Source organism: Melopsittacus undulatus, chromosome 2 (assembly GCF_012275295.1).
Source record: "Melopsittacus undulatus isolate bMelUnd1 chromosome 2, bMelUnd1.mat.Z, whole genome shotgun sequence".
Lineage (NCBI taxonomy): Eukaryota > Metazoa > Chordata > Aves > Psittaciformes > Psittaculidae > Melopsittacus > Melopsittacus undulatus.
The window spans coordinates 80,014,511-80,085,680 of NC_047528.1; the positions used below are offsets into that span (position 1 = coordinate 80,014,511).

Below are 71,170 nucleotides of genomic sequence, written 5' to 3' on the forward strand. Positions count from 1 at the left end.
AAAGGGAAGAGTGGCTTTGCTGGGAGGCTTGCCAGACTTGTCAAGGATGCTTTAAACTAGTTGTGTTGGGGGAGGGGAGCATCATTCCATCCCAACACATCCAGTCAGTTGCCAGCACCTATAATAAATACTCTGAGCAATGTAGTAATATCCTAGCCGCTCCAGCCACTGAGCCGGCTTCATTTGGAGCTCGGATCAGATGCCCCTATGCAAATGCCCGTAGCATGGGGAATAAACAAGAGGAATTAGAGATGTGGGCACATCTACAGGGCTATGATATAAAAGGCATCACCAAAACATGGTGGGATGGCTCCTTTGACTGTAGTGTTGGAATTGAAGGTTACAGGCTTATTAGAAAAGACAGACCCGGTAGGAGGGGAGGGGGAGTTGCCCTCTATGTTAGGGATAGGCTGGAGAGTATGGAACTCTGTCTGGGGACAGGTGATCAGTTAACAGAAAGTTTGTGGGTCAGGGTAAAGGGGAAATCGGTGATGGGACACATTACTGTGGGGATATGTTACAGACCACCTGATCAAGAGGAACCTGTGGATGAAGAACTCTACAGACAAATAGGAAAAGCCTCACACTCGCAGGCCCTTGTTCTCATGGGGGACTTCAACCACCCTGACATCTGTTGGGGCGACAGTACGGCCCAGCACAAGCAATCCAGGAGGTTTCTCAATTGTGTGGAAGACAACTTCCTTCTGCAAGCAATAAAGGAGCCGATGAGGAGAGGTGCCCTGCTTGACCTCGTGCTCACCAACAGGGAAGGGCTCGTTGGAAATGTGACTCTCCAGGGAAGTCTTGGATGCAGTGATCACAAGATGGTCGATTTCAAGATTCTCGGGACAGTGAGAAGAGCGTGCAGTAAGCTCACTGCCCTGGACTTCAGGAGAGCAGACTTTGGGCTCTTCAGGAACCTGCTTAGTAAGGTTTTATGGGATATCGCCCTAGAGGGCAGGGGGGCCCAAGACTCTTGGTTAACATTCAAGGATCACCTGCTACAAGCTCAGGAGTGTTGCATCCCGACTAGAAGGAAGTGCAGCAGGAGGGCCAGGAGACCTCCTTGGATGGATAAGGAGCTGCTGAGGAAAATTCACAGGAAAAAAGAGGCTTATAAAAGGTGGAAGCAAGGACAGGTGGTCTGGGATGAATACAAGGATGTTATCTGGGAAGCTAGGGACCAGGTTAGGAAAGTTAAGGCCCAGTTAGAATTAAACATAACTAGGGATGTTAAGAATAACAGGAAGGGATTCTACAGGTGTATAGCAGATAAAAAACAGAGTAGGGACAATGTAGGCCCCCTCCGGAAGCTATCGGGAGAACTGGCTACCCTGGATTTGGAGAGGGCTGAGGTTCTGAATGACTTCTCTGCCTTAGTCTTCACTGGCAAAGGCTCTGACAGCACCACCCCAGTCTTGGAAAGCAGACGCAGGGACTGTGAGAATGAAGACCTTGGGCCCACTGCAGGAGAGGATCTGGTTCGAGACCATCTTAAGAACCTGAATGTGCACAAGTCCATGGGACCTGATGAAATCCATCCGCAGGTCCTGAAGGAGCTGGCGAATGAAGTTGCAAAGCCACTGGCCATCATATTTGAAAAATCATGGCAGACAGGTGAAGTTCCTGATGACTGGAAAAAGGGAAATATAACCCCCATTTTCAAGAAGGGGAAAATGGATGACCCAGGGAATTACAGACCAGTCAGTCTGACCTCTGTGCCTGGCAAAGTCTGGGAGCAGATTCTCTTAGAAGGCATGCTTGGGCACATGAAAAACAACAAGGTGCTTGGTGACAGCCAGCATGGCTTCACTAGGGGGAAATCCTGCCTGATCAATTTGGTGGCCTTCTATGATGGGGCTATGGAACTGATGGACAGGGGTGGAGCAGTTGACGTCATCTACCTGGACTTGTGCAAGGCGTTCGACACTGTCCCACATGACATCCTTGTCTCTAAATTGGAGTGTTATCAATTTGATAGGTGGACCACTCGGTGGATAAAGAACTGGCTGGATGGTCGCACTCAAAGAGTTGTGGTCAACTGTTCAATGACCGGCTGGAGACCAGTAACGAGTGGTGTCCCTCAGGGATCGGTGTTGGGACCGGTCTTGTTCAACATCTTTGTCGATGACATGGACAATGGAATTGAGTGTGCCCTCAGCAAGTTTGCCGATGACACCAAGCTGTGTGGTTCTGTTGATACGCTGGAGGGAAGGAATGCCATCCAGAGGGACCTTGACATGCTTGTGAGGTGGGCTGATGCCAACCTCATGAAGTTTAACCATGCCAAGTGCAAGGTCCTACACCTGGGTCGGAGCAATCCCAGGCACAGCTACAGGTTGGGCCAAAACAAAATTCATGGTAGTCCTGCGGAGAAGGACTTGGGGGTGTTGGTCAATGAGAAAATGAACATGAGCCAGCTTCAGTGTGCGCTCACAGCCCAGAAAGCCAACCGTATCCTGGGCTGCATCAAAAGAAGTGTGACCAGCAGGTTGAAGGAGGTGATCCTGACCCTCTACTCTGTTTTCGTGGGACCTCACTTGGAGTACTGTGTGCAGTTCTGGTGCCCTCAACATAAAAAGGACATGGAGCTGTTAGAACAAGTCCAGAGGAGGGTCACGAGGATGATCAGGGGACTGGAGCACCTCCCATATGAAGACAGGCTGAGAAAGTTGGGGCTGTTCAGCCTGGAGAAGAGAAGGCTGCGTGGAGACCTCATAGCAGCCTTCCAGTATCTGAAGGGGGCCTACAGAGGTGCTGGGGAGGGACTCTTCATTAGGGACTGTAGTGATAGGACAAGGGGTAAGAGGTTAAAACTTAAACAGGGGAAGTTTAGATTGGATCTAAGGAAGAAATTCTTTCCTGTTAGGGTGGTGAGGTACTGGAATGGGTTACCCAGGGAGGTGGTGAATGCTCCATTCCTGGCAGTGTTCAGAGCCAGGTTGGACAGAGCCTTGGGTGATATGATTTAGTGTGAGGTGTCCCTGTCCATGGCAGGGGGTTGGGACTAGATGATCTTGGGGTCCTTTCCAACCCTAAGTGTTCTATGATTGTATGACCACATGAGCTCATGAAGCATTGTTAAAACATGCTTTGAGCTTCACAGTATTTTTAAAATCAAAAGGAGAAACAGGTAGGGTGGCATTACATGTACAGGAGGAACCAAGCAGGTCAAAGATCTCCAAGTCCATTACCATTACTGCTTCCCATGTCTAACCTTTTTAGCAGCTGGATTTCTCAACACTGCACAAAAGCTCCCAGCACCGGGCTCACCATCTCCTTTCTTACAGGCTTTGGGCTGTTATGTGCCACTGGGGGTGAGGAAAGTGAGGCAGTTTTGGTCCAGTGACTCCCCACTGGTCTGCCAAAAAGCAGATCATTGCTGCCCATCAAAGCTTGCACTCTTCTGTCGCAGGAGCACTGCTGTCACTGACAGCAGGCTTCACACCAGAGACGTTCAGGCTGACAGCAAAATCTTTGCAGCTTCCTGAAAACAGCCAGCCCCTGAAGCTACAGATCGGGCAGGCTCATGTTTTCTTTTGAGTGGGTGCAGAAGGGTTTAACAGATTTACTGACCACGCTATGTGTCCTGTCATCTGGAGCCTTCTGACTGCTCTTTGTTTTTCATTTTTCAAAAAAAAAAAAAAAAAACCTAGGTGAGGAAGGACACTTGGGTCCTGGGTTGCTGGTGACAATCTTTTCCCTCCCTCCCACAATAACAAACTCTCAGCGGCTCTACTGCCATTACCAGAAGCGCACAGGAGGACTGAGATGGGAACATTGATATGCTGAAGCATGAAGCAGCATGGGATTATAATGAGCTACTGACCCTTAACAAATAATTTGGTAAGCCTCAACAGCAGATTCCTGTGGTGACCTATTCAAACATGCCCAGGCAGCAGGCACAGTGAGCAGGTGATTTGCAAGGCGTATTGCTGCTGTATGGGGACAAACCAAGCACTAAGCCTGTGGCACAGCCAAGCCTGTTCGGTATCAATGCCAACTTGCCACAGCTGTTTCTGGCTGTATCCATGGGTTTCCAGTAACTAAACTGACCTTATGGATAATAAGTATGAAATCACAGAAGAGGTGATGTCAGGCATTTTTAATAAGACGATTTTAAAATTAACTCTTCCTTGCTAGGCAGTATGAGGCTTCAGTCTGTTGGTAACGTGGCTGCAGACTCATGAGGATGAAAATTATCATGTCAGCCCTCTGTGAAATGGCATCAAGTGTTGCAAACGACCTTGAAGTCTGCTTTCCTGCAGGATGATCAAGAGATACACAATCTGACATTTTCCTTTTTTCTTTTTTTAAGAGCTGCTTTTTTCATTTCCATTAAAAATACCATCTGGCAGGAATCTTATCTCAGAAATCAACACCCAGGTCTAAGAGAGGAACTCTGCCCCATGAACTATTCTGTGTTATCAGCTTTCTTAACTGGGAACTTCAGCTTACTCAGCCAACTTTTCTTAACAGCTATTTCAAAGCGTAGGCCTGAGGAATAATTCTGTGTAACAGCTAGCTGTGCAGCAGGTCAACACTGTTATTTTATCTCAGCAATACTTAACATCTTTAAAAGCTTGGATAGTTTCAAAATCTTTTTAAAAACAGGGGAAATTACTTTTTGGCACCTCATGGAACTGTGCGCATGGGGAACTGCTACAGATTACCCAATGGTATGAACCACCCATTCCCTTTTTTATCACTTTAGGCTGCATACTGAAGAAAACAGTCACAATATTTTGGTTTTCACTCTGGTATTATAAGTAGATACAAGAAAATCAGCTACACCCAGCTGTAGCAAGTTGCAGCTGGATTAGTATCTTCTAAATGTTTTCCTCCATGTTTTTGATTCTATAATAGCGAGCGAGATTGTACTGTATAAATTTTTGCACATAGGCAGTATACTTTAAGTATGCTACCTTGAATACATCTCATATCTCAAAATCCCTGTGTTTTCACTTAGGAGTTTGTAAACTTGAAAACTTTTCTAAATTTCTAAGAATTATGCCTTTCTCAAGAAAAAGTAAACACACAATAATAAATAAAACTCCCATCTACAAACAATGGGTTTTTTTTTCCTTTAATTATGAGAAAACAACAGCGCTCAATTTCAAGTTTAGATGGGGTAGGTCAAATATTGGCTCTTGCACAGAGGCATGATTCCCAAGGCATCTTGGAAAGTTGAAAATCCAAAACAGCTGTGACTCAAACAGAGATTATGTTAGTATTGACCTGAACTAATGTACAGTTCACTACCAACACAATTTACATGCTAAATTACACTATAGGAGCTAACTGAGCTAAATGGTCTGGGGAACACCAATATTAGATCTATTTCACTTCCAATGACTAAGAAATCTTGCTTTGCAAGGAAACCCTTAGGTCCTTTCGTTAGACCAAGCAGAGAAGCTGAAATAGCTGAATCTCTGAAATGTATACACAATTGAACTGGAATGGATGAGGCTGTTACAAAAAAAAAATTGGTAAAGTCTGCGTTTATTTACAGCAATTCTAAATGGAACATGGAGATTTTAAAAGCAGCAGAGAAGAATGAGGGCCAGTGCACTCCTGTCAGCTTAATTACAGTAGAGATGGTTTCTTTCTGGAATGCTATTTAAACTCCCAGAAAACTGTGTGTAGCTAGAAAAAAAGGAAGCAGAAACAAAAATCCAATATTGATCTCAGTACTCCACAGTGCAGGCTAAAGATGCTGTCTTCAGCATGGCTAAAACTTCTTTAGACAGGCTAAAACTTTCTGTTACAAACTTCCACCTCTTTCACAACAAGTTTTATGGCTGCTTTTTCCTTACACTGTCCTCCTTCTTAAGAGACTACTTTAGTATCCCCAGCATCTTCACTCTCAGAGATGTAATAGAGAAAACTTCTTACTGAAAAGTTATACAAGGTTGATTACCTTTATTGTTGTAGCAAGTTCACAGGAAATGAGGTTGTTTATGAGTACTGAATACAGATTTCAGTTTATGTTTCCAACACCAGTGAACCTTGTGTTTAAGGGGAAAAAAGAAAGAATAAAAGGAAAAGGAAAAAAAAAAGAAAAAGAAAAAGAGAAAAAGAAAAACAAAAAAAAAAGAAAAGAAGGAGGAAAAGAAAGAGAAAAAGAAAAAGAAAAAGAAAAAGAAAAAGAAAAAGAAAAAGAAAAAGAAAAAGAAAAAGAAAAAGAAAAAGAAAAAGAAAAAGAAAAAGAAAAAGAAAAAGAAAAAGAAAAAGAAAAAGAAAAAGAAAAAGAAAAAGAAAAAGAAAAAGAAAAAGAAAAAGAAAAAGAAAAAGAAAAAGAAAAAGAAAAAGAAAAAGAAAAAGAAAAAGAAAAAGAAAAAGAAAAAGAAAAAGAAAAAGAAAAAGAAAAAGAAAAAGAAAAAGAAAAAGAAAAAGAAAAAGAAAAAGTGCTTTTGATACCAGATCCTCAGATTTTAGTAAATTTCAGGCACTTGGAGAATACACGACTTCAGTGTCTGGCTGATGTGGCTCTGAGCAATGTGATCTATTTGAAGATGTCCCTGCTCAGTGCAGGGGGGTGTCCTGGTTTGAGCAGTAGCAGTCATTTTTCTCCTTCTTGGTAGCTGGTGCAGTGCTGTGTTTTCACTTTCGAGCTGGGAACAGTTGCTGATAGCAAGTATGTTTTGAGTTACTACTCAAATGTTTGGTTTGTCCAAGGCCTTTTCTGAGCTCATGGTCTGACAGGGAGGAGGGGAGGCCGGGAGGAAGGAGAGACAGGACACCTGACCCAGGCTACCCAAAGAGGTATTCCATACCATAGCACGTCATACCCAGGATGTAACCAGGAGAGACCCGGAAGGGCTGGAGATCTGGGGGGATGGAGGAAGTATCGGTCAGTGCTCAGTCAGGCAGGGTGGGGTGAGATGTTGTATTCTCTTCAGTTGTTATTGGCTTTATCATTATTATTTGTACTAGTAGCGGCAGTAGTGATTTGTGTTATGCCTTAGCTATTAAACTGTGCTTATCTCAACCCGTGGGGGCTACATTCTTTGGATTCTCCTTCCTAACTCTCCGGGAGTTGGGGGAGTGAGGGGGGGGGAGTGAGTGACGAACTGTGCGGACTTGGTTTAAACCACAACAGGGGGGTTGGACTAGATGACCTTTGAAAGTCGTTTTCAACCCAAACTGGTCTATGATTCTATGACTTCCATTTATTTTACGGGTATAACAGCATCTTACTGCCACCTAGTGAACACTGTAAAAGCAACAAATATCGAGGTGCAAGAACATTTCTGGTCAAAAGCCATTTTTCTCTTTCACAGGTCTTCCAAAGAGAAGAGAAAGTTAAATTTAGATATGGAATAGAGCCAGAAAATAAGTAATAAAGAAAGTTTTTCAAGAGAATACTGAAGAGGGACAGGCAGGCAGAAAGAGAGGAGCTTGGGGATATTTTAAGACCAGTGTCATGTAAATGCAGCTTCCACTCCTCCACAGATCTTGCTGTGATCGCCCATGCTTCAGGCAGTAGGGCCTACTTTTTTGACAACAACTAAACATTTCATTTTCATACACTTATCCTAAATGCAAGGCAGCTAGCACACCCATAACCCTGAGCAAGGGTTTAGTGACAGAAGAGGCACACCCAGTCATCAACAACTGTTAGCAACCAAACCTCTGCTCTGGTTTAAGAGAATATGCAATTGGGTTGCCACAGGTTTTTTTTCCATCCATGAAGCTGTGGTGCAGGCACCTGCAAGGGCAGGATGCAGCTTTGTTTTTTGTCTGAGCAGAGGTGACAAGTTTTCCATCTTCTCCCAAAGGCTGACTGAGAACAAGACTTAGAGTGTGCTAGTCTCAGTTCAGATCTGAGAAAGCAGAAGAAGCAAGAGTGGGATCCTGAGGACAAGAGCATATGAACCCACAAATGGCACTGACAGATACTACTACACTTGACATAGTGGAGTTACTGCTCTGTGGGTGAAGGTCTCTCTTGGTCATCAACACCAAAGTTAGTTAGGTTATTTTGGCTAGCAAATTGCTAGCTGTGGCTGTCTCAGGGCACATCAGCAACATGCTGGCAATGGCAGATCCAGACATCCAGCATGGGTTTTCCAGTGCAATACTGCAACTGTCCTTCATAGCCCACTGACTTGTAGAGGACAGCATATATCTAACAAGTGGTGGTCAGAACTGGCTTTTTCTGTTGTTACTTGTCAGTGCGACTGCCCAAAAACCGTGCTAATTCTAAGAGACATTTGGGGCACTTTCTTTGAATGCACACTTGTTAAAGGAAGAAAAAATGGATAAAGCATAAACACACTTGTAAGCCACCACCCAGACACTGCCCTGCAAAGACTATGTTATTTATTAGGTCAAGAAGGTGGTTTCACAATATTTGTATATATTCACAAACTCATAGATTCTGGCAGCACTTAAAGAGGTGGTGCTTTAGAAACCATAGTCCTTTATTGCCCAGTGACTAGCAGTATTATGACCCTTTCTTGCCATGCTTGTTCAAACACATTAACAAGCTCCATCCTGTTCCCAGCACACAGGACATGCAGGGTTTCCGAGACTGATGCCACAAGAAACACACCTGGCTGGAAGAGAAAGGGAAAGAAATGAAGCAGAAGAGCAGAACTTTCTTATGGCAGGTATGTTTGCAGAGGAAAAACTTAAATGCATTTCCAAGTACCAGCATATTCCCCAAAAGTAGGTTGTAGGAATAAATATATCTATGATACCTCACACTGCTGAGTGGCAGATTTTAAGAAGTTTGTGTTTACATTACTCAGCTATACTGCTTCAGCTAGCTGAAAATATTAGCAGCAGTGAGAAGTCAGGATGAGGTTCCTGTCAAAGTACCACTCAGCATTTCTCAGCCTGGTATATTCTTCAAGGACCCTTTGCAGTCAGTGCACCCACAGCTGATCCCACCAGTCTAGCCTTACCAAGAGCCAAAAAGAAGACTTCTCTAATTGGTAATTTTAATTATGGTCATTTTGATCCAATACCACTTACAAAACAGATGTTTTCTACCCTCCTTTTTCCAGCAAAGTTTTCTATGCAATAGATTCTCTGTCATGCATGACAAGCAATGCAATATATTTATTAAAAAAGCTCTGTAAACCATGAGGGGGATAGGACCAACTGCTAGTTTCATCAGTGCAATACTGAACATCTGCTCCATCTGTTCCAGGAAATGGTGACAGGCATCTTGCTACAATATATCATGCTAATTTTTCCAAGATATTTTTATATTAGGTCATTTAAATGATAGTGAGGCACTTTATCACTACAAGCAAGAACAGATTGAACCTCCATAACCATTTCTAAACTGCTTTAGTAGCCTATATCACTCCCTGTTTCCATAACTTTAGTGCTACCATGCATGGCAGTGACACCCTGCCACAGTCAAGCCCTTTGCCAAAACTGGACCATCCTTGTGGGCCTGCATATGGCATGGCACGCAGGAACACAGCCCATAGTGCACTGGAGGAAAGGAAGGATTTAAGAGTGTCTCCTTTGCAGATAGTAAACCCTGCCAACTTCAGAAGAGCTGTGCAACTGGATGAATGTAGCACATTCACACCTATTAAGAGCATCACTTAATTTCATCAATTTGAACACAAAAATCATCATTCAATTCAAGTATTTCATCACTTGCCAAAGAAAGAAGGCTGCCCATGTTTTCCATTTGGACGCTGAAGAGTGATACATATTTGGATTTCATCTTGGATTGCACTTATGAAATTTTTTAATCACCTGCAGAAGTCTTGATAGTACAGCAGCAGCCAGAAAGACTTTCTTGTTGCTCTTTCAAACACTATTCCATATATTTAAACACATATAAACCCCAAATTAGTGCTACTTAACTAACATTATATTCTGCAGATAAAACCCATTTTTGTCCTTCAGCCTTTTCTCCACTCTCAAGAGGCCTTATTCTTTTCTATTTCTATAGCATTGATTTTACTGGTTTCCTTTTATAGGTTTTGGGAATACTTTTTGACTGAGAAATGTTAACATCATGCAAAGCACACACCTCTCAGCTGCTCATTTTTTTTCAGGTTTACTCTATGACTACTTTTCAAATCACTGCCATTCCCTATGGCTCAAAACACCAGCAAAAAATGAAGAGCAGGAACAACCAAAATAACTTTCTGTGTGAATTCATGCAGGCCATGACTGTCACTTTCCTGACAAGCACTGCGACTGAGGAAAGCTTGGTAATAAATTCAGTACTCTTAGAGCAGGATTGTGTAGGACAGTAATCTATCAACACATTTTAGCAAGCTTAAATGTAAGTAAGGCATGCCTGAATCTGAAATCAGGGGAGTACCAAGACATGGAAGTGGGTTTTTTCCACCAGAGCCAGAGTGTCTAAGGTGAGCAAGCAGGATTTGTTCACCCTCCCTTTAATGAGATGCCCTTGCTGGGGAAGCAAGTCAAACAGCAGCACTGGAAAGAAGATCAAATTTTATCCTGCTTTTAGCACTTTAGGAGGTATAATCAGAGACGGGTCACCATCGACTCACTGTGAAAAAACAAGACAATGGGATCTCACGTGCCATCAAGACCATTTCCGCTGTAGGCAGACATCTAGTACAACTTCTTATAGTTTCACACACCCTGATGAAGCCCAGTAACTATGTATGTTGCTTCTGTAGCATCAGAGGGCTGTTGCAGAGCCTTACCCTTCTGATCCTCAATGATCTTCAGTCCATTCAGGTGGGCAAATATGCCTAAGATTATTACTGTGGCAATAATAGTATGAATGCCATTTTACTAGCATGATCCCTAACTTGTGGAACCTAGACTGGAACTTAAAGGCAAGTATGACAAGAGATGAGAAAGGAAGGAAGTTCCCTCTGGAGAGGAGTTGGAGCTTTGAGAGAAAGGAACATTAAAATCACAGGCTAAGAAGTGTGAGCATGACTGTAAGGTCTTATTTCTCCCACCTCCATGAATTTAATTTTGTTAAATACCTTTTTAAAGGGTGGATTCTGTTGTAGGAAAACAGAAAATTAGTAGGATTTGGTCAAGATACAACAGAAAATGACAGGTGCCTTACTAAACCCTTTCTTCTTTTACAGATCCTGTATTCTTTGAAAACAGCCTCCAGCATGTTCCTTTGGCTCTGCAACATGCCTGTTCTGTATCATTTTTAAAAGAGAGAAACGGTACTGTCCATTCTGGCATGGGTACCATGCCATCCTGAAAGTACGTTTATCACAGCCCACCTGCAGAGACAGGGTGCAATGCAGATGTTCCTCTGTTAAACACCTGACACGGTTAGGCTGGAGCCACCAGTTTTCCCAGAGGGTGGCATTCGCAGTGCTTCAAGCACGAAAGGTCACGAGTAGCTCCAGCCCTTTGGTATCTAAATTTTTAAGGATCCAGGCTGCAATTTAGTCGATACACTTGACCGGTACTTGGTACACAGCTGACACAGGTATCAGAGATACCAGATGGGAAACCTCACATAGCGGCAGGGAGTTCCCTTCCGCAGCCGCACGCACTGCAGACACGCACGCACGCTCTCCCTCCACATACACGTGTCTTTTTCTTCGCTCTTTTCCCCTACACACATACGTAATGTCCCTCTTCCTCCACGAGAACGCAGCCCTGCCGGGGCTCCGGGCTGCAGGCAGCGCCCGGCCCCACCGAGAGGCAGAGCCCAGGGCGGGGAGCTCTGTGGGGTGCGGGAACAGCGTCGGCCTCGGGTTTCCCCGTCTCTCTCCGTGCTGCCGGGAGCGGGTGCGAGCGGGCCGGCCAAGCTCCTCCCCGCCGCCGCCGCGGGGACGTGCACTCGCTCGGCGGACCATGGAGGCGGCGCGGCGGCGGCTGCAGGCGGGTGGCGGAGCCAGCGCCCGGCTCTCCGCGGTGTGGCTGCTGCTGCTGGCGGTGGCAGCGGCGGCAGGAGGCGAGGCGGCGGAGGCGGCGCGGCAGCGTGGGGACGAGCAGTGTCATTACTACGCGGGTGGGCACGTCTACCCCGGGGAGGCGGCTCGTGTGCCCGTCACCGACCACTCGCTGCACCTCAGCCAGGCCAAGAGTAGGTGCCGGGCGGGGCTGGGGCTGCAGGCGGGGGGAGCCGAACGGGCGCCCTTTGTCAGAGTGAGGGGCCGGGGCCGGCGGGAGGTGTCCGCAGTGCGCCGCGGGCTGAGGAAGAAAGGGGGCAGCGCCACGTCAGGCGGGATGGCGGCCATTTCACACACACCCCGTCCTGTCCCCTCCTTCCTCCGGGGGTCCCTCGGGGTCCCCCGGCAGCGAGGCTGCTCCCCGGTAGCCGACGGCCTGGCGGCGCTGCGCTCTGTCTGCAACGAGAGCAGCCTCTGGCCCTGCGCGGCCTCCCTGCCTAGGGACCATAGCGGTTTGGTTGCGGGTGGCCCCCGCGGAGCCCAGATCCCTTCTTTTCCATTCCCTTCCCCACGTCGGCTCCTGGCTGTAGCAGCGAGCGTGCTGTCCCCCAGGAGGCCTCGCAGGGGAGGGAAGGCTCGCCGCCCCTTGCAGTCCCATGGTTTTATCGTGGTGCACTGGCAGCGAGTTTACTGTTTCACAGACATAGCAAGGCGTGGGAAACGCTTTAAGCAATAGACAGCAGTGTTTTGTGCTCGCATTGTGATTAGAAATACCGAACGGTCACCTCTCTTAACGCTTGCGGGTTATTACTGGGCTTGGTTTGTCGCTTGCCTTTGTGCCTAACCTCTCCTGTTAAGTACTTTACGGCAGAGCTAGGTGCAAACATCTTTAATGGAGGCACAGCGAGGTGCTCAGAGGCATTATCTGAGTTCAGTAGTCAGATGCTCTCCAAAAGTCCCGTTCTGCAGAACATAGAATAGAGAGAAATCACATAGAAACAATCTTTGCGGTAGGGATTCACTGGTTCTGCTGAGCCATGGCCTGACTTTTATTTTAAATGTTTGCAAATAGATACTGTGAAAGAAATAGAAACCCAGCCAAGATATTTGTAACCAATGCTGTTTGTCTTCTCCACCCTCTGTAATTGTCTCAGATGCTATTACAGTGTCTCAGACGCTATTACAGTGTCTCAGACAAGTGTTTAACCTCCTCAAAATCCCCTTAACTGAGAAATGAGTCAAGAAACATTGTATTTTATTTAGTTTCCTTTTCTTCTCCCTCCTAATCTGAAGGTCAGTTGAAGAGAACATTTTGTTACAAAGAGATTAGATTTGTGGTGTCAATTTTGTAAGGAGCAATGTATTTGAAATATTTTTTAAAAGCTTGAAATAATTTGGAGAGCAATCCTTGCTTTCACTTGAAAATAATCCCATATGCGCAAAGGCTCAATAAAACATTAGAAGTCCACAGCTTGATATCTGATCAGAAATAATTCTGCAGAAGGCGTGAGAGATTAAGATAATGTCTTCAAAAATGTGAACTGGGTTTGTCAGTCATAACTACTGACCCTCTGTACTTGTATTGCTGCATCCCTTGTGGGTTGTATCGAGTGAAACTAAAGACAACTGACTGCCTTCTGAGTCACAGGCACCATCACTCTGATGATTTGGGGTGGGTTTTGCAGTCCTCATTATACATCTTCACTATACTTTAGAGCTGTGGGATGTACTAGGAAAAGGCAAGCCGAACAATGCGGTCATCATCCAGATAATAAAGCTTCCATATATTTTTCTCAGCAGCATTTCCCTAATTTTCTAGAGCTGTATGTTGATGTCCTTGACATCACAGGTGTATTCAGATCACCTTGTATCTCCAGCATACTCTCTCCTTTTTCTCAGAATTCACATTACTTGGTTGAGGAAACAAATGCCACTCCAGTCTTCATAAAGGGCAGGTCAAGGGAGGTAATACTCCCTCTCTATTCAGCCATGGTAAGGCCCTACCTTGAGTACTGTGTCCAGTTCTGGGCTTCTCAGAAGAGAGACATGGAGCTCCTGCAGCAAGTCCAGTGAAGAGCTACCAGAATGACTAAGGGTCTGGAGCATCTCCCATACGAGGAAAGGCTGAAGGAGCTCGGCCTGTTCAGCCTGGAGCAGAGAAGACTCAGGGGGATCTGATCAATGTGGATAAGTATTTTAAGGGAGGGTGTCAAAAGGACAGGATCAGACTCTTCTCAGTGGTGCCAGGTAGTGGGACAAGAGGCAACAGTCATGAACTAAAACACAGGAAGTTCCACCTGGACGTGAGGAAGAACTTCTTTACTCTGAGGGTGACTGAGCATTGGAATAGGTTGTCAGGGAGGTTGTGGGGTCTCCTTGCCTGGAGATATTCAAGAGCAGTCAGACACAGCCCTGACCAATGTGTTCTAGGTAACCCTGCTTGAGTAGGGAGGCTGGACTAGATCTCTGGTGGTCCCTTCCAGTCTCAACCATTCTGTGATTACTGTGAAAATAGCACCTGGTAGAAAACTTTTTTAGTATTTTAAATTCAAGGTTAATCCATTTTGATAGGAATAGCAATATGCTTCATGTGTTTTAATTGGATTTTTTGAAAACACAACTATCTTCAAGTTACCATTTACCTGAGAGTTTTAATTTAATAAATATATACTGCATTTTTAGACATTTCTTTCTAAACATGCTGCAGCATGTATTTTTTGGTGAGCTTGAATTCCGAGTAGTTTTTCATAGTTAAAAAAGCAACAAATTGAATTTGAGCCATTTTATTATTTTATTCTTTTGGTTCACAACAGCTATCCGTAACAAAATAGTGAAGGTTCTTCAAATGTTCAACAGCTTCATCTTCAGTCTAACAGGTGTTCTGCTGTGACCTGGTCGTGCACATACGTGGTTTGTTCAGTATGCCCAGATAAGGTTTGTGTGGCCTTGATTAGTGATTCACAAGGCTCAAGTATAAGCACTAGCTGGTCAAATTGTTTACTTTCCATGTGTACTGAAACCTACATTTCTTCATCCTGGAACCTCCGTTTCAAGTGGTAAGGCAGTTTCATTTTGTAACTGTGTACTGTAGGTTGTTTTCAAGCAGGAGTAGGAATAATGGTTGTCCTCGCACACATGCTATCTAATGCACAGCTTTGAACATATGCTTTGGATTCTATCTTTTAAATGAATGTTCTTCATATTTCAGTCTCCAAACCAGCACCTTACTGGGAAGGAACAGCAGTCATTAATGGAGAGTTTAAAGAGCTGAAATTAACGGATTATGAAGGAAAATATCTTGTCTTCTTCTTCTATCCTCTTGACTTGTAAGTAAGACCACTGTCAACATACCAAGACTCAGTGCAGCTACACTAGACCTGTAGTTCATTAATTTTTCTTTTCTTTGTGGGTCTTGTTTTTTATTTTGGTAAGGGCTTGGGGGAAAAGAAAGTGATGGAAGAAAATATATTGTTTGCATTTGTGTTTTCAGCATGCATCGGTAAAATTGTAACACAATCTTTGTCCTAATAACTGTGTCCACTAATTTGTGTCTCCACATAAAAAAATAACCTTCATTCTGTAATACCCATCAGGCAGCCAGTAATTCTGTATGCTGCTATAAATCATTGCTGCAAATAGGAGACAGCATCCCATCTATACTGGGAGGTGTATCCAAGAAATGGCATTTTCCCTTTAAGCTCATCCCATAAAATCCTAAGAACACTTAACGTTCCCTTTCTTTATTTAGAATTCAGTCATTTCACTGGTTGAGTAAAATCATCTCTGCTTTCTACCAGACAATCCCATTCTTCTCCACAAAATGAAGAGGACAGAGATGCATAACTACCTTAATATTATAAAGGAAATAACCTAGCTCTTGACCCTTAGCTTCAAGGCCCTAGAAATTGTGATCTTTACCACTCTATTTCTTCTGTAGTGGAAAAAGTTCAAGTCAAAATAGTTAAAACCTGCAGACATGCACAGTAACAACAAATTATAGTATGGGCCTCTAGGAAAAAAATGGGCTTATTGTGCTTAAATTCAGACACTTAATATTCATAGTCTAAAGGAAAGTAACTGTAAAAACACTTGAACCCAGATTGTAAGCTAACTGTAGCTTTATAATCTTCAGTAACAAATCATTTATACAACTAAGCTAGAGTCTGAGGCTGGAAGATTTGTCAGGCAGCATTCAAGCAAAAGCTGGAATCAGTTATGATAAATCCACCATTTAAAGTTAAGCAGAGAACTTACTGAATGCTTCATGAAATTCTGTTTTTATCTTGTCTTACATTATCTAGTACATTCGTGTGTCCAACCGAAATAATCGCCTTCAGTGACAGAATTGAAGAATTCAGAGCAATAAACACTGAAGTAGTAGCATGTTCTGTGGACTCAAAGTTCACTCACTTAGCATGGTATGTATCTTATCCTTGTCTTTCACTAAAAATTATTCATGAGTCCATCTTAGCTGAAGAACATTATCCCAGATTTTTTGCCTATGTAGGTATATCATAATGAGTAAAAGCATGATGATGCTGATACCAATGTTTAAAATATTTTTCAATGGTAAAAATTTTTAACCCTAGTCCATGAAAGTGCCTTTATCTTTGAAGCTTGTTTAGTATGTTACTTGAAATATATTATGTCTCAGTGCAAAAAAATACCACGAATACACAAAAAAAGAGATAAGAATACAAGTATCTGTCAGTGCGTTACACTGACCAAATTCATGGGCACATTAGTATAAAGCACCTATGACTGATAAGAAAGAAGTTGTTATTAATGGATGTGGCAAAAAATCTACTGAACATTTTTCTCAAACCATAAATAGTATTCACCTCTGTTGTGTGCAAAATAAAAATGTCATCTGTATTAAATCTTTCTGTCTGTGTTGCTCTGGTTTGTGACTTGTAACTTTGTGGAGGGAGTATAAATCTTCATGAGAAATACATCTGTATCTCATTTCCTTCAAAGGATTAATACTCCCCGAAAACAAGGAGGACTTGGACCTATGAAGATTCCCCTTCTTTCAGATTTGACACACCAGATTTCAAAGGATTATGGAGTATATCTGGAAGATCAAGGACATGCACTTAGGTATTTCACTTGGTTGCAGTTACTTTTTGGGTTTGGTTTGGGGTTTTTTTTCCTGGGGTAGTACTTACTATTTTATATTTTAAAAAGCATCTGAGTCTTTGAGAACAGGTTTTACTTGGGGATTCATACCAAGAGACAAAATAAACATTGAAGAACACAAAAAATAAAGGTCATAATGAGACACAATCCTGTTTAATATCAGTGGATACCGAGGGCAGGGCAAACAGAATTCCCCAGAACTGCAGTTACTCAGAGCCCTCCTAAGTCCAAATGGAGTCAAGACTAAAGGTAACTAATGGCCTAAAGAGATACATCTTTCCTAAACTTGATTAGTTGCTTTAGCAATCCCTGTAACATCATAGCATCTGCAACATCCCCTGGCAGGACCTGTCAAAGCAAAGTTTTAGGTACTGCAGAGAAGTAGCCTATTTTGGTTTTAACTTATCTGCAGCTTGTGTCATCTGATACCCCATGTAAAATAATAGTAGGTTACTAGTATTCTAAGGTGTTGGGCATTATCTGGTGTTTGCAGAGATCAAATTCCTCCCATCCAGCAGACATAAAATAAACACAACAGTGTGATTAGTTCTGTTTCCTAACACACAGAAAAAAAAACCCTGTTTTCACAGAGGCCTTTTCATTGTTGATGATAAGAGAATCCTTCGACAGATCACGATGAATGACCTTCCTGTTGGGAGATCAGTGGATGAAACACTTCGTTTAGTACAAGCATTCCAATACACAGACAAACATGGAGAAGGTACTCTTTTAAACACTTTGATGTTGAAGATTGTTTTACGTATAGTGGAAGCTGTATTTGTAGCTTTTTGGAAGAAAGGTACTTGGTAGCACTAGAGACTAGTCTCATGTACTGAGTGGTTTGATTGCCTTGCTACAAGTACCCAGTATCTCCAGAGGTTGTTTCTAGAATAGTAATTCACACTGCATTTCAGTAATTCACATAAAGCATTCCTTGGTCTGAATTGAGGCATTACGTACCATCTGTCACAAGCATAAACCTCTACAAAATATGAGGCCATGAAGAATCAGGCCTAATATTTCAGCACATTTGGCATACTACAGTAATTGAGATGCAGGCCATTCTTGTCCTATGTCATTCATTGAGGATCTGTGACAGGTAATTGAGAGTGATTCATATCAAGATACATGGTGATACTGTGGAAGTCAGACTGCCATTACTTGTATTTTCTTAACAAGTGCTATGTGATTATCTTCCCCTGACAAAGCAGCTTTCACTTCAGATCATTACTTTGCCTCAAGAATTCATATTCACTCAGTTCAAGCATCAGGTGAACTTTTCACATTCCTTTAAATACTGTGTTTAATAAACACATTCATTTATTTAAAGATTTGTTTAAGTGTTAATACATATGTTCAGCAGCTTATCTTCTGTTTCAACTCAGTTTCACCCAGCATTTGAAAGTACCTTTATGTGAAGGTACAAAATCATTATTATGCTTTCCTGTACAGACTTTAAAAGATATATGCTGATACTTAGACTGCACACAGTTCACAAAGGAAATTCAGCCTTATTGAGTTACAAAGTTGTCTTACAGAATATTGATCTCCAGAGCAGCACATTTTTTCCAGCTTTTGCAGTAATGCTGAGAAGAGCCTCCCTAGACACTTTATTGATTCTTTGCACAGAATAGGAGAAAGAGTTCTCCACAATTCCTGACTGCATTTGTGGCATTTTGCCTGACAGCACACCTGAAAAAAGCAGTGTAATATGGCATAACTCACTAGGGTAAAGCCTCAGAGGGAGAGCTCTGAACAGAAAAGAGCTTCACTCCAGAAGGTGCAACTGTGCAGGTGGTCACAGTTAACTGCATGTCAGCTGCACCCTCTAATCCATTCTGAGCAAGGCTTTAAATAAAATCACTTGATCTCTTGTGGAATCTGAACTGAATTCTTTGCTAGAAAATTCCCCTAGCATTTGTTTTCAAGGAATGTAGGTCTCTGTGTAGTCACCTGAATTTCATTAAGAAACTTTTGTTTCTACTAGAAGAGGGGCTCATTCTCAGGTACTGCTTTGCCAGCACTTTGTCTAGAAGGGCATGAGAATTAAATGAAGGCATAGATACCCATGCAGAGATAGGCAGTTCCCAGTTAACAGGAGTGGTAGGTGGTATCAGGCATAAACTGTTACAACACCATCCCATGTATAAAGAAAAATGCGTATTTATTAGTTACATATATTTACATGTGATGCTTGCATGCTCTTTTATTTCAAGTTCAGAAAGAGAATATTAAGTGCACAAAAGTGTGTGTAAATATACTTTTACTAACTTTGTCCTTTTTTTTTTCCAGTTTGCCCTGCTGGTTGGAAACCTGGCAGTGAAACTGTAAGTCACTGCTTATATTTAAATGCATATACTACTGAAAAACACTCAATTATTATTTCCACTAAACTAAATCCAAAATCTTTGCAACTTTCAGTTAGATGATACAAGTAAACTCACAGTTACAGCTGTCGTCTGACTACTGATTTCATTAGGAGGTCAATTATGTCTAGTGTGGAATTATTATTTCCCTCACATTAGACTTATTCCAGTTGTTTCAGTTCCCCATGTGAGCAGAACTTTCTTAAGCAGCAATGAGTTTGTGCTCAAGAACTTATTTCCTGTTAACACCTGATGGAAGAAGTTGGAAACTCTTGAGTCTGTCCTGTCTTCTCAGGTTTTGTCCATATCAGTTCTTGGTTCTGTCAAGTCTTTACTGTGGATCCTAGGCGCTACCCAAAACCAGAAAGACACAAGGTCACAGGCTGCTGTAGTATCTGACAGAGCCAGTGTGCCATTAGAGCTCAGCAGAGAGCACTGCTTTGCTGCACAACAGCTCTTCCTCCTTTGCTCCGGTTCGCCTACATGTAACAGGACAAGGAGAGGGGCAAGGGTTCAGATAAACACCCATTTAAGGTGCCTGTTTTCTGTGGCTTTCATCAAGCCTCAGCAGAATAATGAAACTTTCACTAGATGCTGAGCTGCCTAGCTCAGATGACCTCACTGTCATTTGTTTGAGCATGTGGCTTTCTTCCGAGCCATCTGGTGATGACAAAGAGTTGTTGTTTAAGAGCTATCTCAACCAAAAGCAGGTCCCAGCAGCCTCTAGGCAGAGCAGCCATCACTGTAACTGATCGATAGTAAAAACACTGGAATGTTAAAAACCATGTTTCTTTGCTGGAGGACTTCCTGGGATAACTGGAGACTAGGAATCACCTCTTTCAAGCTAGCATAGTGGAGCATAATGAAAGAAGCTGGATATTATGGATATATTAGTATAAAATAAAAGGGTTGGCTGGCATAACAAATATATTTTGGCACTGGGAAGTTATACCCTTCATAACCATGGATCACCTAAATAATACAATATTAACATTTTTTTAAAAAACAGTCTTAGAATGCTGAGATTAACAGCTTTAGTACTATCAATTTAAAAATCTAGAACTACATAAGCATTCTCTTTCTCCTCTGTGCAAAAGATGCAGATAATGCAAGTAGCAAAGTAGTTCAAAAAGCCTGTCTCAAAGATATAGCCATGCCTTCTAAATGTGTTTGATTTAATTAGATCAAACCAGAGGAAGCCATGAGAGTGTGGTGGCCAAGGGAAGAACTGTAAGTAAATCCTAGGACTCTTGATTACAGATGTTAATTGATTAAAATCTTGCTTTGGGGGCAAGGAACATACATGTTTGTGCTCCCAACTGCCAGAATTCTTCCTTTGGTAGGCTGCACTCTCTCTTCCCCCAATCAGTTAAATCTTTCTGCTTTCAAATATCATCAGAAGTAAAGAGTAATCTAGTATCAAGTCAGCTGATAAATTACTCTCCAGTGTTGCTTGTGGGTTGGCCTTAGCATCATGTTATGAAATATGATGCTGTTCTGATTTTATGGTTTGTTGTATTTGCATAGTTTTGGTTTTTGACCAATATTATCACTTTCTTTCTTACACAGATAATTCCAGATCCAGCTGGAAAACTGAAGTATTTTGATAAACTAAACTGAGGCTCGCTGCTGTTGAATCACATAGGTCACATTCCATTTGATTTTTGCCAATAAAATTTCATTAATTTTGTTACTTTCCTGAGTTTGACTAATATGTAACTGCAGTAGACTACTGAAGGCCTTGTTGCTTAAACAGGAATCTAACCTGTGTGAAGTCCAGGGTAGGCAGAACTCCACTGAGCCCGAGCCTCCCCATCCATCCCTGCAAGGGGAGAGGAGTTCCTGTCTCGTACAGAGCATAAGGGAAGCACAGCAGGACCAGCACCAAACACCCAAGGCTGGTACTGTGCTGCCAAGCCTCTATGATCTCAAGAGGGGAGCATGTAGAAAGCCAGTTTCTCATGTTACCAAGCTGTAAATCAGCTGCTTGAATTTTACTCGGGGTTTTGTTTACGGCTTTTATAAATCCTGAAACACCAAAAACCATCAACACAGAGAATGTTCAAATAACTCCAAGCAACCGCAGTGTGACGAATGCAGGCCAGGCTGTTACACGGCTGTTCATAAGCAGCCCAATGGGGATGGAAAGTTTTAGAGAAATAGTCCTTAAGCAAAGACTTGAGTCACCACGTGACATACCTGAAAGATTATGTATATAGAAAAAGAGAATAGGGTTTTACAGAGATCTGGACATGCTGATGGAGAAGTTTAGGAGAGAAAAAAGAATGAGGAAAAAAAATGTCCGAGGTGGAAAAGGTGAGAGCTGGCCAGGGAAACAGGGTGGAAACAAAGGCAGATCCTTAGTTACACACTGCCTCTAGGAAAATGAAGAAAGCAAAGAAGTGAAGAAGAGATTCCTGAATGAAAGAATAACATTGGAAAGCAGGGGGAGGAAGAACCCTGAAGTCTGTGGGTTTGGGATTATTAGTATTTCCAGAGTTGCAAAACAACTGGCAACCTAAGGATTTTTCTTGCTGTTACCTACAAAAACTACTGCACTGTAGCAGTGCAAGACGCGCTCCTCTTCCAGCACATCACTAATTCTTGCTAAGCGCTCCAGTGTATTTTCTATGCAGATATCATCATTCAACTACAGCTTCCACAAAAGGAGTCCCTGGTTTCATGAAAGCTGAGTATTTGCCTTTTTATATTCCTGTGAGCTAGTGCCTAGCCCATGAAGAGATAATCTCTCCCACAACTAGGTAAAACTGTATTTAGAGGAGTCATTACTGTGCCCACTGAGCTAAGGCTGAACAGAATGTGCAGTACAACCAATTAAACGTGCAGTAGGTTTGGAGCAGGATTCTAAACTGAAACCCTTGCTCAGTGGCCCATACTGCACTGGCTCCAGCAAGCTTCTTCTCAGAACACTGCAATGTGGCTGTAAAGGATCGTGCACATTTGAAGAAGGGCTACCAGAAACTGTTACAGTAATTCTGAGAAAATCATTTTATTATTCTTTTTAAGCACAGAAACAATAAAATAATTTGAAACAAAGTGCTTTTTTCAGGCACTGTGCTCAGCCAGTCCCACAGAAAACTTCTTTTATATCAGCACTTAAGTGAGAAGGTATGGGAAGGCAATCCAGCTAGCACACACATCCTCCTCCTCACTGTATTCCAAGACGTGATGGGCACAGAAACATTTACTTCCCACTGCAGAGCCACAGCCAATTACATAGAAAGGTTCACTACAAGTAAAAAAACTTTTTACCAATACCTTTTAGGCACAAGCCATGCTAATGGCTAGTCACTGACAGCAGTGATGGAGTGGCCATTAAGTTGCAACATAAGCTCACCATTATGTTAAACATTTTAAATTTGAAGGTGAGATCCAAGAACAATTTTCTCTCACACACAAAGGTACAGAGCGACATGCATAAATAACACCCTTGAACAGACACATTTAGCCTCTTATCAGAGAGGGTAAAAACTTGGAGTTACCTTCTTTGAGTAAAAAATATGTGAGCACATACTCTTTGTCTTTCTGTTTACTCCTGTATATGTTTGTATCTCTTTTACATATGTATATATATACACACACACATTCTGTGCGACTGTATGTACATTTCTTTATCTACTGTGACAGTGCTACATGTTTAAGTTATGATGAACTTTGAAAACACACTAATTTTTCTAAGCATCTTCATCTGTGGTACTCATTTTCTTCTTACTCTTGCTCCCTACTCTACTATGTATATTCTGCCTCTTTCATCCCTTCCCAAAGCTGAATTGACAAATTACGATATATACAGCTGAAGAGGTATTAGAGGAAAAACTTGGTACCCCCTTAACTTACAAGCGTTATACAAAAGCAACCCAGGTAGGACCATTTGGTTGATGTAATCCTTCAGACAGTGACATAGATCTCTCCACTTCCTGCCTTCCAGAGTTTCAGTTCAGTGTCTCAGTTCTTTATTTGCATGGTCAGTTAAGCATATTCAGCTTCAAGAGTTTTTTAAAAAGGAGAAAAATAGAAAATACAATATGTATCCACAGTGTTATAACTGTAATAAAAAGACTGTAACAGCATACAGCTGGATCAGCACTAGAGTGTGCCTGAAGAGAGAAACTCCATGCAAGGAACCAAGAGCTTGCTATCACTTCAATGCATCTGATACAGAGCCAGCAATGCCCCTGTGTCTCCCCTGGAAAGATAACTTCTGAAGGCAGCCAAATCTTAGGAAAGGCTGATGTATAACACACTGGTTGTTTCAACACTCACCCTCCTCATGGGAGTACCAATCAGCTGTTAAGAGCCATGATTTTCATGCTATCCTAGCTCCAAAGGAAGTTCATCTTAACTGAGAATTTCTCAAACTTTCTAAGTAAAAACAATTTCAACATGTTGCTTTATTTTATCAACCTGTTTTGCGCATCTGTGCTGATTCATGTAACTTCTACATACTGCTTCCTTATTTCAAAAGATTTTAAACCTAGCAGGGAAGCCAGAGTCTGTTCTTGTGTATTGTAAGATGTCATATTTCATCCATTTAACCTATCATTGAGCCTAACTACTCCTTTTTGGGTGTCTTGATTAGACGCTGTGTCAGTCTTGAGCTGAAGGTATCAGAGGTTTTATGCTTGTGACTAATTATCCTCACTGCTAAAAGCTGATGCCTCCCATCCACTCACCTTCCTAATTTCAGGATGTTGGGCTTTATCTGCCAGATACTGGAGATTATTTAAACTTTCTCCACCACATCAGAAACACTTTGGTGCCAAGTACTTTCTCCCTGTTATTTAGATACCATAGTTATGTCCCCATGGTGTCCCTTCTGTGAAGGAGAATTACTCTGTCCTTCACAGATAAACTTGAGTTTTTAAATATGTGCAATACTCATATTTCATTACAGTCTACAAAGGAACCAGACAAATAATCCACCCAAGGGGGCTGTCCTTTAGCTGCATCCTCAGTGGGATAAAAATCCTCTCTCTATTCAGCAGCTGACTCGGGAGCTGCTCAACACAGACCCCTTTGCCAGACCCCTAACGCCAGCATTAAACATAACCATTGCTATTTGAGCAGCATTTTACTTTTTCTGCTCCCAATCCCTAACAAACCAAAACATTCTACCCTACAATGCTGTTTCCCAGCCCCACCCAACCTCACCAAGCACATCTCTACAGACCATGAGAAACAATTCATTAAGGAACTTAACAGTTATATACAACAAAAAATAGTTAGAAGAGGCTGGCAAGGGTTAGCTGTGCACAGACAGAATGCCAAAGAAGCCATATGGCCACCACATTCCATCACAAAATCCGGTTTTCTCCCAAGGGAACCATGAAACCATCCAAAACAGGAGCTGTACAGCCTTATAAAATCCCAGCTGATAGAAAGCACCTGCTTTACACTGTGCACACACTAGGAACTTCTCAGCTTATGCTTGCTGCTCAATACAAAAGATAAACCTAATTTACACAAGAATGTAGGTCAAATGGCTTAATCTGTATGTATCTACTTATTGCACACCTTTTTCTGATAGAACTTCTCTCCCTTATCAGGGAAGCACGAAGGAGAGCTACTAAGAGAAAGAAGGCAGATGGTGACAAGACAGCAAAGGTCATAATGTAATTACTCAAAGCAGACAAAAAGAAGCTACCTGAAGCTTAGTACTGTATTTTTTTCAGCCTTTTTTCCTAGCATCAGCATGTAAAAGTAGATTTCAACAAATCCTAGTAGCAAAGAATAAAAAATCCAAACATATGCAAATGCATAAGTAGCATTTAAAAGGTGTTTTCTGTTGTGGGGTTCAGGTCTGTGGTTTTTGGTTTGGAGTGGATTTGGTTTTATTTTTTTGGGGTACTGCAAACACCTGTCTGTTAGCCATCTCTGGTGACAACTCTTTCCAAGACAGCATGCTGCTATTCTGCTGATCCAGTGCCTGTCAGATCTCTTTCATTACAGCAGCAAAGTGTCGCCTCCCATCTAAATACAACATGGACTCTGAAATAAGGTGGAGAAAAGAGACCCACATTAGTACCCTAGTGTCAGTACTGGGCAACTACATAATTGGTTAAGATTAAGAAGCAATCCACACAGTCATGAAAGCATAAAATAAACTTGGTTTGCCATGAAACCCTGTTAAATTATTCAAATGCCATTAGTTGAGTTATTCTAATATTCAGTTATTCTAATGACCAGTGTTCCAACAGAAAATCATCTTTTCTACAGAGTTATGATGACAAAGCATTAATTGCATACTTGCCTCCATATGTTCTGGGGACAACCTGTGGGACCTCATTTTCTGATATAAATGTAAAATGGAAGATATTAGTTGTGTGGTGATCCCTGGTGTCTGCATCATAAACCTCAGTGTGTACTCGAACCTGGATGTAGTTTTTTTCTGTGTAACAGACCTGCACAGTTAAGACAAGATTTGTAGTTCCTACTTTATTACTGGCATTGACACACTGTAACAGACTTCATTACACTGTTTAACAATCGAAGTCACACACTCTCATAACACGCTGTTCATTACCAGTGATTAACAGTGACTACAGCAAAGATAAGTTTTTCTCTTTTAAAAAAAGAAGTTGACTCCTACCTGTCCAGAAAGCAGTAACAAGGATCCAACTTCAACTGGCCTCTGAAACATGATGTCATCAACAGACACAATAAAAGGTCTGGAACCGCTGAGCAAGAAAAAGAGAAATTTCTTCTCAAGGATAATGAGGGTGTTTGGAGAAATTTAAAAATATTTCCTCATCAGCATTTGAATGAAGGCTTAACTACAGCATATATCTTTCCTAAAGAGAGGCCACAGGAAGTGCTACAGAATTATGTTATCACCCACAACAAAAATAACTGGAGGCAAACTCTCACACCAATAAAAGCACACATTCTCTAAGGACATAGCAGGGGGGTTAGAACCTGATGATCTTAAGGTTCTTTCCAACCCTAACTATTCTATGATTCTAGGACATGTTATTGCATCCTTATTCTATCTTATAACTTACACTTGCTAGGCAATCTTCGTGACATCACTGCCATCAGTTTTCCAAGCACTGACATAAAGCACTTCCCTTTGCATCAGGCTAGACATACTCCCATTAAACTTATGCATAGACCTTTGCTGGCTGATGACCTCAGTCACACTTTCTAAGCACAAAGAGCTACCAGAAGAAGCTCAGAAACAATTTTGCTTTTGTACAGAATGAGAAGATATGATACTTATTTGGCAAAATGTCTATTTTATATGGTTAGAAAGAAAACGTATCTTCAAAAGTCAATCTCAATGGCTTGGTAAGATAAAACAGAAAAAGGATGTATTTTCTAGCTTGACATGTGATGCTTAACAAGAAGCAAGATGCAAATCTCTGTAAATATAAGAGACTCTCTAGATAAAACAGTGCTGTGAACTAACAGTGCAAAATTCTACTAGACACCCACTTTTCTACTCAGATTGTCACTAGGTTGATTAGTTTGGCTTCCTAACATATGTGGATGAGCGCAGTGCTCTGGATTATATAAATATTGCAGGTCTGCAACTCACCCACAGCTGCAAGCAATTGCCCATCCCAGTTCAAACGCCTTTCTCATGAGAAAACCTCCAAAGATCCTATTGAAGATGTTTCGTTCCTATACACGGAAACAAAAAAAACCAAACTGCTATATTACATACATTATTTCCAAACCATCATGTTGAAGTCTGCACTTCAGTTCACAGTATTTAACAGAACTCCCAAAATCTGAATATAGAAAAAGCACTACTGAGATATATATATAAAAGCCAAAATGGCTGAGGCAACTTTACTTAACAGGAGCTCATCTGATTCATTGGACAACATAAAACCTCGAAATTGTGCAGCAACCAGAAGCCCAACCTTAACACTTTGCAAAGGACTCTCTTTACATAAAATGAGTAGTCTAGTAAGAAAAAACAAGGTAATTAAAAATCTATTTTGCAGTGGTAACCAACACAGGTAACAGAAAAATAGCAAAAGAAACTGAGATCTAAATACATTGCAAGGACTGCAGACAAAATAATTGATTGATTAATCTTACAAGACAATTCATAAGTAACTGCTTCTGTAATTTATTTTTCAAAATACCTGAGGATGGCAAATCTGTAGCCCTTTTAGCTTTGTGTCTTCCATCCACACTGAATTGGGTGGTAATTTACGACTCCGGAAACTTACTGTCCTTTGGAAGAGACAATAAATTTTATAGCCCACATTAGCAGAATTCAGCAAGTGAAAAATGCACAAATAGCAAATGCAGAGACACACTGAGTAAAAGGAAAAAAAGACCAATGAAACAATAAAAAAGGAGCCCGCCCAAAAAAGTATAAATTCCTTCACTAAAAGCTCTATCAACTGACCTTGAAGCATTATCTAAAGTGATACTTTTTTACTGCAATAAGCCTATGCTCCTGATCTTTCAAAAACTTCTGTTAATGCTCAAGCTTATGTGAATGAACAAGCTCAAGAAAGGTACATGAAAGAAAAGATGAATCACAACCACAAGGCCTGTCAGAGAAAGCCTTACTGTTTTCTAAGTCATAACAGGACTTAAAAGCATACAATGAGCTAACAGTAATTAAACATCAAACATGTACACACTTTGAGGTTTTCAAATCCAGACAGAATGTGTACAAAATACATCTGCTAATTTTAGGGGAAAGCATGTCTCACTTTGGTAAACAGCTTTGAAAATAACAGTTGTGTAGTAAGTTAAAGAAATAACAAATTATCCAGAAATACACCACTACATTAATGCCCTTAGGCATTGTTCTATCACCACTGGCACTGGATCATTTCCCACAAAACTCAAATATAAGAAAAGTACACCAGCAACAGTCTCCCCCAAATACTGCTTTAATGTATTATATTTAAAACACATGGCAAGGTTGCCTGATCAAAATATGGCCAATTCCTACCCTCACAGGTTTTTCTCTAAATATCAGGGCAGAAAACTCTCAGACTGTGAAAGTCACACAACTGCAAAACCATTCCATTCCTTTATTTGGTTAAGCATCACTAACACTTTTCCTCAAGATTACTCCTAACAACTGGCTCAGAAGCTCTTTGTGCTTATACTGTCACTTTTCATCACCTTGGCACAGCTAACACTAACAACAGACAACTCATTTAAGAGATGCAGATGTCACATTAAAATTTGTACCTGTGTTTCAAATAAAATGCCACAGAATTTAAATGGTGAAATGAGAAAACAAAATGTGTGCTTCCATTCCAGACTACCCTCTTACAAGCACCCACTTAAAAGGCACATGACTTTTCCATAAGACTTCAGTTCTCCTCCACCCCTCCCCTTCTTGCCTTGTGTCCAACGTATTAAGGAATATGTCATGAATAATGTTTCTTTCTTCTGCAGTGGGAGCCATCTTCAGTAAGGAAGCGGTGCTGAAATCAATCCTCTTCAGTTTGTTCACTAAACATTTTAAAATATCATATTACAGTTCAAAGAAAAAAAAACATTTGGCTTGGCTCTGAACATTTTAACCTGGAATCAGTCATCTCTTTCCTTTTCTCTTTTTCCCCCAGAAGTTAAAAGCTGTAACTCCACAGTCCCATGGATTCAAACAGAAATCTGGCTTTTAGAACTGACTGTAACAAAGAAAATATAAGGTAGAACTTCGCTGTTTCCTCACCAATGTAATGAAGACCTTTTATACATAATCATGATACCCACCCACGGCTCCTACAGAAAACTTCAATATTCCCCTCAAAGTATAGAAAAACATATCAAAGAAGAACCCTTACAGAACAGCCAACCTTCTTCAGGTTTTGTCAATGGTACAAGAATGCAAATTTATGACAGACCTCACTACCATAGGCCACAAGGGTTGAAATTTTAGATCTTCAGTTCATTCAGTCTTTAATGTTTCTCTAATTCTCGGCTTTAATATTACAGCTTGAAATAAAATCAGATGGAGCTACACAGTCCTTCCCCTGCTCTCCCCCTTTCTTTTTCTGAATTTCTTTCCAAAAAGAACAAGGAACTCGACAGGCAGGAAGCTGCGATGCACCCAGCAGGCCCACCAGGGGGCCAATCAATCAGCCAGAGCATTAGGAAAGCCTGTGCTGCACTCAGATCTGAAGTGGAGAGAGCATCCTGGAAAATGAGAACTCTACTTGGGGTGCAGAGCACATCAGGAGAGCCCTTCTGTGTCAGTTTAGCCAGAGAGTTGCCAAGAATGTGATAGCAGGCTTTTAACCTCTCTTACACTACTGACACGTGAGACAAAACAAAACATGGTTTTGAACAAATTAGGAGCATTTCTAAGTAGCAACACTTCCAAAGTTTATTTCCTTCTAGCTATTAAGCTGAACCTGAGGCACATGTGCATACTACCAGGAAATCTGACATACATTCCCCTTGATTGAAGATTTTTTCTTCCTCAGGGCTCTCAGGAACTAGTGGATTAACAAATGCTGGCCTATGGACAGGAATTTTTGTTTTAGTTACAAACTTTACAAAAAATTCTCCTCTAAATACATTATAACAGACTTCTATTTCTGCTTATATACACAGTACAAGATGAAAAGAAATGTTTCAGTTTATATCATAGAAATAAATAATTATTTCATATTGTGCAGCTGCCAGCAGAATATCAAATTAGCTTTAACTCTCAAGAGGCAGTTAAATGATCCAACCACTGTCTAGCATAATTAAGGGTGATGCATCTATGCTTCTTAAAGAGCTAAATCTGTACATGTGGATTAAAATGAAGATTTTTCAAGCTGTTTAAAAATTCAGGAAATAAAGATGTAATGACCTAGGATAGTCTAAAATGAATACATAAAACTTGAACAGGACCACTCCTCATGGAACAGAAAGTGCACAGTGCTGTAGCCAGAAAGTGTTCTTATAATCTGCATGTTCCCATGACAGTCTTATCAATAGCTGAAAGCTGTTTACCACATATACCACTTATCAAAGAAGATATGAGGCTGCCTTGAGCACAAATTTGTGTGTTTATTTTTCTGCACAACTAAGTTTATTCTGACCTCATTATATAACATTATTTATTGTCACAAGGAAAGGCAAACACTTATTTTCAAGAGCCATTCTTCCCCATAATTTCTAATTATTATTTTTCTATTTCAACATTATTGTTCTGAGCATTATATATATGTATATGTATACACACAAACAAATATCTGCTGAACAATTCAACTCTACCCCAAGCCTTTACTTGGGATGGTGACAGAGACATGCAGAGAGGATGTTTTAGCTTAGAACAAACTGCTCTTTCCTGGTTTGCTAAACCTCTGGATTTCAGAGACACACCAGCTCCTTCTCCATGATAAGAGCTCATTCACACTCTCCTCAGCTCAGGACACATCTACAGCAGCTGTCCTGTTCAAGACCCAAGCTGCAGAGATGAGAGTTTGCTATGGCCCAAGAGCCACACAGCCATGTTTTTGTGGCACTATAACTAACCTAACATACCCTGTCCCTCTCTGAAAGGTTTTACTTCACATAGAATAAATATCTTCCTTATATGGACAGAATGCTTCCAAAATGCAGCTGGCTTGAAGAACAGCAACTAAAGTTTGTATCTATTTGCACAAGTCCATATAGGCTTGTCCTAAGTCAATCTGCTAGTGTCTAATTACATCAGATTCGATGAAAATCTTTTGCAAAGTAAGTCCTTAAAATGAGAATCATAATTATATATAGATATTTTAATGTACACTGTGTTAATAGGGTCTAGGAAAATATTACAAATCTGAATTAAACCAACCTAATAAGTACTTCTAGCATTACCAGGACTAAATAACTATGTCAACCTAACCCCCCTCATTAAACATATCCTTCTTCATTAAATACAGGCAATTATTAAAACTAGTTAGAAAATAATTTATCACTTTTGCAGGCTACACAAGAAAGAGGTAAGAAATACAACCGACTTTTCTGGTGCTGGAGTCAAACCAAAACTGAAACTAAGCAGCCTGTTAGTTTAATGACTAAGGAGTTACGGAATGAGTAAAACCGAAAAATAAGAAATTTGGCTTATGGGTTGTTTGGGGTTTTTTTTTATGTTCTGTGAATACTTATTAGTTCCATGTTACTTACATAAGTAAGTTTCACACTGAATTATTCTGATGAAACTTATCGTATCTAGTAGGGAATTAATGGCATTATTCACTCAAAGACTATTTAACCATCAAAACTCAATCTTTCCCAGTTTTATGGCAAGACAGCAATTAATTCTAACAACTCTTAGAATGCAGGTGGGTTTCTAGCAGACTCTCATTTCTGTGTTTATCTGGCCAGTCATTCAAACACATTAAAAAACCAAGGGTCCAGTACCGAGATTAACAGCAATTCCTGGTATCATCTGACTGTTGAATCAGTGCTTCAAAGCTTGCCACAGGAAGGTAACACCAGCAGAAAACAAATATGTGATTGGTCACCTATGCTATATGCCTTCTATGTGGCTATATGCCACACATATAGCAAGCTGCCACATTTGCTATTTTCACCACAGTAGGGATCTGAAAACTATTTTCCTCTCCTACAACTTACCCCTTATTCTCTGGATCCCGGGCCACCATGACAAAGGTTGCATCTAACACAGGGCTGTAATCACCATCATGTAGCTAAGAGAGACAGGAAACCATTATATTTTAAAAAATACAATTATAAATGTGCTTAGCAAACTATTCAGTTGACATCAACTATGCCATCACACTGTTAATGATGTTTACTTTCCCATTCTGTCATCCCATCCAAGATCTCTCACAACAGGTCAAAAAGAACGAAATAACGCAATTTAAAACTCTAGTTTCAGGGATACTTCAATGTAAACATTACACTGGGAATACTTATTAACTAATACTTTCAGCTGGGTGGGGAGGAAATCAATGCAGGCATTGTAAAAGGACCCTTTATTGTGAGAAATGCCAGAACATTTTCTGTCAATAACAAATTGCCACTAATGCCAGCACTGTGAGGAGTTCAGACAATAAAGGTAAATTGTTATTGCCTGCATCAAAGACTCCACTTAGGGAGACCAACTGAATAAAAAATATTTACCGGTTTCTCTGAATTATAGCCACTAACATAACTTAAGTGGTCATAGCATATCTTTGCTACCCTAAACAATTAAATAACTGAATTAACATTTCAGTTAACTAATCAGTTGACAGTAAATATTCAATAGAAATTTTTTAATTTAATTATGAATATTCCTCTTGCTTCCTGCAAGGTGTAGCCTTGTTACACCTTCATTTATTTTCTATTCTTTAGTATTTAATAACTGACTACAAAAATCGTGCTATACAGCAGATAAGACGAACACAAGAGATACAATTTAATACTGAAACTGAATACCAAATAAAAAAATTTTGTCAAAAGCAGGGGGGAAATCAGTTAAGAACATGCAGAGCACAGCCACCTATTTTTTTCTGTAGGAGTACTGTGTTGCAGTTTAATTACACTGGTTAGAAAAATGCATTTTGAAAGAAAAGTAAGCAACAGAGTAACTTGCTGCATCTAGACTACTTGAAGTTATCTTATTCTTGAAACACTAAGACTGCCTCAAGCCCTTTAAAAATATTCTAGAAAATGTAATTTATACTGCTAATATTATCTAGAATTCCTCCAAAGCACTTCATCCCTGTGATGAGATAGAGAGAAGTCACAGGAACTAACCTGCAGCATGTGCATCTTCACTTCCATTGATGTCTTCCCAACCCAAGAAACATTGCCTGTGAATTTGATGTCACAATCTGGATATATAATCCTCTTGCACAAATCTACAACAAAAACATTAGAGGCTGCTGGATCACTAACATCTAACATTAGAAACACTGGATTTTCTATGACTTTTTTGTGTTCTGCAAGTGGCAATACACACAAAGTCAACCCAGAAAAGACAGTTGTTGCAAGGGACCACACTGCCTGTCTACAGTTTCTGTCTTGTCAGAACAGGAGAACAGGAGAAGGAACAGAAGCCAGAACAGAAGAAAGCAGGCACACAAATGGCAGACCCACAGTGGTGTTCAACAGAACATGCGACATAAGCAAGATCTAATGCCACCAGAACAAAAACTGTTCAATAATGAACCTAAGAAGCTCGTGTCAAAATGAAACCAAACACAGATGCGCATGAAATTTGTATTTTGAAGGGAAGGGAAATGTGAAATATGAAATGCTGAAAACCCTCTTCCCTCCCCCTTCAACAAAACAAGATTAAGTGAACTAAACAGGAGTGTGAAGCGGGTATCCTCAGTAGCAACCGAGGGATGGCAGTAGCTGCTAAAAGTGTAAGACAAACAAATGAAACCATTCCTACTGACCAAATTGACACTTACTGATTTTATCCACCAGAGCTGTAACTATTGATAAAGGAGACTTTGGCTGCATTTCCTGCTTGGTGTGAGTGTAGCAAATAAGAACTGTGGAGAGACCAAAAACGGAGTCAGCTCTTTAACAAAAACTTCAGTGGAGCAGATCAAAGCCATCTTTCTGAAGCATGAGAAGTACCTGTAAAACACAAACTAAAGTATGGTTCAGAGTGCACGACTTTCACATTTTGTGTAACTCACAAGATTACTATAATGATTCAGTGGCTGTCTCAATTACACACATACTTACTTACTACAAATAGAAATGTAATTGGCCACTTTAAATCAACTCATCTCTCCATATCCAATCCCACATAATCTCTTCCCTCTACCCCTGCAGCCCACAGTCTCAGATCCTTCCTACCTTTTATTTTGATTTCATGCAGGTTGTCCAAGGATACATGCTGTCTGAAAACTTATTTTCAACTATGGCTTCCTTTAAGGAAGCACAGATTAGATAAAACTGTGCCTTACAGGTATGAAAGCATAGTCAGACATATTTATCACACTGTAATTACTACTATCTGAACCACTATTTAAATTAATTAGCTCTGCTCATAAGAGCATATCCAAGTAAACAGACTTCTTGGAGTAATACAAGGCTGCAAAGCGGTTTGGCTTTTTTCCTAGTACTCGTGACTATTAAGACAATATATCCCCAGCAGAACTGACTGAAGCCCAGTATAACTACAAAAAAGGCCGACATTCTGTGCTCCAACACAAAAAAGAACTATGAATTTTACAGATTTCCAGGAGAAATAAACAAGGCACAGAATGAAAACCAGGCTCATCCCATCCACCAACAGAGGGCAGTACACATTGTTTCAAGACTCCTTTTCTAATTCAAGACAGGTACTGAAGCCAGCATCTTCCCTGTCCCAGAGAGAAATACAAATCATCTAGTTGTTTTGTCTATCCTCAATAGGTATGTGACACATTCACTTGTTTCTCTGTCTTCCTCAGTTTTGCTCATCTAACTCACAGTATTTCATTGTTGCCCCCCCGGGCCAAAAAAAAAAAAAAAATCCCTGTTGCATTCAGAAATTCCTCTTAATAAGCACTTATTCTTTGTCAAAAACCTCCATCAAAATGCTCCCAACCAGCTAGAAAACTCTGATGAAGAAAAAAGTCACCTGGTGACATTCTAAGAGAAGAGTATCTCCAAGTTACATTAGCAACCTGCCACTTGTTTTAGCTTAAAACAAAAGTCAAAGAACTCGAAATTTCAAAGACCACGAATAAATGAAAAGGAGGGGAAAAAACAAACAAAAAAAACCAACCCAACCCTAACTCACGAAACAACTGAGTCACTTTTACCCTTAACATCAATTTGGAGACAGAATCCAAGAATCTATAGACTGTTTTCCATTTTTCTGGAATGAATACAGTCTGTTCTTTCCACATTATATCTCCTCTCCAAAGGGAAGACTGAAATAGTTGCACCTCACTATCTGTTAGGTTTTGTGTTCATTTTGTTGGTTTGAACTTCTTTTTTTAATAGCAAAATGTGGTTTAATTTGAAATAGCGCACTTTGCAGATTTTCTGATTTAACACTCAATGCAGATTCATAATCTAGGATCATTTCTCAGTAAATTATTCCTGAACTGCTCCTTTACAAAACTGGCAGAGGCAGGAATGCGAAGCTGAGCAATTTTGCGACTGTCTGTTCTTTATCATCCTTCCTTCTCCTTCAGCATCAGAATCTTTCAGTTTTTTTCCTTCTTCTTTGATGTGATTCCCTCCCTGAGGTCATACTATACCACAACAAACAGCCGTGAACAAACTCACTTTCTCTGCAATACTTCTGCATTCTTTACAAGGGTGTAGATACGTACCTCCTAAACTGTCAAGATCTTCAAGTATCCTTCCAAACCTGCAAGATACAGGTTTTGACAATTAAATACCTATATACATAGTAAATGAAATTTAACACTATGCTGGTTCCTCTGTTACCTTACGCTGTTGTGTACATTCAGGTACTTTTCTCTTATTTCAGGTTGACTTCCTAGAGGTAGAATAACTTCCAAGTAGCTATCCTTCATCCTCCTAGGAGGGAGATCTTCCTGCCGTTTTGCCAGTAAAGTATGAAGAGCTTTTCTTTCTTGCATTGCTTGCACATGATCCCTGGGGTAAGGAAAAAAAAAAAACAACAAAACAACAATGGAGCATGACAGCAGAACTGCAAGCACAGCTAAAAGATGTCACATTGAAGATTATTAAAATGACAACAAAACAGTAGTAAAAATAGCAAGGCACAGTGAGTGTGCCATAAAAAGAATGTGAAATACTCCTAATGAGATGTGCCAAGCAGGACTACTGCAGAAAACTTTCAAGTATTTTTGTCCACAACTGCAAAGCACATACTTTGTGCTAAAGAGATGACCAAAATTATCTAATTCCGAATGCTACTAAAATGGTTCCCCTTGAAAAGAACAAATGGGGCATAATTTAACCTATGAGGTTTTGTGTATATTCATGTCTTCCGAGGCTACCATATCACAACTCTTCCTACAGCCACAATTTTTGAAGGACTGACTGACAACTTATAAACTCTCCCAAGAAGTAAAGCATGCATAGTGTTGGTTAGCACTAACAACAAAAAGAACTAATTTGCTAAGACTTGCTATCATCCACAGGTGAGTTCTCCCTTTACAGCATCAGTTCATACAGCATACACTTGATCGGCAAGCTAAAAGAAAGGGGAAATTAATCTATTTCCCTCTCTATTCCTACCCAGTCACAACCATATACGAAGGTTATTGAAATAAATAATAAAGGAAAATGAGCACTATCCCTTCAGAGCTACTTTTCCAGCACCAAGTCAGAGGGGTCGCAACTCCCACAAGGGGGTAAAGGACAACTTGCTGTCACTTCTTTCCAATCTACCCAGTTGGCTCCTCGCATAGGCATCTTACAATTACCCTGCCCAATATTTTCTCTTACCTGTTCCTCCAAATGTTTCTCCCCTTAAAACTGCAACCTGACTAAAAAAAGCAAGTATTTCATACAGTACCTAGAATCAACAACAAAGCATTAAGTACCTAAGGGTTAAACATGCAACAGTTCCAGTATAAAGCCAAAAAGTATACAAAACTGTGAATCCATTTCACAGAGCAAGAGAAGGCATAAAACACTATATAACCAAACTTGATATTAACTAGTGAAAATGTGCCATTCATTCAGTTGTGCATATTGCATTGCTGAGACCTAAGTGCCACTGTGTTTTACAAAACCGATTAAAAAAATAGAAAAATAAAGAAAACAACAGAAAGAACCTTTTCACCAAAAGTTATATATGTCTTCAATTTTGACTTTGGACAAATTCTGGGTATTAAGCATTTAAGATTAAGACTTTTCTTCTTTGAGCTTTATTTCTGGAAGAGAAGTATAAAGCAGTCATGTTGCAACATATTTATATTCCCTCTTTCCTGTTTAAGAATCTGGGAGGAAATATGAATAATCCATGGTCAAAGAGGGTAAAAGTCCAGCAGAAAATTTCTGTTTGTTTGTTTGTTTTAAATATGAAATATGGTTTACCACATCTAAACAACAAAAGTACTGCAGAGTTCAGAGAAAACAGAAAGATAACAACTTCCCCCAGGGGGTTAATGTTTGAAGTTATGCCACTGTATAGAAACAGAATATACTAGATGACTAAGAAAAGATGCAATGTCCAAGATGATGCACCTTTATGCTTTTTAAAATATTTGTTTCCAAGGTCTTTCAGTGAAAGGTTTCAGAGAAACTACATCAGAAAGTAAAACTTAATCAGAAAGTAAACCAGAAATTTGTCTACAAGCACATAGAGCCCAAACAACAAAAATTTAACTATGTTTTGTTTTCACCAGTCCCATCCTGGCTCCTCTGAGGTCAGCAGCAGAACTCTTCTTGACTTCAGCTTCAGAATGTGCTCTTCAATACACAGAAGTATTGGTCTCAAGACAATAACATTTTTCAACAGATAAATACTGTTACACATTGCAGTACCAGTCACATAGTAACAATAGTTCATCTAAATATTAACTAATGCCTGCCCTAAGCATTCTGAGAAATTATGCTATTTATTTCTGAAATGGCCACAACTGTATCTAGACTGTAATTAGCAATGAGCAGATTAATAATTTTAATTACAATTTAAGTACAAAACCAAAATAAATACATACGCAAAATATTTCTTTCTGATACAAAATGTTACCGGCTGTTACAAGAGAAATCATGAACCAAAGTTTCCTTTTAGCAAAAATAATAACCAAAGGCATTCCTCCAACATGTTATCTATCCTCCCTCCCAGTAATCCAGTTGTATGCACATCAGTCCTTCCCTGCTTCACATTTAGGGACTCCTACCTATCAAGCTGTTCTTAGCTTGTCCTCTTTAATCATTCTGTGGCCTGACTTAACTAAAGCAGTGGCTGTTCAGTCTCCACACGTATCAACTCTTTCTCACTTCATTTTAAAAGTATGATCTCAAAGGCAACATGATCCATGTCCTTCAGACCTCCCATATTAACCCTGTCATTCTCAAGCACTCTCAGCCATGGGCTCCCCGGCTTTACTTCTTCATAGTAGTTACATACAGTACTCCGCAAACCATTTCTGCTGTAATTTATACACCACAAGAGACATATCTATCTAAGAAAAGCACTGCTGTGGTGATCCTGGCTTCAGTCTACTCTCCTTCCAGGGTTGGAGCAGTGGGGAAAAAGGAATGGATAGAAGATCAGATTTTCCCAGAGTCTCTAAAATCTTGATCCTCAGGTGGTATTTCCATATGGCAGGGTTCCTTCCTAGCCATTGTGGACTGCAGGAATGGTTCTTTTAATGCCCTTTTCAGCTTACTTTATGAAAATGTCAAGCCCTATCATGCTTAGGTAGCAGTCTTACTAAGCAAAAACCTAGATAAACCTAGTCAGAAGGCCTAGACACATCAAACACCCCACTCAGGCAAGCACCTCTTCATTTCCCTATCAGTGTACACAGTGTGAAGGAAGAACTCAGCAAACACAGCCATAAGAAAATTAACAATCAATACAATGAATATGGCAACAACCAAATTACAATACATAATACCCTCAGCCTATACTGATTTTAAGAACTTATAACAATGGAGGATTACAGTCAACTCTGGCTTATTCATCGTAATGGAGGGGGAGGAAAGTAACCTGAATAAAGCCAAATCATCAATTATTTAAATCATATGTAAATTAATATTAAAGTACAGCAGAGAAAAGAAATGCCCAACATGCTCCTGACTAAGGAGACCCAAATCCCAAGCTGACAATTTTTCAAAGTGACATAGGTGCTGCCAGCCCATTAATAACGCAGTCTGCTTCACACTGAGCCAGCTCAGCCGCCTCTGAATCCAGTGCAGGATAAATCCACCACCATGATGGTAATTCACCAGCAAATAATTCAAGAGCAGCCAACAGCAGTGTAACATTTCCAGCCAGACTCTACAGCTCTTACACCTTCACTGTATTCAAAGCTGATGGGAGAATCTTTTAAGCATCAAGATCACTTATTTTGTTCCTTTGGTGGTACAGACCTTGTGATCCACAAAGAAACAATTCAAAAACCTTGCTTGCATTACTTTTTAGCTGTATCTCCTTTCTTCCCCAGTCAGCAGATAACATGTTAACTTCCACTACCACAGCCCTGAGCTCTACCTGGGTTTCACAAAGCAAAACACATTTAATGCACACTGTACCTCCAGTTGGTAGATGCTCCCACTATTTCCCTCAATCTGCTTCGCACTGAAAAAAAAAAAAAAAGCAAAAGCAAATCAAGCTTAGTTCTGCAAGTGATGAACGTGAGGTTGAGGCTGCTTGGTGCTAAGAGGCACCATCCTCATCCCAGAACAGGAAAATTAAGCAAATTCATGCAAATAGCATTCCAGAAACAAAAGTCTGGCCAAATTCTCTGATGCTGTTAGTAGGCATGTCACAATAATGGGTTGAGTAACATGATTCTGTAGCTTATTGTGTTTAGCCAACAGAATGTTAATGAAATCAAACACCTGCGGTGCTAATTAGCAGTTGAAAGACACAGCGGATCAGGATCAGGTTGAGGAATTTTGATGTGAAAATATTTCAGCCTAAACACAAACAAAGCTGGAGATAACACAAATCAGAAAGCCATTAAAGAACACAAACAGGAACAGTGCAGCTGGGAGACTGGGACTGAGGAGAGTACCTTTTAAACAATCCCACCCATGAAGGCAGGTAATGATGTCAGACTGGCTCTTGCCAAACTAAATCTTTTATCAGTCTCAAAGAACACATTGTTAAGACACTGAAGACAGGTCTATAAAATTAATTCCTGCAGTATTTGTGCTATTAGAGTTGATGCCAGTTCTGCACAAGTATTTAATAAATTTCAAGAATAATCTGCATACGAAGTTTCTCTACTCTTTCTTTGGATTAAGTTATTACATGTGCTAACGACCCATCAACTCTAACTACTCCATCACCATTAGGCAGGTAAATGTACACTATTTGGAAACACCTAAAAACAGCAGCAACAATTCCCAAGCTCAGGACAGAAGCTGAGAATGTATAGTTGGGATTCCTTGCTTATTTACAAAGACTTTTATACAAGGGGGTTAAAATATTAGGACAAAATAGGGACACATCTAGAAGGGCTACCAAAAAAAAAAAAACACCAAATTTCAGTGAAACAGAAAGAGGGCTGCTGCATTACAAGCTAATCCTTTATACTTGCAGGTTATTAGGTATCATCAGGTTTGGCACTTTTCAAGCTAAATGCCTGGTCAGTGTATTTGCAGTGATCAGCAAGCTATCCTGTGAACCCTGGAACAAGCAGAGTTTGATTTTGTCAGTATTTAAATCACATACCCTCTCTCAGCCAGACCAGCTCGGCTCTGCCCCCACTCCTCCACACAGTCACTTCAGTTTCTGCTGCTTTCCAATCCCAAGTCCCCCACACCACCACCACTGCAATACCCCTAACTTCCCTTTTGTTCCTTCCCCTGCAACACCTTCAGCTCCTGTTCCTGCACTCCCAGCCTAACTCTATTTTGCCTGCCCCCTTGACAAGCACCAGCATGAGCTACGGTTAGCCTAGAGATAAGCAAGGGGCTGAATACCAGCCAGCCAGCACAGAGATCCCAGTCACTTATCAGCTGCCAGCAAACACCACAGTTCATGGCTGACCCAAACACTAGCTCTGTCACCCTAATAAACCTCTGATTCAGAGACAGTTTTCACAAAGATTGTGGAAACACATTTCTCTTCAAGATTTGTTGCTCATCTATTTTGGCTGACATCAAGAAACAACAGGTTCTGGAAGAAGAAGGTGACAAGGAAATAGACAAAGACAAAACAGATTGCTTAGACCACATTTCTTTAGGAAATTAGGCTAAAAGTCTTTTGAAATTAGAAGAGCTCCACTACAATTCTAGGGGAAAGAAAAATATGAAAGAAACTGATTTCAAATCTTAAGAGTTAGTTTTTTGGGTTTTTTTAAGGGGGGAAGGTCAGATTCTTTTTTCTTAAGAAGCAGATGGCTTGTTTACAGAATAGGTACTACTTTCCTGTTACTCACACTCCACTTGTGAAGCTGCCATAGCATGCATTGGATCTACACATTGTTAGCAGAAACACTGTTACAGCTTTTAGAACACAAAAACTCAATTTTCCAACAGTGTGCAGACTGTCCTGGGATGGAGGGGAAATAAACAGCACCTTCTCTTTGTTTAAACCAAGTTCATCTTCCTTTTAACCTCTAAACACTAGAAAGCTCTGAAAAAAAAAGCTCTGGTCCAAACCTGTAAGTATGTATATACATTGTTAGTCCAATTTAATACTTCTGATTTCAATTTTAGGCATACAAGTGAACATTTGCCAGTCTGAGACCACGTACTTTTTATTTCAACAATAAAAGGGACAAAGCATTAAAATGTTCCTAAAATGTTGTGAAGCTAAATTTAGTCCATTTTACAGGTTCGTAAGTACATAGTTTTTCTCTTGCCTTCCCCTGGGGAAGACTACATTGCTCTTGCAACATAAATTTATGTAAGTTATTAAGCACAGATGTCCATAAACTCTTTCCCTTTTCATATTTGGCAAACGTCTTAAAAGTGCAAAAAAATAGCAGCAAACGGGGCTCATCTATCATTGTGCATTTCACAGTATCTCCTAAACTATGATCAGTGGATCATTAATGCCAGAGCAGCAGGGCCTGAGTATATATGCACTGTGATGTGAAGAAGGACACAAAGGCAGCTGGACAAGATCATTGCATTCATCTCTGCCAGTGAGATCCATGTCCTCTTCTGCTGGTGTCATCCCAGGCTCTATCCAGCTTCACGCAGACCACTGTCAAGTATTTTACCACCAGTATAGAGGTTGGTCTGGACTTACTGAAAGATGCAGATTCAAACGTCTAACCTGAAACTAAGTACTGCAGGAGTTGCTGTGTAAGATTTTGTATCCCACAAGCCTCTAAGAAACGTGTTATCCAGCACATCACCAGAAACACAATGTGCTGACAGAGATCTAGGACAACAACTGCCAGACAGCCATTCACTGAAGGCAAAGAGGCTTTAAGCAAGTCAACAGAGAAGAGTAATAGCATCTCATTTTTAATTAATGCTAAAGTACAGAAAAACAGTAGCTGTTTAGTTTAGTGTTATAGCAAATATTTTAATATGTACAGATTACCACAACACACCATTATTCACATGAAGGGGTAAGTGTCCTGTGGAGTGGAAAACACAAATTAGATTAACAATTAAAAGAAACAATGCAAACTACATCTAGTAAGGAGTTACCTGATTATCCTACCTGCTTGAGTTCCATTTAAGCACATGTCCTGCAATTTTAGTAAGCAACTCCAGGCAACCTGTCTTTGCCTTATTTACACTCAGTATCTTTGTGTTTTCAACTGAGTTCATTCTTTCCTTCAAAGACAGCTTTGTGGTTCCTTTGTCTGCTGGCTCTGTGTAGTATCTGCTTGCAGTGTAACTCTAATCAGTTTTTCAAACCCAGTGTTACCACGTGCTGTTGACAAACACTATTAACTTTGGAAAGAGTATCTGGAAGACTTTTCAAAAAGTGGGATGAGTTGTCTTTGAGAAAACTTCCAAAGTCCTGTTTCATGTAGCCTTTGCGAGATGCATGGAAGAACTGGGGATATTCACAACTAAGACCCAAAGTTGTGAGGAACCATATGAAAAGCTAGTAAATATTTGGTGTTTTGTGAAAGCATGGACACCAAATTAAAGCAAATTAGTTTACATATCAGCAAAAGTTTGTATAACATTATTTGTTACAATTTTGAAAGAGAACCTCAAATATTTACAGTTATACAGTTCACAAAATATTAGTATTCCTTGAAAACCAAACAGAGGAAGGCCAGCGTGGCTTCACAGCTTCATTATTTCCACCCACCTTCTACGTGGCATCATTACCACCTAGATATAGAGAGCAGGGTAATATTTGCAAGAATGCAATATTCTCTATCCATGCCTCTTTCCTTTAATTTTCCAAATTAGAATTTATTAACTAGCATGAAAAGAAATTCACTAACAATGAATAATCCTCATTTTCTCCTGTACTGGATAACCTGCAATTTCTATTTAGAGAACAAAATGTGAAAGAAGATCTCAAACAAGCAGAAATCCAAGTCCATGAAGGAATTATTTGTACCTGGCACCAGCCCTTTTCTTCCTCCCCCTTCTCAGTACATGGGATTAGAATGCAGGAAAAATTTTTACAAAAGTTCTGCAACAGGAACATTATGGCTTATTACTACAATTAGAGTGCCAAAACAATCCTTCAACACAGAGCTCCATTGACAAGAGCATTTTCACGAGGCAATGCTGCTGATCTGATTAAAAGATTTCTCTAAGTTTACAGAATTAGTGATATTAACACACTAAAAGTTCTGTAAAACATTATTCCCACTCAGTTCCTTCATCTGTTGCTCATTTTATATTCCCCTGGGTTATAGCCATGAAAAAAAAAAATTAAGTAGCAAAAAGTGATACTATAAATTCAAAAAAGATCAAGGACAAGTTTAAAAGGCTGTTAATTTCTTTTTCTGCTCCCCAGACTTTGCTAATTCAGGATTCATGACCTCTGTTGCACTTAAACATTTGATTATGGCTTCATTTATGGTAATGAATGTCAGTTAGAAAATAGCAATATTCTTTACTCTGCCATTTCATTTTATTCCTTCTGCAATAAGACTGGATGAGGCTTTCAGCAACCTGGTGTCCCTGCCCATGGCAGGGAGGTTGGAACTGGATGATCTTTAATGTCCCTTCCAACCCAAACCATTCTATGATTCTCTCCAGTGGCCACAGTGCCTTTCTGTACTACTTTTCCTTTCTGTGCAAAGCCAACTTGAGAAGCAGTTGTCCCTCCAGAAGAAGAATCACATGTTCTGCCAAGACTAAAGAACCAGATGAGCCTCCATATCTGTAACTTTAATGACTGTGCATGTTTGTTGCCATTAACCTCCAAACACACACAGAAAGACTGCTGTATCTTCCAAAGTACAGACAATTACCTTACCTTCATTCATGTCAGGAAGCTCTGGGGAGCCAGTGGTCCCAGAAGTGAGTGTCCGAGCCAAAAGAGAAGGAAGCTTCCTTATCAGCCACAACCTATAGGCAGAACAGAAGAATTTGCTGTCATTAAAACTAATGCTATTAGTTTAGGATTTATTTTTGAAATGGTGCTGATTACTTTCAAAACCATATTCTTAATTTTGATCCTGATTTTTAGAACCACATACAATCAGTACAACAGTTCCAAGCCAGCTGAGATTTCAACTGATACCTGTCCTCATCTGAAAACAGGAAAGAAGAATGACTCACTGGTAGTAACTGTTCTTTTCACTGACTCAGATGTCCTGGGACAAACAGCAGCTTCTATCCTGTAGACAGGTCCACGTGCATCTGGGAAATCATCCATGACCCTAACCATAAACCTGTCCTGCACTTGGCAGGTGCCCATAGCAGTGGAAGGTGGAATACTCCAAGGAGGGTATCACAAGGCCTACCACACGGTCACATTCAGGTAAGCCCGGTCTTCTCCGCCCTGACTTACTACTGCTGCAACTCAGAACAAGCCTAATGTGCAGGATACAATCCTCTTAGCTGCTCAGCAGGAAGGGACAAACATGAGAACCCTTCAGAGAATGTAATCCACCCAACAACTCAGTAAGAGTTCAATCAAGTAGCAACCAGTGAGGCTCTTCCAGGCAAGCAAAACTGTGGTAGCACAAAAATACACAGAGGGTCAGCAGGTATAAAACTCCTCATGATAATTTACAGTGTTATCCTGACAAGAAATAGGAACTCTGCCCCTTAATTTTATTCAGCTGAGGCTGGGGTTTCAGGTCAAAAATGAGACAAGTTCGCGGGCACCAGAATCATAGGATGGTTTGGGTTGGAAGGGACCTTAAAGCTTACTTTGTTCAAACCTGTGCCATGGGCAGGGCCACCTTCCACTAGACCAGGCTAGTCAAAGCCCAATCCAACCTGGGTACATATTTACATGCATATAACTTATATATATAAGTTTCCTCCTGTCTGCAGGTATTCCAGGAGTACATAAGAGAGTAGAAGGGAAAACACACACACAAATAACCCAACTCAGAAGCCAGCAGTCTCATATACACCAGACATGCCATGAATGGCAATGGTGAAAAGTCTGTGTAAGTGATGCAGCCTCTGCACCGGTGGCACAGCCAGGTAACGACTCCCACCTCAACCCCGGCCGCACCCCCGCGGGACCCTATCACGCCCGATGCCATTTCAGGCGCCCTGAGCGAAGTGACAGGCGCTCCCCACACTGACAGACCACCACAGCCAAGGCCAGACGCCATCACCCTAAGCTCCAGGCAGCCACGCCCGGCAGCGCCCTGCCAGCCATGGCACGCACCACACCCCTGCCGCCAGCCATGCACTAGATCCCCTCCCGGATGCGGGCAGCCCAGCCGCGGGGCCCGGGTCGGGGCAAAACGCCCCCCGGTAAGGCGGCAACGGCAGCCCAGGGCTCTGCCCCACCTCCCCGGGGCCCGCCAAAGGGAACCGCCACCATCTCCCCCGGCCTCGGCGCGAAGCTAAGCGGCGAGGAGGCAGCCTTACCGGGTAGCCAGCATGGTGCTCTCCCCGCCGCCACCGGGACCGCCACCAGGACCGTCACTGGGACCACGCCTGTCCGAGGCACGCAGTCCTCCAGCACCACAGACCCAGGGCTCGCCCAGCACAGCAAATGTTAGGCGCTGCCCTTCCGCCGCGTTGTTCAGGGCGGTCCCCGCTCAGGGCCGTTAAGAGCCGGCTCCCCTCTCGTCCCTCCAGCCCCTGGGCAGCTCCGCTCAGCCCCGACCTCCTCCCAGCGGCCGCCCCTTCGCTCAGCGCCGGGTCGCCTTTGCCGCCGTCTTCCTATGCCCCGCCCAGCGCAGAGCGGCGGCTCTGAGGGGTGGAGGTTGGTGCCGCAGGCAACTGTTGGACACCGGGCAAGCCCTGCCCACGGGGAGCTGCGTGGGCCTAACGTTTAGTAAGTACCGTCATGAGTGCGTTATTGTTGTAATGCTCCTGTTTTCCACTGTGACTTTCAGAGGCATTCCACAGGCCCCGAGGCCCTTCCCGAGCCGGCGGGCCCGCGGTCGCTGGATGTCTACACAGCCGGGGAGCGGCCTTCTGCTCCTGCCGGTCACTTGGTGGCACTGTTAGGAAGGCAATTCAGAGCTCCGGTATTTGGTAGGAGGAAGAGGTTTAAGAAAACACTGCAGTTAATAAATAAGCTGTGGGTGAATAGTAAACAAATTTAATTAAACAGAATTGCTTCTATTTATATAATGGGAACTGAACAGCCTTAGAACAGAGACAATTAACCTGTGCCAGGGTCTGTTGCCTGCGGAGCAGCTCCTTGCTCTGCATGGAGATGCCACAGAGCCAGTGAGGATCTAAATTTCAGAGACTGAAGAGTCAGTCAGGATCCAGCTTCTGGAGATCTAGCTGCTACCCGTGTCAGCAGTTCTGATTGACTAGTATACAAGTGGCCAGGAGCAGCTTTCACACAGACCAGAATATACAGTCCCACTGGTCATTTCAACTTGTGAGCAAAATGGTGCTCGCAAAATATACCAGTTAGCAATGAAGTTCTTAAACAGACTTTGCTAAAGACTTACCCAAGACACCACTAAAACTCTATGAAGCTATGAGAAAATGAATGTTCTCACAAACAGTGAAAGTACATTAACCAGATTATTGTTCAGCCTGCAGAAGGCTCTGGGAAGACCTTCTATCTGGGCAGGCCTTCCAGTACCTAAAGGGGACAGGAAATCTGGAGAGGGACTGTTTACAAGGGCATGTAGTAACAGGACAAGAAGTAATAGCTTTAAACTGAAAGAAGGGAGATTTAGATATTAAGAAGAATTTCTTCACTGTGAGGGTGGTGAGGCCCTGGCACAGGTTGCCCAGAGAATCTGTGGTTTCCCCATCCCTGGCAGTGTTCAAGGCAGGGGGTTTGGAATTAGATGGCCTTTAAGGCTCCTTCCAACCCAAACCGTTCTAGGATTCTGTCACTTGCAAGAGTAACACCTGATCAGGGTTTTCTTCTCTACCATCTTTTTGATAAATTGCTTCCAGACAACCTAAACTCAAGCCATGTGAATTGAAAAATAAGATTTGTCTTTTTATGAGACTTATGATAGATTGCAGATTTATGTATGCAGACTTAAAAGACTGAGAGACTGAAGTTGCGTGCCTTGCACACTGGGCAAAACCCACCTGGAACTGACCCTTGCTACTAGCACAGTTTTTTTTGTCATGGGTGTGCTGTGAGTGCCTCCCTCCAGTTTTGTGACTGCATTAAGGAGGCAGAAGACAGAGGCCTGATGAGTGACCCTCCTTCGTGGGGGAGGAGGTAGAGCTGTAGGCACTACTCCCCAGGGGAAAGGCTCTGCTCACCAGGCCCACACCCCCAAACATTTTACACCTGCAGTCAACCTCTGCCTGTGTACAGAGGAAGAAGTTGAAAGAGCTATTGCAAAGCAGCTCCTTCATCTGGTCATCAGAAAAAAACGTGGAAACCTGGGATGGGTGTGTGCTGAAGGTGCAGAAACCAAGATGCCATGAGGAGAATCACCTACAGACAGTGCAAAAGAGTGTGCCAAATGTCACAGTTGTGGTTGTGACATGTAAGAAAAACATCTGTTTATCATGTGAACCACCATTAGTTTTAAGAAAGTAAAACAGATTCCCTAGGTTTCTTTTTAGAGCCTGAGATACTGCACCCAAGAACAGTGACTTACGTATTTTGCAGGATCAGAGCCAAAAGGGCTTCTACTGTATCCAAAACATAAGGTTATAAAATTTAGGCCTGGCTTGTTTGGGTTTTTTTCCCCCCAACATTTATTTCTATAGCTTTTATACCCCAAATTATTTGCAAGCATGTTATAGATGATTGGTGGATGCAGGCAGGTAATTAGTTATGTCTAAATCCAAAATTCATCAAATTGCATAATTACAAATGGCAGATGAGATGTATTACCTTGCAGGAATAGGGTTCTAATGACCTAAAATATGTCTTCAAAGGTAATAATGGAAAATTATGACCCTTTTATTTCCAGCATATGGAAATTCATGTAGTTTTATTATGTGAAACTGTTAATTTTGAATTTGCACCCAAATTCTAAGCAGTGCTACTGTGGTATTTATTCACTATTCTTACTTTTCTTACAGAAATTAATGTTTTTTTTCCATGTACAGTCCAGCGTTGATAACCTGTAATTGTAAGATGCTTGAAAAAAAGTACCTGGAAGCAATTGTGAGCTCAGAAATATCAATGCAATTTCTAAGTATTAGGAAGAAATTATTTGGTTGAAAATGCTCAGAGAATCCTGAATGAAAGACTAATATGGAATAATTACTGAATATTAATTCCATTTTCCATATTTTGCTCCAGAGATTTCATGGGAGATATAATTTAGAGGTACACTTTGGATTGAAATACTTGAGAACATTTAGTAGTAATATCAAAAATTCTTAAGTAACTGCATTTAATATAAAATAAGCAGTTCTCCCTCCATTTTCATTTATTACAGAGAACCTTTGAGGCATGAGAGAGGCATTCATACCGGAATTCAAGGAATTTTCCTAGAGAAGGAGGAAATAAAAAATTAGAATACAAAACGTAAAGAGAGTTTGATTAGTTGAATAGTAAAGAAAGAAAACTGTTGCCCACTTTGAGGTTTCTGTCCAACCTCCAAGAAAAGAGGATATTCAGAAATTCAGATGCCAATAAACATGTGTTGTCAGTACAAGTCCAGCTGAGGTCCTATAACTCTCTGAATAAATTGTTGAGTTGCATCACCATGAAAGGCTCTTGGGGAACTAGAACAGCTATTTCCTGTAGCTTTAGGCTGGACAAGACCACTCTCTCTGGAGAGGATGTGGGGAAAACTTGCCTCAGTCAGATACACAGTGCCGTGTGCTTTTATTAACACCAGTTCTTATTGCATGCTATCAAGAAAGTGCTGCTTTATATTTCATATTATTTTTTTCTGCTTCTCCACTTGCAAGTAAGATTTAGGGGGGAGATAAAATGAGAATAAGAGGAACAATGTTCTTTGTAGGTATTTCTAACCATTTTACAAGTTCTTCTTAGTTATTTCTAACCATTCTACTCCTCAAACACCAGCGTGCCAACCCACCTGGTGAATATGTAGATGGATCCACAGTCAGCAGGTTCTGCATGGAAGAAGAATATCCCTTTGTCAACCACTTTCCACCATGCATATTTGTGTAATTTGAAAAAAACTCGAACCTTTTCAGGAGGCTTACCACTACTCATTCACTTGGAGGCAAGTGTGAAGAAATAAACAGGCTGACGATTCAGGGGTAAAATCTGAGCCACATGCAAGTCATTAGAGATTTCACCACTAACCTCAGTTATGTCAAGATTACATGAAACCTGCTTGGAGATGAACAGACCTGAGACCAAAGGAGGAAGTTGTAAACAAGCTGTAAACAAGGTCTGCAGCATGATTCATTCACAGAACTGAGATCTTTTAGAATACCTTTGTAAAATATTATTACCATTCTTGTTCTGAAAATATATCTCTAGTAATATATAACTAATTGCAGATTTAGTTATCTTAGGTATTTTAAAAAAAATCTCTGTATTTCCTATTGTTTCAATAAAATATTTTTGATACTTTAGGAAAATTTTCAGTATTTTTTTTCTTCTGCCTCATGAATTTGAAAGCTAACTCCAATGAACTGTATTGACTGGGTAACAACATCAGCATTTTTCTGAGCAAGTTAAAGCAGGACTTTTGAAAACAGCCAAGGTAGAAAACATTGGGGTTTTTTTGCTGAAACTTTAACAACTGAAATCATAAGACTGGTGACTTGAGAATGAAAGAAAACCAGACACTTTCTGCTCTTACATAACAGCAGGTTTCCTGACAGCATAACTTCCTCATTGTGAAATGCCAAACAAAGAGTTGACACAACACACCACTGTTAAATCTTTCATATAGACAGTATCTTCCATTTCAGATCCTAGTCAGAGCATTTCTAGTGATTGAGAAAAGGGTACAGTCATTAAATGTATGTAGTTAGGCTGAGTCTATTCTTTGCTAGTTTATTTAGATTCAGTGTCCATATCAAAACCCCTGTCCTGAAGGATTTCCAGATCCATAACTCATGAAACAAATCTTACTTTTTCTACTACTAGTCATTGGCTGTTGCTTTGTGTTTTGGAAATGCTTCTGTTCTTTGGGCATCTCCATGTTTGCTCCAATAACAGATAAACTGATCCAGCTAGGGTGTTTGCATAAATCCTAAATTGCTCTTCCAGGACTCAAGTCACTTTTCACTGTGTGACAAAGGATTTCTTGGCTAACATCAACCACCAGAATACACACTTCTTCATGCAGTTTTCATGTAGTATCATGTTGCATGCTGGCCCCTCTGTCAAAATGAAGGTGAACCTTGTAGGCTTTAGATATGCTGAAAAAAAAAAAAAGAATGAGAGTGTTTGGGAATCCAGGTTTTCAGGATTGTTACTGAAGGAAGTCATGTTATTTTGCAGCAGTAGCATGACTTCTATATCCAAAATCACTCTTAAACCAGATTAAGCTAAATGCAAAATTAAAAGACCCTTTATGCTAAGACTGGACATTATAGTTGCAATGTTTACAGAAGAGGGTGAAAAGAAAAATGTGTATGCTAAAGAATCACACTTTTCCTCTGGATGGCCTTGCTGGTAGGTCTATACATACACTTGGCCATCTCTATCAGGATCTAGCTCTCACTCCATGCCAGAGGTCAACATCTGTAGGTAATGTTTTGGGGAGGAGCTGGGCTGGGGATAATTCCTCCATCCTTTCATACTCCACGGCCATTTTGAGGAGTTTATCCAGATATAATTTATTTATCATGCTCACCTCTCTCCTCAGGCACATCCAAACCTCCATTGGGAAGGAGTCTGACTCTCCCATACAGCAGACTATTGACACATCCCTCTCATTCCAAAAACACTCCTGTGCTTCATGCTTCTCCCCGTACTACCCCTTCCTCTCCAGTCAGGCCGGTAAACCGGGTCAGTTATAGTCTATCAGACTGGAAAACGTCTCAAGATGAAACTTAAACGTCAATGTTTTGAACCCTTTTCCATCAGGACTCTCCCGCCCAGGGGCACACCTTGGTACTAGATACCAAATAAGATACCAATAGTAGCTACCTCCTTCCCCCGCAGGGTTTGATATGGGTCATTACTTAGTATTTCAAGCAAGTACACAGTTTCTTTGGGGTTTTTTTTTGTCCGCCCAGGGGTGAAATCCCCGGTGCCGAAAGCCGCCACCCTCCCAAACCGCACGCCTGCGGCCGAGGAGGCGCCGCAGCCCCTAAGATGGAGCCTGCAGACAGCGCCCCGAGGCAGACGTAGCCGTACTCGCTGTGGCAACAGCGGGCTCGCATTTCGGGGCAGGCAGGCTTGTTCGGTGCCAGGAGCAGCCCGCAGCCCCGAGAAGCGCCGGGAGGGGCTCCACACGCCCGCCTGGGGATGCCTCAGTCCCACGTCGCTGAGGCAGAAGCGGCGCGACTTCAGCAAGGCGCGCTGCTGCTCCGCCCGGCTCCGCTAGGGGGAACCATCGCGCTTGCGGGTTGGGGTGCGGGGGAAGGGGAGGTGTACGTGAGTGTGCAGGGGGCTAGTCACGAGACATACCGCAGCAGCTGTTGCTGGCAGGCTAAGGCAAGACTCCGGGAGGGGCGCTGTCATTGGCCTGGGGCGATCACGATCGGCGCTCCCATTGGCTTTCTTGCGGGGAGAGGCGGGGTGTGTGCGTCTATAAGTCCGGAGCGCGCCGGGCTCATCTCACATAGCTCGATCTGAGAAGGCAGCTGTAGGGGGAGGAGGGTCGCCTATCTGCACATCGCCGCCGGGACATGCTCGCAGCCTGACTGACCGCAGGTGGCCGCCGCGCCCGGGACACGAATGAAGAAGCAGCTGCTCCTCCTGTTCACACATCGGGGACTTGTCAGCCGAGGGGGCCGCAGGGGGAAGCGCCGTCGAAAATGGCCTCGTTCAGCATCCGCGCTGCGCGTCCTGAGGACTGTCCCGACCTGCTGCGACTGATCAAGGTGCGCGGCGGCGGATGGGGGTATGGGGGCGGCTAGAGTAGCTGTGGCAGTGCGTGATCGCGGCCGTTGAGCAACCCCTGATGTCGCTGGGCTGCTGAGGGGAGCGGCGGGGCCCGCCTCCCCTCCCGCGGCCGGGTTTGAGGCAGCTGCGCCGCCGTCACCGGGGGGGGGGGGGGGGTACCTTTGCCCTTCTGCTGAACAAAAACAACTTCTTGCGCAAGCCTGCGGGGGGGGCGGCGGGCAGCCGCCAATGGCGAAGCGGGTGCGGGGACCTGCGGGGTGAGTCCAATGACGCGTTCTTCTCTTCCAGGAACTGGCAAAATATGAGGACATGGAGGACCAAGTGGTGCTAACCGAGAAAGGTATGAAAGCGGGAGCTGCTCGCGGGGTCGATAGCCTTGTGGCAGTATCTGTAGCTCAGGTGCCGATTTATTCTACTTTTCTAGAACTGCTTGAGGATGGTTTTGGCGAGCACCCTTTCTACCACTGTCTGGTTGCAGAAGTGCCCAAAGAACAGTGGTCATCTGAAGGTGAGACTTCCCAATACTTATTTTCAGATGCTGAATACACAGGAGGCATCTTATACTTAATCTTATTGACTGTACTTAAGGTTCCACCAATGGACTGGGGTAGGCGGAAGAGGTTAACTGTTAAATGTAGTAACATATAGTGATACTCAGTTGAAGTAGTTGCTAATGCTGGAGGCATGGGAAGATCAAGTATAGCATAATGTACTTGACTCCAATTAATTAAATGGTTTTTCTTGTTTGACCCTGACTTACCTTTATGTAATCCTGTTGAATCACATTTTTTTCTTTAATTTGTCCCCAATCTTCAGGTTACAGTCTCTAGCTTCGCCATGTACATGGCCCTTCTGTGTACATGGATGGGCGGGGAGGTAACTAAAAGATCCGTTACACAATAAATAGATGATCATAATATGAGGTAAGGTCTACAGGGACAAGTGCTGTTCCCAAACCTTTACCAAAGACACAGTAGATCAGAAATCTGTTTGCACGTTTCTCTTACAGTATGTGCAGTGTTATGGAAGGTACACCTGCAATACTCCAGGATTGGGTTTGAGTGGGCTGCTGTTGGAAGAGTTAGTTTCTCTTCCCTGTTGAGCCACAGAGTTATAACTTAAGCTGTATATTTACTTATCTGACCTTACAGTGCTGAAGGTAAAGAATATAGTGTAGTGTTCTCATGGGAAGTGCAAGTTGAGGTGCTGGAAATGCTGCTGTAAGGGTGGCCTGTGAGCATGCCCTCTGACATAGTGAGATTACTAAGGAATATACACTGAAGGATTAGTGTTGTTAGTTTGATAGACCAGTTTGATTGCTAAGGAAGCAGAGTTGGGGCAGTCATCTCGATTGTGGACTGCTGTGTAAAGCTTTTACTTGTATTCCAGAATGGGAATGCAAGTAAATCAGTAGGGTATGCACACCCTTGTGTTCATCATTGACAAGGATAGCATACTGCTTTTGAGGATCTCAAGGTATGACCAGGATAACCTCTGTTTTCTTAGGTGGATAAAAGTTTGTCAGAACTCTTGTTTTCAATTGTGTGGTTATTTGAAAACTTCATTCTTAATCCTAACCTAGTAGCAAATGTCTGCATGTCACAGAAAGAAACTGTTTAAATATGTATGTAAGTCTTAGTGGTTTTGCCTTTTAAATTCAGACTAGCTGAAGTTCCACCCTTTGTTTCAGAGCACAGCATTGTGGGCTTTGCCATGTATTACTTCACCTATGATCCGTGGATTGGAAAACTACTGTATCTTGAAGATTTCTATGTGATGGCTGAGTACAGAGGTATATATTCTGGAATTAAATTGGTTGCTTCCTGTTAGATCTTCTTTAAAATTAAAACTGAAGTTTCTTTATTATTTTGTTTTGTTTTTTTGTGTTTTTAGGACTTGGCATTGGATCGGAAATTCTGAAGAACTTGAGTAAGGTATGTCTTGAGTGTTAAGCCTAAACAAGCAGAACTGGGGACATGTGGCAAGGCACTATCCTTGCCTTTCTAACTGCATGAGTGCTACTCAAATAAAAGGAGGTGATGTCTTAAACCATTGTCTAGGGTGTGTAAAATAGTTACAAGTGTGCTGAAGTGACTGACAGAATGAACTTGATGACCTCTGGTGATGTGCAGTTGCTGACTAGTCCCACCAGTTCCTGCTAGGCTTATTATTTGGGGCTGTCTGCAATGTGTTGTGCTGCGTGCTGTTGCAGGTTGCTGTGAAGTGCCGCTGCAGCAGTATGCACTTCCTTGTGGCGGAATGGAACGAACCATCCATCAGGTTCTACAAGAGAAGAGGTGCCTCTGATCTGTCCACTGAGGAGGGGTGGAGGCTCTTCAAGATAGACAAAGAATATCTCTTGAAGATGGCAACAGAAGAGTGAAGAGATCATTCCAGCAAATAAAATCTGTCTACGGATACTTATGCTCTCTGAATAAACTCCTTGCTTTCTGTGTACAGTTTGTAGTGGAATAAAGTAGTGTGGATGCTAATATTGAAAGTGCTATCTGCGCAGGTGCGGTCATAGAATAATTGGTACTGTGATCAGCAATTGAGGCATCTCTAAAGCCATGTATGTGCTTGTGTGCATCCTTTACCAGTGTGGGCTTGTAGTCTTTGTATATGGAAACTTCATTCTTGTAAGTGTCATTCAAATGTGTACAATGTACACACTGGTAGGGTTTGTTTTAATTATTGCCTTTTATAAAAATAAATAGTGGTTTTACTTCATGGCAGTAGTTCTGACTTTAATTCTCACATATATGCAAATTTAATAAAAGATTCTCTAATTCACCCAAACACTTTCACAAGTAGAGCATGATGTAGACATACCAGAGTCCCAGAGTGACAGAAAGTGCCCTGTGTGCTTGCATGGCCTAGGGTGATCACCTGAGCACCTGTGCTTGATGCTTGAGCATGTGGAGGGTGTGAGATTAATCTCTACTTCCTGTGTTCTGTGCAAATGAACTGCACTTAAATTGCAGTTGGAACCCCAAAGTGAGGCTAGTGGTCTCTGGGAGGCTGTTCCAGACAGTCTAGAGCTTGTGCCATTGCCACATTGGGGCTCTGAATTAACCTGCATCAGGAGCGCACAACTTCCAATGGCAAGGGTGCATCTAGTTGTAGTTTCAAAGCTCATATTGCAAGAATAGGTTTGACTGGTCAGGAGTAGAAGGAAGTATTCTTGCAAGCCACAAGAAGCCTTTCTCATGTGATTGTTAAGACACGGAACATGAATGCTGCTGGCAATGCAAGGTTATGTTCATGATATTGTTCGAAGAATTTTTTTTGCATACCTCAGTGGCAGTAGTGAGCTGCCTGGAGTTAAGTGCTGTATCAAGCAGTTGAAAACAGCCTGGTTCCAGGATCTCTGAGCCATTGTACAGCAGTAAATGAAAACAATGCTGTGTATCCATTTTTTAATTGTCTTTGAAACAAATTTGTCAACTTTGCAGTACTGTGTCTGACCTTCTCACAAGCTGGTGGTGAAAGTGGATGTGCAAGTTTTATGCTGCTTTTCTCTTGCTCTGTAGTAACCCCACATTAAAGAGCTTCATTCAGCCAGTGCTGCTTTCACTTCAAAGGAAGGGAAGAGATTTACCTGCCTTGTAAAGTGCCCTGCTTTAAATAAAACAAGGTCTTACACAGATTTTGATCACTGTGTAAATCCTGTGTCATTGGAAGATGTTTACTCATCACAGAGAGCAGTGGACAGTGACTGCTTCAGCCATGAGTAATGCTACGTGAATTTTGAGAACAAGATATCTCTCTGCCTGGTGGCAACAACAGGACATGCAGGGCATTTAGCATGAAACTGTTCTTGGTTTGGTTTTGTTTCTAAAGAAGGTGTAGGCAACACAGTGCCAGCTCTGCCCAGGTGTGCAGTATGTCCATCAGCTGCTGCCTCAGGAACCAGAACACCAGTAAGAAATACAGGAGCTCTTGGAAGATAGCAGAAGGAAGTGTATGTCTAAGTGGTTGTCTGGACAAAGAGGCTGGGCTAAGCCCAGAATCTGTCACGTAAATTACCCTGATTTAGCAGATCATGTTCTGCATATGAAAGAGTCACTTGCAGACAATCCCTGTGTCTGTGCAGCACCTCAGCTGCTGAGCTCAGGAGCCTAAGGCTTAAATCCCTTTCCTGCCTGAGAGGAGCAGGATGTGTGTCTCACCTGCCTGCAGATTAAATGAGACTACAGACTGCCCAGCTTGCACTTGCTGAGCCTGTCCTCTTCCACAATACAGTAGGCCAGTGGAGGTGAGAGTAAGCACACCCAGTGAACCAGACAAGGAATTAGTGCTGGAGGTGGTATAGGAAGGACAAGATGGTCTCCAGTGGCTCTCACTGAGCATCAGGGTGTCATATCTTCTCTCTGGTGAAGCTGCAGGAGCTTCCCTGGCAACTCAGTGAGCAGCAGCAACCTACTCGTGCATCTCAGTCCTAGTGGAGTCTGTTTTCAAGTTATTTTACACAGTGCTTTTGGCTCCATGTATCAGTCCAGAAGGTGATTACTAGTAGAGCAGTTTAAGAATGTTTTTATTTTCAAATTAACAGTTCATTAGATATCTGGGACAGACCTGCTTAAATCTCAGGCCCCAGACTTCTGGAGCACAATAAAGGCTATCAAAGCTGCATGACTGAATGGAACAAGCCAACTAATTAGGCATTATAATTAGGAAAGTAAGCAGCTTAGTCAAATTTTCAATCAATTTAAAAGTGTTTATCGTGTTTTGTCATCTTCTGCCAATGCAGTTTACCATTGCATTTTCTAAACAAATTCTGCTGAAACAGATTCTCAGGGAGTCAGGGAAAACAAGTGAGGCAGTACTAAATGAGAAGACTTTTTCTAGCCAGCTGTGATAATTTTAAACATTCACGTGTGAAAGTAAAGACAGGGACTAACCTTTCAGATGAGATTTTGAGCGAGTTCCGAGTAAGAGGTAGGCAGTTTAAAACCAGCAGAAATATTCTCACAGTTTTGGTAACAGAGTCTGTGACACAGTGATGTAGTAATGTCTCAAGAAAAGATCAGTTTTAAATCCACCCAATAACTATTTTTTTCTCCTTTCTGGGGACCAGAGTGACTCTGTAATTACAGTCCAGATGTACAGCAGATTATTTCTGTGGTTTAGACATGGGAGAAACCTTATCTGGCTTGGCTTTCTTAATTTCCAGGATCATGATCACATCACCGAGCTGCAGTGTGAGTGTTTGTCCAGGGTTAAGCAATACCAGTATGCTTTGAGCTGCTCATTGGTATCACACCATAGAATCAAAGAATGGTTTGGGTTGGAAAGGACCTCAAAGCTCATCCAGTTCCAACCCCCTGCCATAGGCAGGGACACCTTCCACTATACCAGGTTGCTCAAAGCCCCATCCAACCTGGCCTTGAACACTGCCAGGGATGGGGCAGCCAGAGCTTCTCTGGGTAGCCTGTGCCAATGTCTCACCACCTTTACGGGGAAGAATTTCTTCCTAACATCTAGTCTAAATCTCCTCTCTTTCAGTTTAAAGGCATTCCCTCTTGTCTTATCCCTATGTGCCCTTCAAAAAAGCCCCTCCTCAGATTTCTTGTAGGCCCTTTTAGGTACTGGAAAGCTGCTGTAAGGTCTCCCTGGAGCCTTCTCTTCCCCAGGCTCAACAAGCGCTATTCTCTCAGCCTGTCTCAGCCTATAGGACTGGTGCTCCAGCTCTCAGATGCTCCTCTAGACTCACTCCAACAGGTCCGGGTCTCTCTTGCATTGGGGGATTCCCAGAGCTGAATGCAGTACTGCAGGGGGGGGCCTCACAAGAGCAGAGTAGAAGGGTAGAATCACATTCCCACTGGGAATCCATCACAACACAGTCAAAGGGCTTGTGTAAAGCCTGCAGGTATGTCGGCCTTCTGTGTTACCCTATTTCCTCACTGCAGTGTGACTGCCCCTGGGGAAGAGTTAGGGAGCAGGTGTTGTCATAGCCCTAATAACATCTCTGCAAGTGAGATGCAAAGATCCTCTTTGCTCTTCCTCTCAAGCTCATGACCCAGTAAGTTCTCCTTACACCGAGTCAGCCTGCAGAAGACTGTAGTTGCAGTGTTTCCACGTTCCCATCAGGTGGGGATGGAAAGGTGGCCTCAGACAAAACTACAGCCAGATAACACAGCAGAGGTCTGTCCTTGGCTGCAAGAAGCACCAGGCTCACTGCCCCCTCTCCGCTTGGTGTTTTCCTTCTCACAAGCTCCTGCACAATAACCCGACCCGCAGCCATAGCAACGGCATGGAACAAGGCTTGTCTACATGATTTGAGTTAAAACATAATATATGTGAGAAAAACAACCCTTCCCCTCCTCCCCTCTTCTTTTAAAGAGCCTTTGCTTGTAACATAATACAAAACCCCAATGCAAACTTTTCCCCTAAAGAGTATATAGGTGCTTTAAGGTTTTCCTGCAAGTGGCATTTTGTCTTGGAAGCCTTGCTATCCTGGAGCCTTGCCAGCTGAATGCAAGGTCCCAGCTACAGAGAAAACACCAGCTACATATGGAGGAGGCACTCAGGAAAACACTGTGTAAGCCTTACCTGGAGCTGGAGGCTAGCCCAGAGGTGTGCTTCCTGCCTCTCTTTGAGCTGACCTGCAGGTTTATTTGGAACCACAAAACCACAGAATCTTTTAGGCTACAAAAGACCTTTAAAATCATCGAGTACAACTGTTAACCCAACACTGCCAAGTCCACCACTAAACCATGTCCCTAAGGGCCACAATTACATGTCTGCTAAATACCTCCAGGGTATTTAGCACTCCCAGGGTATCAGCCACTTCCCTGGGAGCCTATTCAGTGCTTATCAACCCTTTTGGTAAAGAAATGTTTCCTAAAATCCAATCTAGATCTCCCCTGGAGCAATCTCAATCCATTTCCTCTCATCCTATCACTTGTTACCTGGGAAAGGAAACAGACACCCACCTTGCTACCTTCCTTTTTCCTGCTCCCCTTGCTCCCTCTGGGCAACCCTCCACACACCTTGGGGGCGGCTAAACTGGAGGAATGCACACACACAAACACATACACATGACTGATGGCAGCACTGATGAGAACTGCAGTGTGTGTCTGGTTGGTTTAAAGAATTCACCTCACTTACCTGACTTGGCGCTGCCCGGTTGTTTTGCTTGCCTGGACAGGATTGCTTATATGCCTTTTCTATTTGTTTGTTCCCAACTCATGTTTCAGAGAAGTGGCTACAATGTAAGTAAAGGCATTAACTGCGACCTGAAGTAGAGCAACACACAACTAGGTGCTTGCCAGTAACATTCAATCTCACTGCCAACACAAAGCAGGCTGTAACTTCACCATCCAGGTGCGACTCCCTCCCAGGACTCTTCCTTCTCCTCCCAAGACCTAACTTTTTGCTGCCGAGCAGGTTTTAAGCAAGTGCAACCTTAATGGAAGGATTTAGAGACCACCAGGAGCTCAGACTAGTCCCCATAGGGAGCTTGTGGAGGAGAGGGTGTAAGGGTGAAGGTGGTGGATATGGGTTTTGGGGCAGGAGCACAGCCCAGCACAAGTGCCTCACCTCACTGTCCTCTGGCTTTTGCAATCAGAAATGCTCACCGCAGCTGATAACAAAATAAAGCACAGGTACACACATCTGCTAAAAATAGGGGAGTGTGTGTGCATGTGAGGGGTGAATTTCATATTCAAACCAGTTTTGGTTTCATTTCACGGATCTACTGAAGGCCAAAGCAAGAAATAAAAAGCCCCAGGGGATAATTAGCTCATGAGAATGAAAAACAAGCACCAGTTGCAGAAACTCCTCTAAGTTAAATAGTTTTGTTTATTTGCATTTAGACCTTTGTATATTCCTATTGATAGCAGAGCAGGTGTCAGCTAATCAGTTTAAGGGAAAAGGCAGCTACATTTTCTTGAGCTCTGTTTTCCTTCTCCTCCGAAACAGGTTAAAAATAAAACATGCTTTGATAGGAGAAAACCACGTGCCCATCCTCTCCTAAAAGTCTGCTGTACATCTTCCAAGTCACCTCCCAGGAGCCCACCATGCAGGGAATAGACATGAGCCCCAGACATTCCTGCTGGAAACCTTCCTCCACCTGAGGCAAAAAGCATGAGAGAGATGGTACCTTTCCACCTGAAAGCCCATCAGTGTTTCCAAGTAACCTGGATATTGCAGTGGTGTTTTCGAAACACACTAGTAAAAGTGCAGGGTGAGAGTTTTTCAGAGCTGGTTCCTATGATTAGGCACACAGATACCACCACAAAGGTACCTTTGAACAGTCTTCCTCTAATTGCTCTCATGATGAGAAAACTCCAATCTGGGCTCTTCACCATCTCCCTGAACTTTCACATCTGACCAATTTCAGTCACCAGTATAAAACACCACTGCACAGCTCATACAGGAGGAAACAAAAGGACTCACAGTTCTTGTCTATAGTCTTGTGCCTTTTGCAATCAGTTCATACGGTACAATTTCATTCTTTTTGCCCAGACACCTTCCTACCACAGGCTACCACATACGTACAAGAACATTTCCCACCGCATAGCCTGAATACGATTTCGCTACAGCTGCAGGAACATGGGTCTTTTTTATTATTGCCATTTTTTTCAGAGTTAATGTGGAGGGAAGGATCAAAACCTGTGTTCACGGCTCCTAGAGGTAATAATCTCCAATACAGGGCTGTGGCTCTGCCATTGTGGTGGGAAATGAAAGGAGAAAAGAGGCAGGAAGAGGGGTATGCAGGGGTGAAGGGATGCCAAGTGCAGGGGCTGACCACATACCCTGCCACAAGAAGCCCCAAGGAGGAAATGGCATCAAGAGAAACAGCTTAGGCTTCATTCTTTCTAGATAAATTAATCAGAAGGAAATAGAAGGCTCTTATTTGCAAAATCATAAGTCTCATAGGTAGATTCCTGGGATATGTTAATAATTTCTGGATTGTTTTTACCTCCCATTGATCTCATTAGCCGTAACTCAGTGGATTAGCAAGCACTGGACTTAGTGGTGCAGGAGGAGCAATTATACATTGCTAAAGAGCAAATGGTAGAACTAGCAGACAGACAGCAACAAGTGCCAGCATCAAAGAAATAATGCTATATTAATCCAGTTTTAAACAAAAACAAAACTAGCTGAAAATTGAAAGGATCACAGCAGTCAACATATGTTTATTAGTCAGGCAAGGAAGCACACCCATCTAGTGTAACTACATATCTCTGAAAGCTGCCAGACTGTAAAAAAGGCTGATAAAACAAAGTCCACCACGTTACAAAGTACAGCTGATCCAAATGACGCTGAAGTGAGGACAAAGGGGAAAATATCCCAGAGGAAAAAAAGAAAACCAAACTTTTCATAAGTAAATACTCAGAATTTATAGGCATCAGTTGACTACCTTCTCAGCACAGGAAAGCAATAAAACATTCCACATTTCCATGCTGAGTTTGCCATCAACAAGATCGGACTGAAATTTGATTACAGAAGTCCTGGGGGGCAGTCAGAACACCAGAGCTCTTGCCATGTGGGCTTGGTGTCAGCAAGGTATTATTTTTTGCTGATAGAAGCCAAAGCACTTTTCATCCCTGCAGTTCAACATGCTCAGACATCCCTGCTACACTTCCAAGCAGGACCAAGTTTGCTTCTATGCACCCATAGCCATGTGACTCTCCAGCACAATACAGGCAACTGGGACTTCCTTTTCACACAATTACATCTGGTTTCTCATAGTATCATAGAATCAACTACTTTGGAAAAGACCTTTAAGATTATGAAGTCCAACCATTACCCCAAGACTGCCAAGCTCACAACTAAACTATGTCACTAAGGGCAAACTGATCACCCCTCATGGCTGCCTCTCACCATCTTCACTCACAGCCACCCCTCATCTGCTTCCCAGAGTGGCCCGCAGTGTATAGCTGCCACCCCTGTCCCTCACGGACACCACTCACCCCTCATGGCTGACCCTGCTCTCCCTTCATGATCTCCCCTCACAACTGCCCCTCATGGTGAACTCCACATCCCATGGCAGCCCCTGCTCTCCTCTCACATCCCATGGCTGCCCCTGCTCTCCCCTCACAGACACCCCCCACATCTCATGGCCACACCTGCTCTCCCCCCACATCGCATGGCTACCCCTGCTCTCCCCTCACATCGCATGGCTACCCCTGCTCTCCCCTCACATCCCATGCCCGCCCCTGCTCTCCCCTCATGGCTGCCTCTCACATATCATGGCCATCCCTGCTCTCCCCTCATGATCTCCCCTCACAACTACCTCTCATGGTGATCCCTCACATCCCATGGCTGCCCCTGCTCTCCCCTCACATCCCATGGCTGCCCCTGCTCTCCCCTCACATCCCATTGCCACCCCTGCTCTCCCTTCATGGCTGCCCCTCACATCCCATGGTTGCCCCTGCTCTCCCCTTATGGCTGCCCTCACATCCCAGGTCACTCCTGCTCTCCCCTCATAATCTCCCCTCACAAATACTGCTCACGGCCACCCCACACATCCCATGGCTGCTCCTGCTCTCCCCTCACATCCCATGGCCACCCCTGATCTCCCATCACAGTCATCCCTCACATCCCATGGCCTCCCCTGCTCTCTCCTCACATCCCATGGCCACCCCTGATCTCCCATCACAGCTGCCCCTCTCATACCATAACTGTCCCTGCTCTCACCTCATGATCTCCCACCACAGCCACCCCTCTCTCCCTCATCCTCTCTCACCAATCTTCACTTAAACCAACTCAAAATACAGCAGGGTTCATTTTCTGTCACCATTGTCAGACAAACAAGAAAATAACATCAATGGTGACAAAACATGATGGGAATTTGTCATTCTCCCTCTGGTTTACTCAGCTAGTATATTTCCTGGAATAAGGTCAGGACTGCAAAAGTCAAAGTTCCTCTTAACATGAGTCAAAAAGCAAGAAGTGTCCATGAAATGGAGAAGAGGAAGTGACCTTGAGAAGCTAGGTCTCTTGTTCTGATCTCCCATTCCTAGAGCAGCTGTTTAGCCTTTAGGGTACAAGAAGCAATGACTCTTTCATTTAATATATAAAGCCACCATGTGCTCCTGTTTGCAGAATTTAAAACCATATACAAAATATCAATCTACCTAAAGCCATGTACAGCTTGCAACAGAAGGTTTAGAAGTATGCTGTTGGCTGCAGCTGGTCCTTCTGCTTCATGGTCTAAGTTCAGCCACGGTGGTCCTCCTTTGTGCAGCTCCAAACAGCACCTGCATTCCCCCCCAGAGCCTGTCACAAGCACTGCAGTACCTGTTTCATGTGAGCTTCTGTGGGAGCTGGTGCAGGATGGAGGGGTATGTTGGCTGAGTGGCTGAAAGCCCTCCACCCTTTGGTGCACAAGCACTTGCCCTGTGCTGAAGATCCTCCTGTGCACCCCCCTGGCTGCCTGTGGAAATGGTCACCAACTCCCAGTGCTGAAATTTCACAGCGTTGTCTCCGGTGCCACTGCAGCCAGCAAAACCTGCCTGGCTGTGGCATGGGGAACATCTGCAGGCTCAGCACCTGATGACACACCACACAGACACACACCACTGACAGTCAAAGCTCAAACAATGTCCCTTTCTAGTGAGGCTGGGCCCCAGCAATCTCATGACATGGCAAACAGCATTTGGGAAGAGCCTGGTTTCATCAGAGACAGCTTCTCTGCAGCAGGGCTGAGCTGTGGCAGACAGATTTACTGCCTGCGGGATATGAAAAACACAGTCATGCCTGCAGGCTTGTTGTGGTTCGTGGTGGGAGCATGACAGAGGAGAAACTGGCTGAGATGAACATGGGAAGATGTGGGGAGCAGGTGTGGGTTCATCCCTCCTCAGGCACCTGATCAGCCATTGGGGAGGCCTGGGTGTGCTGAGGACAGGGGAGGGCTGGCACCAGGTCTGCTCCATGCTGGGCTCCATGGCGGCCATTTCACATCACACAGAGAGAAAGCTCACACTCCTCCTTCAGACAAAGAAGTGTCTCCTCTGAAGAGACTTTTGGTCCTGAATGTGACACACAAAGGGCATGTTACGGGCTGCCTGTCTCACAGGCTGCATGCTGGCACACTGGGTAAAACATACACCAAGTTTTATAGGCTGCCCTGCAGTGAGACAGCGGTGTTCCCAAAACCAGCCTTCTGCCACACAGCTGGCACCAAATGTAAACACTGTTTCCAAGCATGGGCCACCATCTTGGCCAGACAGCTGGGCCTGCACTCCCCTGTCTGGGGAAAGCCCCCGGGGTGTCCCTGAGCCAAGGGAGCACAGCCAGGAGGATGTTCAGGGCTCACCTTGCATCAACCCCCACTGCAGCACCTGGGAGCTACCTCCACAGGCATTCAGCAGAGCTTCTGCCATTAACTAAATCTGCTTTTCTTCAGTATAGTTTATTAAATCCCATAGCCTCATAGTTATGTGTGACTCATGTGATGTGTGAGAGAGCACATGCGAGTTCCTCTTTTGGTCTGTTAAAGCTATAGTTACAAGACTTTTCCCATTAAATATAGTGGCATTTTACTTCATTCCCAGTAAATACAGTACACCTAAATGATAATGTGCATAAATAGTGCATAAGTCACAATGTGGTTTTTGTGTTGTTTCCATTAAAGGAGTAATAGCAAACTTGTAATGCCCGTGTCCAACTAGGGGATGAGTTGGTTTATGGTGAACTAGGTGAAGAAGCTGAATGCACTATTAGCTAGTTTGCTGACGGTACTAAACTGGGAGGTGCTGTTGACTCTCTGAGGGGACAAGGTGCCTTGCAGAGGGATCTAGATATAGCGCAGTGGGCTCTGATTAGTGGATGAAATTTTACAAGTTGGAATGGTGGATTCTGCACCTAGGACTGAGAAATGCCAGGCACAAGTATAAACTGGGAGAGGAGAGGCTGGGCATCAGCCCTGCAGAAAGGGGCCTGGGGGTGCTGGTTGGCAGCAGGCTCAACAGGAACAAGCCCTGTCAGCCAAGAGGGCAAACCGCATCTGGGGTGCATCAAATACAGTGTAACCCTTCCAAAGAGGCGATTATCCCACTGCACTCTGTGTTGGTGCAGCCTCACCTCCAGTACTGTGTGCAGTACTGGGAACACAATTTAAGGATGTGAAGGTCCTTAAATACATCTAGAGGGCAGCAACAAAGCTTGTGAAAGGACAGGAAGGAATATCCTATGAGGAGCAGTTAAGGATGGCTTGGGCTTGTGCTGTTGGAAGAAAAGGAGGTTGAAGAGCTGAAGAGGGAGGCGCTGATCTCTTCTCCCTGGGATCCGGTAACAGGATGCATGGCGATGATTTAAAGCTGTGCCAGGGGAGGTTTAGATTGGACATTAGGAAACATTTCTTAACTGAGAGGGCCAGGCACTGGAACAGGCTTCCTAAGAGAGTTGGTTAGTGCCCCAAGCCTCTCAGTGTTTAAGAGGCATTTGTGCAATGCCATTAAGAACATGCTTTAACTTTTGGCTGGTCCTCAAGTGGTTGGTCAGTTGGACTAGATAATCCATGTAGGTCCCTTGCAGCTTGAAATAATCCTGTTCCATTCTCAAGACAACAGAGAGAGTGTTGAAGACACTAAACCACTGTATTTATGCATAAAATAACTTATTCTGTTTTCTTCTTAAGCAACTGTAAAAGCAACTGCACAAATACAGCATTAAATATGAGACTTTTACAATCACCTGTAAAAGAATGTGTACTACACCCTCTGTTGTGGGAATTGCTGCTCACTGCAACCAGGTGTTGTTTTGTGTGTCCTTTGCCCAGCCAACAAAGACACACTCTGCTCGGCAGCCCCTGTGTGTACCCAGCTGCATCCCAGGGCATCGAGAAGCTAACCCCCTCCGCAAGGACCAACAGCCCCAGAGCACTCTGACTCCACCCAGTACCTGCCCACTGCATCCCTGGAGGTGTTACAGGGCTTTCTGGCATTGGAGGAAATCCCATATCCTGCTGAGCCCTGCAGTGAGGCTGTCTAATGGCCGAGCCAAGCCTTCACTGCAACTGTTAGCTTACAGAGAGCCCATCTCCACTCTTTTCCTGGAGGGCAGGGGCTGGCTGAGCATCATTTGGGCTTTTTTTCTGCCTTTCATTTTGGAAAAAGGGCAGGGGACCCTGTGGCAAGCCCCTTGGCTGCCCATGTTGCCCTGACATACAGTGTGTGGGACCTTAGCATCACCTCAGGGCCACCTTCCTCAGCCCGTCACCACCTTCCTCAGCCCGTCACCACCTTCCTCAGCCCATTATCTTGCGAGAGGCCCTAGTGCAGCCTGACACCACAAGTTCACACCTTGTGCTCTCCCTGCAATACAAATTTCCTGCAAGTGAGCCTTAAATATACCTGTTGGGCACCTGACACCTGCCAGTTTCTTTATAATCAGAGGCTCTGTGACACTCGGTTTTATCTGTCCTTTCCTGTCCTGCAACAACCTCTCATTTCACTGACTCATCTGAACATAAATAATGCCCAGGTAACATGGTGTTTGGCAGGAAATCCTCACCTCTGCTGTGGCTGCCAAAAGGTGATGAGATACAGCCACAGTCTTCAAGCATGCATCAGGAAAAACACCTAGCTCATTTTTCAGCAGTGTTTAACAACATCTGTTAATCCAAAACCACCACTGCACTGGGATTATCATATTACTTCGGGGTGTCTACTTTTGTTTTCAGTGAGATAATCAATGGCTCAGGCTCATTAATCTATAAAGAGAATTAGGACACTGTAATTGCATGGGCATGCTTGACGAGGCCCAGGTAGCTTCTTCTTTCTAATAAGCTCAATTCTGCTTGCTCCTTCCTTTTATTTTTTTTAATTTTTTTTTTAGGTCAAATTAAATAGAACAGATGAATAGACCCATGGCTAAATCTCCACCCCAAGGAGAAGCAAGCAGCTTTTCTGTATGCCTTGTTACAAATAAGTTACTTTCTATGATGTTTTTAAAAGCCTCATATCAATTTCCTTTTCCTGAAATCAAAATGCTTAAATGTCAAAACGTTTAAAGATTACCATGAACAAGCAAAAGAAAACTCATGACAAAGTATGTATTTCAACGTTGCCTTTCAATCTAATCTAATGATCTGATCTAATTCTCACATGTTATGAAACATACTGTTGAAAATAAATCCTACCTAAGGAAAGGAGAACACTCTATGAGATTTATTAGTAGGCAGAGTTTCTCCTCTGCACACAAATTAGTACCCAGCCTCTGCTATTCCTTAACGCAAAATAAGTAATATGAAGACCCTCTGCAACTAAAAGGGTACATCAGGACAAAGTGATAATAACAAGACTTACTGCAACACCCTGAGTGAAATAGGGCTGGGAGGGCTGTGTCATTGTGTGCCTCCCTTGTGTATCCGGGAGAAACAAGTTTTCCTCTTACATGACTAAAAGTCATCCACAAACAATACCCCTTAAGCTTTAGCCTGGGGAAGAGTGTGGCACCCCTCCAACTGTACTGCTGAGCTGGGAATAAGAGAGGGGGGAGAGGCAGGAAACCATACCTTACTAATGGGTATGGAAAGACTATGGAAAAGCACACATTAAAAAATCATGCATAGCTTCTTTGCACATTTTCACTGCATCCTGTCTGATCACAGAGCACACTTTTGCCATCGCTTGCCCTGAGGTTTCTTTTTCCTTTGGTTTGTAATTTCCTTCATCCCCACACTCTGCACAGAGGGAAGGTCAGATCCAAGAAGCTCACCTGCCCAAGTGTGCCACCACGTCTGCCATTCAGGACAGCTTTCCCCATCATTGCCTTCACATGAGCAGAAAAGTGAGCATTAAAAAAACAAATGCAATTCCAATCTCTTAATAAATGAACACTCATATCCTTCAAACACGCCCCTTTTATGCTAAGCATGCAGTAACACCTTTGCAAAGGGCTTTCTTTGGCTGCAGAGCTGCCATTGCCAGGCTTTCAGGGACAGCCCAGATCTGCAGCCTCACCCCCAAGGGAGAAGAAGCTGTTGCTGTGCCAGTGCCGGAAGACAAACTGCTCACACACACAAGTCAGCACTGGATGATGTGCCACAGACCCAAGCACCACCTGCTTAGGAATAATGGCTCTGGGAGCACAAGCTGTCCTCCAGACATACTGGCACAGAGCTGAGGCCCCCCTGTACTTGGTCAGATGAGGCCATGGGGCTAGCACCACTAAAAATTAACCTAGCCCAAACCCTTGATGTTTAAAATAAACTGTATTTATTAAACAGAGTGAGTGTAGTGTTCTCCAAAAATAGTTAACTGACCAGGTTTTAAGGAAACACTATCCCAAAATCAGTGATAAAAGCTGCTAGTGGTAACCATACATGAGAAGGAGCTTGAATCCATAAATGAGAAACCTTGAAAACAGGTGATGAGGTGTCGGAATTCCTCAAAAAATTACCAAAGTGAAGGAAAAATGTTGGGAAGGCCTCAGCAGCAATCCCAGTCAGGGCAGTGCTCTGGACAAAGTCTGCGAGAGAGAACGGTCACAAAGATGGTGAGAGGAAATAAGATGTTGCAGAGATTCAAGTCAATGATCAAGCATGGAAATATTACAAGATCTTCTGCCTATGGACCCCAACATTGAGCTCCTGTAGATGTGGGTAGAAGGGATCCCTCTTTTTCAGTTGGGAGGGATGGTGTTGAGCTCTTTGATGCTCCAAGAGTATCCCTCTAGGGCTGGCAGATGAGCTGTGTGGTTCACATAATGTTACTCAGCCTTCGTTTAGGCAGAGCAGTGTCAGCTGCAGGGGAAGAGAGAACTCACGTGCAAGGAAAGCTGCTCCCCTCGTGGCTTTCACTCAGTGAGGAAAAGCCAAACATATGGGAAGTTGCACAGGAACACCAATTAAAATTACCAGTCCACAGCTCCTGAGTGGTTGTGATTTTATTTACGGCAGTTTACTTGTGATTGATGGCTACAAATTTATTCATGGTAGTTAACCCTACAGCCTTCCAGGACACAAACCAGGCCCTGAGCACAGCACATTCTTAGCTCGGAGATTTGTGGCCTGAGGTATGTAACTCATTGTAAGCTCTACACATCTCTGTTACACCTTAGCTCACCCACTAGGAACCTAAAAATCACTTGGGTTTTTTGCTCACATAGTCCTTTTACTTTCGAGTGTGAGTCACAGAATAGGCCAGGGGTGAGGGCTTTTTTATATCACTGCTCCTCTAACATTCCTCAAACAAGAGAGTCTCCTTAACAGGCTAACCTCATCTACAAATAGAATAATGTAAAAACAATAATGCTCAAAAGTAACCTGTAAACATTTGGCTTTTGAAAGAGTTTGAGAAGGGTCATAGTAGTAAAAGAGGATGTGCTCACATTTTTAGTTCCCTCTTTTTTCCACAAGCTAAGACTTCTTCCCCTTTACTGTTTTCCTCTTGATCAAAACACAGTTGCTGATCTTAGCATCTGTGTATTTTGCTCTCTTGTACCAGGATAGATTGTACTGATCTTACTCCACCAAGGCAAAAGTACAGCCAAAGGCTGTTTGGCCCTAGGGGCACATCCTTGTACAGTTGGATGCTGTGTAAAAGCTGCAAATGGCAGAGAACTCCAGCAATATGTATGAATTGGCTCACACTCTTTTGGCAGAGATAGGGGAGCGCCGAGCAGATGCACATTTCCTTCCTCCATCAGCCAGTAACAGCTCATCTTTTTTATTGTCAGATGAACTTGGCGGCGAGCACAGGAGGGATAAACACAACAGCCTCTGCTTCACTGATCTCCCACCAAACCACAGGCAGGAAAGGAAGTCCTTTGCTGTTGGCAGCAGCTGAGTTTCCTCAGTCTCCATTCAGTCTAGCATAGGAAGGGCTGCTCAGAGCCCTGAGCGGGCCTGGTCTTGCCAGTGAGTCTGCTGCGTAAGCATGGTGCGTGGCACTGGGCCGGGGCTGACTTGCTCACAGCCCCTGATGCCATTCCTCATCTCTGTCAGGATATGAAAAATGCATCAAGCCTGGCACGTGATAGCCAGTATATTCCTTCAGGATGGCTTTGGCACCTTTGCCAGCCTGTTTCAGCTTCGGCAGTTACGATGTGCTTGAGACAGAAGAGCAAAATCCCACTGGTGCAGCTCCTCAGTGAATGATGACTTCAGCGGCTGTGTTGAATAACAAAACTCTTTTTTTTGTATAGCACCGAGCAGTGCCTTGAACTGAGGTTACCTTTATGATTCACAGCGTGAATGGGCACTTAGTGGGTGCATACAAGAGGGCTGTACGAATCAGGAAATGGCTCTTTCAGGTCTCCTTACAAAAGGAAGTGAGTCTGAAGCTTGCTAAATTTACAGAGAGGACATTTGTGAACTTAATCTAGGGCAGGGAATGGGGGGAAGGGAAGACTCCCTTTTCTTTCACTGAGGTTTGATATGAGAACTGCATGTTTCTCTACACGATTTTCAACACACACACACACACACACAAAAGGGGGGGCCTAAAACTGGTGGTGAGGGTTGTCTCTACAGCTGCCTGCATACAGCCATGAAGACTTCTGCTTTCATGCTTCAGTGTCCCACCCACTGTTGGAAAAAAATAGTTTTTCTATGTCCCCGAGGTAAAGCCCTGAATTGGCACAGAGGGAACATCATCACATCCCTCTGCTCAGGGCATCTGTCATTCCCAGGGTCACACAGCAGGCTCGCAGGGCGCTGCAGCACTCCTGGACAAGTGCTGGATGTGGCTCATTTTCAGTCCAAAGGCATGGATGCTGTGCTCTGGAGTTGAGCAAAGGCACTGCTGGTTTAGACTTGGAAAATTTGGATGCAGTAGGACACAGAGCACAGCAGAATTTGAAAGGGTTCTGTTACAGGAGGTGGTGTGGTCCTGTGGCCTTCACATTGT

At 42.7% G+C, this 71,170-nt stretch overlaps 3 protein-coding genes across 7 annotated transcripts; 2 read left to right on the forward strand and 1 right to left on the reverse strand.

The window, feature by feature from the left end:
* The first annotated feature begins 11,761 nt into the window (after positions 1-11,761).
* PRDX4 (peroxiredoxin 4) lies at positions 11,762-21,032 on the forward strand. The gene is made up of 7 exons (XM_034071857.1): positions 11,762-12,019; positions 15,034-15,151; positions 16,127-16,243; positions 16,803-16,925; positions 17,555-17,685; positions 19,257-19,291; positions 20,900-21,032. Exons 1-7 carry the CDS (start codon positions 11,788-11,790, stop codon positions 20,948-20,950), a joined length of 807 nt encoding a protein of 268 aa, XP_033927748.1. The 5' UTR covers positions 11,762-11,787; the 3' UTR covers positions 20,951-21,032.
* A 527-nt stretch (positions 21,033-21,559) lies between these two features.
* On the reverse strand, positions 21,560-46,101 carry ACOT9 (acyl-CoA thioesterase 9). 4 transcript variants are annotated; one of them, XM_013129638.3, is made up of 16 exons: positions 45,833-46,101; positions 44,253-44,344; positions 42,406-42,432; positions 39,422-39,467; positions 35,669-35,839; positions 35,551-35,588; positions 33,682-33,765; positions 33,020-33,123; positions 31,892-31,965; positions 29,728-29,795; positions 28,675-28,786; positions 27,448-27,538; positions 26,889-26,974; positions 25,941-26,028; positions 25,602-25,752; positions 21,560-25,339 (listed from the first exon to the last, which is right to left on the reverse strand). In XM_013129638.3, the coding sequence occupies exons 1-16, from the start codon at positions 45,844-45,846 to the stop codon at positions 25,281-25,283; spliced, it is 1,305 nt and encodes a 434-aa protein (XP_012985092.2). In that variant the 5' UTR covers positions 45,847-46,101; the 3' UTR covers positions 21,560-25,280. The 4 variants fall into 4 exon arrangements, with proteins under 4 accessions (XP_012985092.2, XP_030907054.1, XP_030907056.1 ...); XM_031051194.2 differs by lacking the exon at positions 25,602-25,752; XM_031051196.2 differs by lacking the exons at positions 39,422-39,467; positions 42,406-42,432; positions 45,833-46,101 and having other exon boundaries at positions 44,253-44,276.
* Positions 46,102-52,058: 5,957 nt separating this feature from the next.
* SAT1 (spermidine/spermine N1-acetyltransferase 1) lies at positions 52,059-55,091 on the forward strand. 2 transcript variants are annotated; one of them, XM_005151484.3, is made up of 6 exons: positions 52,062-52,339; positions 52,650-52,701; positions 52,786-52,869; positions 54,052-54,153; positions 54,255-54,295; positions 54,574-55,091. In XM_005151484.3, exons 1-6 carry the CDS (start codon positions 52,274-52,276, stop codon positions 54,742-54,744), a joined length of 516 nt encoding a protein of 171 aa, XP_005151541.1. In that variant the 5' UTR covers positions 52,062-52,273; the 3' UTR covers positions 54,745-55,091. The 2 variants fall into 2 exon arrangements, with proteins under 2 accessions (XP_033927789.1, XP_005151541.1); XM_034071898.1 differs by having other exon boundaries at positions 52,059-52,339; positions 52,650-52,869.
* Positions 55,092-71,170: the final 16,079 nt, after the last annotated feature.

Bases quoted from the DNA above. Each gene is read 5' to 3' on its own strand.
- PRDX4 (XM_034071857.1), top strand. From the start codon at position 11,788: ATGGAGGCGGCGCGGCGGCGGCTGCAGGCGGGTGGCGGAGCCAGCGCC. The intron at 12,020-15,033 runs GTAGGTGCCGGG...TTCATATTTCAG, and splicing joins GCACCTCAGCCAGGCCAAGA to TCTCCAAACCAGCACCTTAC. The intron at 16,926-17,554 runs GTATTTCACTTG...CTGTTTTCACAG, and splicing joins GATCAAGGACATGCACTTAG to AGGCCTTTTCATTGTTGATG.
- ACOT9 (XM_013129638.3), bottom strand. The intron at 42,433-44,252 runs GTAAGGTAATTG...TCCACTCCACAG, and splicing joins GCTTCCTGACATGAATGAAG to GACACTTACCCCTTCATGTG. The intron at 25,753-25,940 runs GTAGGAGTCAAC...TTAACTGTGCAG, and splicing joins TGTTACTGCTTTCTGGACAG to GTCTGTTACACAGAAAAAAA.
- SAT1 (XM_034071898.1), top strand. From the start codon at position 52,274: ATGGCCTCGTTCAGCATCCGCGCTGCGCGTCCTGAGGACTGTCCCGAC. The intron at 52,870-54,051 runs GTGAGACTTCCC...CCTTTGTTTCAG, and splicing joins AGAACAGTGGTCATCTGAAG to AGCACAGCATTGTGGGCTTT. The intron at 54,154-54,254 runs GTATATATTCTG...TTGTGTTTTTAG, and splicing joins TGTGATGGCTGAGTACAGAG to GACTTGGCATTGGATCGGAA.